A 64,625-nucleotide genomic window follows, 5' to 3' on the forward strand; every position below is an offset into this window, starting at 1 on the left:
TGGCCCCCTTTCCCTCTCTTCTTCTGGGACTCCTAGGATACAAATGTTATTAAGTTTTATGGAGTCTCTGAGTTCTCTAAGCCTACATTTGTGACCCAATATTTTTCTTACCCTCTTCTTTTCAGCTTTATTATTTTCCATAATTTTATATTCTATATCACTTTTTCATCCCTCTGCTTCTTCCATCCTTGTGGTCATTACATCCAGTCAGTTTTTCATGTTGGTTACAGAAATTTTTATTTCAGCCTGATGAGTTTTTAGGTCTTTTATATCTGTAAGGGTTTCCCTGGTGTCTTCTATGCTTTTCTCAAACCCAGCTGGTATCATTATGATTGTTGCTTTAAATTCTGGATCAGGCATATTAATTATATCTATTTTGATTAGATCTCTGGCCATGACCTTTTCTTGTTCTTTCTTTTGCGATGAATTCCTCCATCTTGGCATTTTGTCTAGGTTTCTGTCTTCTTCTCTGTGTTAGAAAAGCCTGTTATGTTTCCTGTTCCTCAGAGTAATGGCTTTTTAAGAAGAAGTCATATACCATCCAGGGCCTGGAGCTTCAGGTGTTTCTAATGTATACTGTGTGCACTCTGCTGCTGTGTTTTGGCTGCTCTTTCCCTCAGGTCAGTCTTCTGAAGAGTTTCTCCTTGACTGCAGTGGAAGTGTTTGGACCTTGTCCAGAGTGTGGTGAGTTTTAACAAGGTGTGCTCTGGTCTGCTTGTCAAAAGAGGACTGATGTTATTTCCACTAGAACTGAAGCTTTGCAGCACTCTATGGTCTGTAGACTTGGTGCTTTCAGGGGGTTTGTGCTGGTCTTCCAGGGGAAGGGCCCACTGCTCTGGTTCTCAGGAACACTTACCCTAGTAAGAAGCACCTGCAAAGTGCAGTGGGGGTAGGGCTTGATGGAAGCAGCTCAGGCATCCACTGTTGGCGCTGTGCTGCTTATTGAAGTCAGTCCATACTGATGGGTAGGGGACAAAAATGGTGCCAGCTCTATCACTTGTCCCTGGAGAGAGCAGTTCCTACCCCCTGCTGTCCTGGAAGCACCCATGGAAGAGGGAATAAGCTCCCCAGGCATCCTTCAGATCCCTGTCTGTATACCAGCTGTCTGCTGCCTGGCAATGCAGTGCACCTGTGTTTTATCCTAGGCAGACCCACTGTGTTTCAAAACTCCAATCTTTAGGGATGTGGCATGGTGCAGACTCACACTAGTCCACTGCAAAGGTGGGGGGCAGGCAGTGACTTGCCATACTGGGGCTGGTGGAGGTTAGTCCCAGAAGGACAGTCACACCAAAGCACAGGAGATTGGAGTTCAGAGTAAAGCGCAAGAAAAAGCTGGTGTCTAGGTTAGCTGCCCTCAGCAGGTGTATTCTGCTGTTTTTGGATGGAATATTATGAATATATGTTAGATCCATCTGGCCCAGTGTGTCATTCAAAGCCACCGTTTCCTTGTTGATTTTCTGTGTGTGTGATCTATCTATTAATGTAGGTGGGGTGTTAAAGTCCTCTACTATTATTGTATTGCTGTCAGTTTCTTCCTTTATGTCTTTTAATAGTTGGTTTATGTATTTAGGTGCTCCCAGGTAGGGTGCATAAATATTTACAATTGTTATATTCCCTTGTTTGGATTGTTCCCTTTATCCTATGTGGTGTCCTTCTTTGTCTCTTGTCACAGTCTTTGCTTTAAAGTCTATTTTATCTGGTCTAAGTATTGCTACTTCAGTGTTCTTTTCACTTTTAGTAGTGTGGTAAATGTGTCTCCATCACTTCACTTTCAACCTGCTTGTGTCTTTAGGTCTGAAGTGAGTTTCTTATAGGCAGCATATAGATGTGTCCTGCTTCTTCATCCATTCAGTCACATTATATGTTTTGATTGGAGCATTTAGCCCATTGACATTCAAATTTATTATTGGTAAGTATGTGCTTATTACCATTTTGTTACTTGTTTTAGGATTGTGTTTATAGTTCTCTGTTTCTTTCTTCTCTTGCTCTCTTCCCTTGTGTTTTTATGACTTTCTTTAGTGATATGCTTGAAATCCTTTGTCCTAATTTTCTTGCATATCTAGTACAGGTTTTTGATTTGTGGTTTCCATTAAGTTTGTATATAATTAGGTTGTATATAGCTAGGTTTGTATATATCTTATGCATATAACAGCCTACATTGAGTTGATGGTCACTTAAGTTTGAACCCATTTTAAAAATACTAAATTTACTCTCCCCAATGTTTTATGTATATGAATGCATAATTTATATCCTTTTATTTCATGAATTTCTTGACTGATTTTATTTATTTACCTATTTATTTATTTAGGAGAGAGAGTGAGCGAGCACAAGCAGGGGAGCGACCAACGGAGAGGGAGAAGCAGGCTCTCCACTGAGCAGGAAGCCCAAAGTGGGGCTTGATCCCAGGACCTCATTACCTGAGCTTCAGGCAGACACTTAACCAACTGAGTCACCCAGGTACCCCTCTTGACTTATTTTAATAGAGATAATTGATTTTACTGCTTTCGTGCTTTAACCTCCATACTCGTTTTATAAGTGATTAATCTTCTACTCTTTAAAGATTATTTATTTAGAGTATGGGGTGGGGGAGGGGCAGAGGGAGAGGGAGAAGGAATCTCAAGCAGACTCTGTCTGAGCATGGAGCCTGATTCTGGGTCCTATCTCACAACCCTGAGATCATGACCTGAGCTGAAATCAAGAGTTGGATGCTCAACTGACTAAGCCACCCAGGTGTCCCTAATCTTCTACTCTTATTTGCTTTTCTTTACCTGTGAAATTTTTTCCTTCATAACTTTCTTACTTCTGATTATGGCCTTTTCTTTACATTCAAGAATTCCCTTTAACATTTCTTGTAACATCCTTTTAGTGGTAATGAATTCCTTTAACTTTTGTTTGTCTGGGAAATTCTCTCTCCTTCTGTTCTGAATGGTAGCATTTCTGGAGAGTATCCTTGGCTGCAGATTTTCCTTTTAGCCCTTTGAATATATCATGCCACTTTTTTCTGGCCTGCAAAATTTCTGCTGAAAAATCCATTGATAGCCTTATGGTCTCTCCCTTGTATGTATCTTTCTTTTTTCTTTAGCTGCTTTTAAAATTCTTTTTCTTATCACTACCTTTTGCCATTTTAAATTAAAGTGTCTTGGTATAGATCTCCTTGGGTTGATTTTGTTGGTTGTTCTCTGTGTCTCCTGGATCTGGATGTTTGTTTCCTTCCCCAGATTTGGGAAGTTTTCAGCTATTGTTTTTTCAAATAAATTTTCTGCCTCTTTCTTTTCTCCTTCTTAGAGCCCTATAATGCAATAGTATTATACTTGATAGTGTTATTGAATTCCCTTAACCTGTTCTAATTTTTTTATTATTCTTTTTCCTTTTTCCCATTCAGTGTGGTTGCTTTCCATCACTCTGTCTTCCTGCTCACTGATCCATTCTTCTGCTTCCTCTACTCTACTATTGATTCCCTCTAGTGTATTTTTAATTTCAGTTATTGAGTTCTTCATCTCTGATTGGTCCTGTTTTATGTTTTCTATCTTTTTGGTGAAGGTTTTACTGAGATCCTCCACTCTTTTCTCACATCCACTAAATATCTTTAGGACCATTACTTTAAATTCTCTCAGGCATATTACTCATCTCCATTTCACTTAGCCCCTTTGCTGTGGGTTTGTCCTGTTCTTGCATTTGGGACATATTTCTCTGTCTTCTCATTTTGTCCAGTGCTGTGTTTGTCTATATGTATCAGGAAAGTCAACTATGTCTTCTGATCTTGGAAGTAGTGGGCTTATGAAGAAGTAGTCCTCTGGTGCCCTGTACTGCAATGTTCCCTGTTCACCAGAACCTGGCACTTCAGGGGTGTCTCCTATGTCCATTGCGTTCACCCTACTATTGTGGCTGAACTGCATTTGCCTCAGTCCAATCGGCTACAGTGTCCCACTTTGCCTGTTGTGGGCCAGGTTGGCCCCTGTGCTGTTAAGCATCCTGTCCTGAGCTGCCATATGTTTGAAATTGGGTGATATAAGCAGTCAGACTATATGCCTGCCCTCAGTCGATCTGCCAGAGCTGCAATCTGCCTGTGCTGTCCCCTGGGAGGTTTTTGCTGGTGGGCAGGGCTGGCAGTCAGATCAGATGTCTGCCTTCAGTGTGTATGCTGGGGCTGTAGTCCAACTGGTGTGTGACTACACACCTTCCCCTCTCCCCAGGGCAGGAGTCACTTTGGAGTGGTACTGGTCCTTGCCCCAACTGCTTGCGGGATATGATGTGGCAGGAGCCACTTTGGAGGTACTCCAGCTGAGTGGCACAGGTCGGGTAGGGCAGATTGACAGGAGAATATGGGGTGGGTTAAACTTTCCTCCAATTTTCAATAGCATGTTCCTCATTTCCATCAGAGACTTCCTCCAAAAGCACTCTTGATATCCATGTTTCTATCAACTGTCCCTTCAAGGTATGGTGGACAGTCCCCAGTTTCTTCATGATTAATGGCTCCTGAAGACTTCCTGGAATCCAGCCCTTGAACTCCCCCCAAATCACACACAGAATTTAGGGGCATGCATGTGCATAATGTGGCAGGGTCTCAGGACACAGCAGAGGGTACACCCCTGAAGGCAGAGAGATTATCCTTAGCTATATCCTGATGCTAAGTTATCTGCTTGGGCAGTGGGGGTGAAATAGTGCAGCCCTATGGCTTGGGTCTGATGCTCTGCAATTTCCTGACTGAACTTGATCAAGTTATTTAACTTCTGTGTCTCAGTTTCCCCTTCTGAAAATTGATTGTCTTGTAGTAGACTCTTAACATTACCATTGCTAAGTGCCAGGCAGTTGAAGCAATGAAAAATTAAAGATGGAAAGATGCAGCTGAAATCTTGCCCTTATAGAGCTCACATTCCGGTAATGGAAGGCAGACTATAAACAAGTAAACAAAACAGACTCATGATAAGCCACATGGTAAGTGCTGAGGAAGAAAGTAGAGTGTGTAAGGAAGATAGGTATGTGTGGGAAATTGGTCATTTGAATGGGATGGCTGCAGGGAAGTCACTGATGAGAAATTTGAGGCAGGGCCTGGAGGAGTGGGGGAACTGGCAGAGATGTTTGGAAGGAGGGTGATCCAGGCAGAGTGAGCAATAAGAGCGAAGGCCCTGAGGCAGGGGTGTGACTGGGGTGCCATACTCATTTCTGAGGCTGTGAAACAAATCACCGCAAACACGCTGGCTTAAAATGCACATTTAGTCCTTTAAAATTCTGGAGGCTAGAGTCCAAAATTACATTCACTGGGCTGAAATCAAGGTGTTTGCAGGGCTGTGCTCCCTCCTGAGGAAGGGGAGAATCTGTTTTTTGCTCCTTCCAGCTTCTGGTAGCTGTAAGAACTCCTCGGCTTTGGCCACATCATTTCAATTTCTTCTCCATGGTCACATTGTTTTTTCCCCCCTGTGAACTCTTTCTACCTCTATCTAATAAGGACACTTGCAATTGCATTTAGGGCCCACCCAGATAATCTGGGGTAATCTCTCAATCTCAAAAATGTAATCACATCTGCAAAAATCTATTTTGCCCTATAAGGTAACACAGGTTCCAGGGATTAGTTACCTTTGGTGGACATTTCCAGGTTTCCACGGTTGCTTAAAAATAAAAATCAAGGAGGTGTGGCTGCAGAAGAGTGAAATTTGGGAGGAATAGGACATGTATCACAGACAGGTAACTGAGTGGAGGCCATTGCCAGGACTTTGGCTTTGACTTGGAAAAGAGAGGGGAACCACTGAGGGTTCTCAGTAGGATGATGGTTTAAGAGGATCCCTCAGTTTCTGTAGGAAGATCAGACTTTGGGGAGTCAGGATGGAAGCTAGGAGACCAGTAAGGGGATGGAACAATAATCCAGGTGAGAGATAGTGGTGGCTGGCCACACCATGGTAATAGTGGAGATGATAAGTGGTGGATTTGGGGTATATTAAAGGTAAATTGGACAGAATATGCCAACCAATTGCATACAGGAAGAAATAAAAGGAGTCAAGGTTGGCAATGAGGTTTTTACTCTGAGCATCTGGAAAGATACAGTTGCTATGTCCTCAGATCTGAAAGCCAGAGGGAGAAGTTCTGGAGCAGAAGGCAATGAAGAGCTCGGTTTTGGACACATTTGATTTTAGATGTTCATCAGACATCCAAGATGGCACATTGAGTATCTGATTAGATCTACAGGTCTGGAGTTGAGGGGATTGCCGTGAGCTGAAGATGGCAGTGTCAGTGCCCTCCAGCCACTGAGTATCAGGCAGACACTTGCAGTCAAACAAAGTGAAATGTATTGGTGGCCTGCAATGCAGGACACTGTACACTGTGGGAATAATGGGACATCTCAGTAAGAAGGTGTTAGAAAGGACACAGTACAAGCTTTAGGCTTTTTTAGGTGACTTGGTGAGTTTAAGGAAGCAGAGCATTGCTCTGGATTGGATGCTGTATGGAAATGGGATAATTCTATGTCAGGGTGTCCCAAGAAATTATCTAAAAGGCAGAAGATGTTTATCTAGAAGGAAGAGGTACCAAAAATTCAGTAGTCACTTATATTACTCTGGAAAGGACTTCTGAGTTAGGAAAAGACTTCAGACCCAGAGTTCAGGAGTTCCCAAGCTTCTGGGACAGCCTAAGCATCACTTGGTCAGCAGTGACTGGCCAGAGCAGAGGAAGGAACCTGGGGCTACCCAGAGACAGACACAGGTAGGGCACACCCAGAATCTCTGTGGGATATGTACAGGCAAATACAGACACTAAAGACACAGGAATTCACACTGGACAATACAAAGAGATATAAGTAGATGTGCACTCTTATAGAGACACTCATACGACACAGAAACCACACACACACACACACACACAAACACACACAACCCCCCACAGGGCATGTGTTACAGAAACATGGGAGGTAAACACCCAAATACTCATTAAGACAGAGAGACACAAACAAACGCAGGATACACAGATGTCAATATACAAAGGTACCCACACATACACACCGAGAAAAGTGCTCACAGACACATCTGGGCAAACAGACAGAAACCCCCATAGACACACATAGATGCAGACACATTCAATGCTACACATAGATACACACTCAAGCACACATACATCAAAGAAGAATATGGAAACATCCACAGAAAGAGACTTCTGGACACAGGGAGAGAAAAATATACAGAGTCATGCGTGGACAAAGACACATTCAGGGAAAGGTACACATGTATATAATTGCAAAGATAAGTCCCATTCACCCAAGAACACACCTAGATGGAAATGAGCAAGTGGTCACACACACATGCGAACATCCACAGAGAGAAACACACACACAGGCACATACATGTATTCACACAGGCTTTTTTTTTTCTTGGTCCTTTAGCTATTTTCATAAAGCTCATGTTCCAAGGTGCTTTCTAGGGCTGCTGTAACAAAGTACCACAGACTAGGTGGCAATAGATATTTATTTTCTCACAATTCTGGGGCTTAGAAGTCCAGGATCAATGTGTTGATGGGGTTGGCTTCTTCTGAAGCCTCTCGTTGTGTCTTCACATGGTCTTCCCTCCGTACAAGTCTGTGTCCCAATTTCCTCTTTTTATAAGTACAACAGTCATACTGGATTAGGGTCCAACCCAATAACCTCATTTTTACTTAATTACCTCTGGAAATACCCTATCTCCAAATACAGCCACATTCTTAAGTGCTGGAGATTAGGACTCCAACATATGGATTTTTGGAAGACAATAATCAGTCCTGTCTCTGCTGTTTAAATCCCTGTCGTGGCTCTCAATTTGCTCAATGTAAAATGAAATTCTTTGACCAGTAATATAGCATCTAGGGATTTATCATGAAAAAAAAAAAACAAGAAACCAAATACACATGCAACAACGTATGTATGAGGATATTCTTCACACATTTAAATAAAAATCTGAGCACAAAGAAAAAGTTCATTAAGGGGAGACTGCTTAAATATGTTACTTTTATGATTCCTAATATGGAACACTGTAGACATTCTAATGAGGGCATAGGTTGTATGTTACTAATATCCCAAGACATTCACAATGGATTCAGTAGTTAAAAAGAATGAGTACACATAATATAAGTCTACAGTTATTAATAAATAATACCTTTCAACAGATGAGCATGTTAAGTCACTTTCTAGAGGTAGCGTTAATATTTTTCTAAATTTTGCTGTAGTGTTTACTGAACTTAAAAAAACCAAACAGTAAAACTTTCTCTCCATACACTCATTTTCCCAACTAACATACACATTGGGAGTTCATCTTCCCTAAGCCACTTTTTGGACAAAACATGTAAAATCAACTAGTGGGAAAAACTTGGGCTTTTTACCTTGTAAACCCCATAAAGGTATTCTCAGGCTTAAGGTCTAAATGAAGTCCCTTTTGGAAGTAAAGCAAGGTTTATTCCAATTCCTCTATGATCCAAAAGGGAGGATAAGGAACGAGAAGGGACGTTCTCCCCATCAGCCACAAACAGGGCCCTTGACACCCAGCCCTTAGTTTCCCTCAGGGAACCCAGCCAACCTACCAAAACAATGGCTATACACTATTGGTCAACCGGACGCACACCTGACACTTCCCACTGGATTCACCCTTTAGTCTGGTGTGAACCTAATACTGGTAACATAAATAATCAGAGATGTAGGATGTCCGATTTCCTCAAGGACAGAAGGAGAGAGCATGAAGGTTTTGTTGGAGGCTCTGCACAGCTTCTACACTGGACATTCTGGGTCAGATTGGAACGGATAGGTCTTCAAACCAGTGGCAGAAGAACGGGGATTTAAAACTTTGGCCTATAGTGTATGTGTAGGCTCATTATAAAGTGATAGATGGAGGATGAGCCAGTAACAAGGACAAAGATCTCCACCAGAGGTCTCCTGGATTTAAAACTTTGGCCTATAGTGTATGTGTAGGCTCATTATCAAGTGATAGATGGAGGATGAGCCAGTAACAAGGACAAAGATCTCCACCAGAGGTCTCAGCAGAAATTTCTCTCTATGGCAAAAATAAATCATTTTTTTGATGCCTCTGCAAGTTAGAGTTCCAAACTTACTTTTTGCCCTGAGTCTTGGGACAGTTTCAGAATCAACATGAACTGGCTTTTCTTCTTCCAAGTTTATATTCTAAAATGTGCCCTTAACCAGATAAATTCCAACAGTAAAATCATTTACTGTAAATATTGCCTAATAGAAAAAGTAAAGAAGGCAGCTTAGGGCTAGTGGAAGGAATGGGTTCAGTATGTCACGTATTTTCCTAACTCCTTACTGATCTTTTTTGGGTCTATTTTCTTTTACAAGAGAATGGCATATTTAAAACCAGTTTACTTACACCTATGAGTTCCCACTCCACCTGCCCCCAGATTTCTCCTCTCATTCTCTACTCATCAGAATGCCTCCATCTTTTCTGGAGCACTCACATGTTAGGGGTTCAGCTTTGAAGTAATGTTCTTTAAGAGCTGGCCATAAGTAGCTATTGAAACAAAAGGACTAGCCCTCTATTTAAACTTCTCACCTCTGCCCCCAACCCCATCTAGTCCTTTGAAGTTAGCCACTCCCCTCACCCCACCATGAACTTAATTTATGTGCCAAAAATCTGAGGACTCATAATGGAAGGCTTTATAATTCTCCCAGGAAGGTTATGACGAAAAAGCAGCAACAATGAAGAATCCCTATGTAAGGCTTGCTGGATGGACTGAGCAGGGACTTTATGTCTAAATGTAGTTTAAAGTGGTTGCAGACTGGCAGTAATCCCAGAACTTGTCCGAAAATGAAATTATATAATCTCTAGAAAAGAAAGGTACTTTCATACAAGGATATCGGGAAGCCCCCTAATATCTCTTTTCAAGGACAAAGTGGCACACAAAGATAACCAACCAAAAAAGGAAACAAAGCAAACTGAGTGAGGAATTAAAAAAAAAACAAATTTACAAGGAGATTCATAAAATCTTGTTATTGGTATTATCACATGCATATTATGAGTCAACTGTGTCTACCATGTTACCAAAAGTATTTAAAAAACTGAAATTTCAAAGAATTGCCTGGAAAGGGGATTATGAATAGGAGACAGAGCAGAATAAATTATCCAGAATGCAATACAGACACTGAAAGATGGAAATTACAGAGGAGGATTAAAGACCCATGAAGGACAGAGTAGAAAGACCTACCAACTGGTGTTTACAAAAAGAAAGAATGAGGCAATATATAAAGGGAAGAAAAATTTGCTGAGCAGAGGAAGATACCACTTCACAGATTCAAGTTGCTCAACATATCCCTAGCAAGAGAAAAATCGAAGAATTTCACACCACAAAACATGTAAAAACTGTAGAAAACACATTTGGTTACTGAATCCATTTCCAAACCCGGAATCTAAGGGTGAAAAAACTCCAATATCCTAGTCTCTGTCCTCTGCCTTTAAAATCTTGCATTTTTCTATATAACTTGTATGTTAATATCAAAAAGGCCTTTGCTCTAAGAGAACAATGACCAAAAGATGTGCAATTCTCAGAGAAGGAAATAGTAAAGCCAATAGACACATGAAAAGATTCTCAATCTTATTAACAATAAAAGAAACGCAAATTTAAGCCACACTGAGTCACAATTTCACACTTAGAAGATTGGTAAAATCTGAAAATTTCACAAAATCAAGTACTGGCAGTAATAACTGGCAACCAAAATAATTACAAGCCATGGTAGGGGTGCAAATTGGTAAAATTTTGGAAAACAATCTGTCATTGTATAATAAAGACATGGATGGGAATATACTTTGCACTGGAAAATCTTTTGTTGTTACCTACTGTAGGCCTTGAGGAGAATCTAGGTGATGCCACAGTGTTTTTACAAACTACTCTTGCTACAGGAATTAAATAGCACAGCCACGAGATATATACCAAGGTGGAAGCATTGTCTAATGAATCTTATGCACCTAAGTACTTGACATATACAAGAAAATCCTTAGTCACACTATAATTTAAAAGTAAGCATAATTAAAATGAAATGAACAGGGACGCCTGAGAGGCTCAGTGGGTTAAGCTACGCTTTCGGCTCAGGTCATGATCCCAGAGTCCTGGGATCGGTACTGCAACCGGCTCCTTGCTCAGCGGGGAGCCTGCTTCTCCCTCTGTCTGCGGCTCCCCCTGCTCGTGCTAACACATAAATTTAAAAATAAAAAAATAAAATGAAATGAACAGTTAAAAGTAAAATTAAGAAAAAAAGTAAAGGAAACAACCCAAATACACACCCGCAGTAGACTGCTTTGGCCTACGTCCATCTCCTCCAGCGGGCGTTTCGGTGGGGGGGTGAGGGGGCAAGGACAGCGCTTCTGGGGACAGAAGTGGGTCAGGCTCTACGGGTTACAGGAGTGAAGGCCTTTTTCCTTAAAGCGCTCACCTGAGGCCGCCGTTTCTGAGTCCTTCGAGGACCTGTACACATGATAGCGGCAGTCAGTATCATAGCCGTGACGGGACCGCACGAATTTCCGAGAAGTGTCTTCTGTCCGCTCACAACGGTTGCCATGACAGCCCGGACACAGGGCCTTTTAGGAACCACAGTGCTGGGCAAGCTGGCGCCAACACTCCAGGCCCACACGAGCTGGCCAGAGCGGCTCAGAATTCTGCCTGAGAAACCTTCCGCGGATAGACGCCCGCTCTCCCCCGGCACCAGCAAGGACTGCCCAAGTCCCAGCAGGAGGGCGTCCGCGCTAGCGACCCGGCGACCCGGAAGACCTTTCGCGGCCGCATCATGTTCTGGGAAGTGTAGTTTCGTGCTTTGGGCGCCCCTGTACTTAAGAAGCACGCAGAGCGCGGGCCTGTTGTCCTCTCGACACTTCGTGTGCGCGTCCTAGCAGAGCAGCTTTGCAACGAAGGCTGCAGACGGTGGCACTCCTCGGAAAACTCAGCCGTTTTTCTCGCTGGGCTCCCAAAGCGCGCGCGAACGCGCAGCCTTCTGGGAAGTGTGGTTTTACTGGGCGAAGTGCGAGGCACAGGTAACTCGTCGCCGACGTGGAGGAAGCTGGGAAATGCTCTTCCGGTGTGGGCTGCGTCCTCCGTCCACCGCGCGGTAATCTCAGGCAGGCAGGGAAATTCTCCCGGTGTAGTGCAGTTCTTTCGACGGCAGCGGCCGTGGTCCGCTCTCCACGTGTCAAGTACGCGGAGGTGCGGGCTCTGGATCCCCCGGCCCGGACTTCAGGGCCAGGGCGGGCCCGCCGGGACTCAGGCAAGTGTGGGTCCCGGCAGGGTGGCCGGGCGCCGGGTACGGCCGCCACGGCCTCGCTGGTGCCGAGTCTACACCGCAGTGTGAGCCCCAGCAAGGCCTTAGCTTCCTGGGCCTGTCTTCTCTGTAAAAAGGGATTTGTCGTTTACCTCGTAGAGTTGTTGCGAGAAGGAAATGGTGGAGTGATTGTGCAGCGTACGCCCTGAAAGGAAACGCCACCTGCAATGATTTTTAGGCAGTCCAGTCGTGAAAGCGATGCTTTCCATTTGTGCAGCCTTCAACACATTGCTTCAGTATCAAAGAGTTTGTTTTCTCATCGTTTAGAAAAGAAATATGGAATAATGTGAATGTCTGTCATGCATAGTTGAGAAGATTGAATGAGCCCTTAACGTTATTACTGTTGTTCTGTGAGTCTGTCTAAAAAATATGTAGTAGTTGATTTGCACGCCTCTGGCACCTGGTGAATGGTTACCTCGTGCCAAGGAACACTCTGCTAGTTTAGGGAAAGAATGGAGCCCTAGAAAGTGATTCCCAGTGTGCTTTTCCTTGCAGATGGGTCACATCGCTGCAAGATAAGCCTCATTTTTCATGGCTCCTTTTTTGTGTTCTTGATCTGCCTTCTCAGGACACTACTCTTCTTTAAGACAGGAGGCTGGAAAAAGGACTGTGTTGACAAGTCATGTTCCAGGTAAGTCGGTAATGTCCCCAGATCTTCCTGAACCACCTAAGCAGAACTCTTGAGTGCTTTGCGTCTCTTACCAGTTCCTACCTAACAAGAGTCCTTTTAGGGACTGGATCCATGATTCCTTTCATTGTAGCAAAGGATGGAGCCCACAGAACTCCAGAGTACTCTCTTCTGTCAGTGCTTCTCTTCTCTACTGTCTCTCTGCTTGATGTCTTTGTAGAGTCTTGAGCAAAACTTTTTTGTTTTGTTTTTTACTACAATTCAAAATTCGTTTGGAATTTTGGGTTAATTGCTTTATGGTGTCAAAGCACTATTATATGGTCTCAGTTAATGGTTTATCAATCTTTTCAGTTGTTCAAGTCAAGAGATGGTTGGAGTCATCTTTGATTCTTTCCTTTCTCTTAAAACTTACATTCAGACGGTCTAGTTGGATCTAAAATACATAGAGGATATCCACAGAATATGACCAATGGTTAGACCATCCAACCACACCACTGCCACCATCCTGTCATTGCTCAGCTTAAAACTCTGCAGTGGCCCTAACTCAGATGTCAGAGTACTACAGTGACTTAAAAAGCTTTGTGTAATCAGGCTTTTACCTTTCTGATCTCATCTTGCTCTGTCTCCTTGCTCCTTGTGAGCTCTAGCCACTGGCTGCTGCTTCCAGACCTTGGAAATTGCAGTACTGTCTGCTTGGAATCTTCTTTCCCCAGATATGTACAGGCTGGCATTCTTACCTCCTTCATAGCTCTGTGCAGTGGTTACTTTCTCAGTAAAGCTTCTCTGAACACCTGCAGTCAACTTTTCCAACAATCATTTCTCCTCCTCCTCACTGCTTTGTTGTTTTTTTTGTGTAGTGATTTTCACTCACTAGATAATATACTATTTGTTTACTAAATGCATATGCTCATTGTTCGTCTCTTCCCTCTGGGAGGGATTTTTTTTTTTTTTTTTTTTTTGCTGTTTTCAGTACCCAGAGTGGTATCTGGTACAAAACAGAGGCTTAGTAAATAGTTGTTGAGTGAAGAAGCTTTGAAAAAATGGTAGGGTAAAATCATGGGGTGGAAGGTGAAGCCTGCACGGAAGGTATTAGTGGTGTATGTGCTTGTTGGGCAGAGTCTGGTTTCTTGGGAATATTAGATAACTAGAATTGAAAACGATTTTTAAAAAAAGATTTTATTTATTTATTTGACAGAGGGAGAGGGAGAAGTAGGCTTCCCACTGACCAGGACCCTGGGATCACGACCTGAGCTGAAGGGAGACATTTAACCTACTGAGCCACCCATGCACCCCAAAAAACTATTTTTTTAAAAGTAAAAGGTAAAATGAACTAGCTGCCAAAATAATTCATTGATTGATTTTTAAAAAAGATTTATTTATTTAATTTAGAGAGAGAGTAGGTAAGCAAGGTGAGCAAGAGTGGGGGTGAGGGGGAGAGGGAGAGAGAATCTCCAGCAGACTCCCCACTGAGTGTGGAGCCTGACATGGGGCTCAATCCCAGGACGCTGAGATCATGATCTGAGCCAAAATCAGGAGTTGGATGCTTCACCGACTGAGCCACCCAGACACTCTTGATTCATTTCGTAAACATTTATGTTGTACCTGTTAGGAAGAATTGCACATGGGTTTGAGTGTGCGCCGACTTGTAGGACTTCTTGATCTAGTGCAGTACTGAGAGAACTTTCTACAGTGGTGGAAATGTTCTTTATGTATGTTGTCCCGTATGGTACGCACCAGCCCCATATGACTGTTGAGTATTTGAGCTATGATTAAAGTGACCCAGGAACTGAATTTTAAATTTTATTTAATTTTTAATTTTTATTAATTTAAACTTACATAACCAAATGTGGCTACTGGCTGTATTGAGCATTACAGGGCTGGTAGAAAAGCAAGAACGCATAAGAAATTTAGGTAGGTGCTGGAACAAATATCCTAAGTTCTTCTGGGGACAAAGATGAATGAACATCCTAGGCTGGCTGGGCAATTGAAGGGGCAGAGAGAGTTGAGGCATCCCTGGGGAGGCAAGGCTGTAACTGGTTTTGGTGGCGCATGGTACCAGGGAGGCAGAGATAGAAGTGGAGTTACAGCAAACTGAGGGACCACCTCGAGCATAGGTGGGTAGGGCTGAGAGTCTTTCAGGGAACTGCAAACATCTTCTGAAGTGGTGGTTCTCAAACAGGTGATTTTGTCCCCCTTAGCCCTACCTACAGGGGACATTTGATAATGTATGGACACACATTTGGTTGTCACGGTCTGGGGGGTGTTGTCATGCACTGAAATAAAGTTCTCAGACACCAATTTGAGTGGCCATGCAGGACTGCCTCTGCAAGGGAGAGAGCAGCAGCTGAATTCTGCACATAGCTTTTATTTTATTTTTTATCAGAAAAGCAAGGACAGATGCATCAAATGGTGAGAAAGGAGTACAAAAGGATGGCAACTATCTTGAAGCCATAAAGCAGGCTTGCATTCTCCCCTGCACGCCAGCACGCAGGGAGGCAGTCGTGGGGTAAGGGAGGAGCGGGATGTGTCTGCTAGCAATTGTCAGGTACAGGAAGGGGGACTGAGGGTTACATTCTTCCATCGCTCTAAACCTATGCGCTGCCCCAGGGGATCATGCCAGACCATTGCTTTCAATAGCCTGAGACCAGGAATGCTGCTGACCCTTCAGCTGCTTCCACAGTCACCCCTTAGGGCTTACAGTACATTTTCTTTCTTCCTTCCTTCCTTCCTTCCTTTCTTTCTTTCTTTCTTTCTTTCTTTTCTTTCTTTTCTTTCTTTTCTTTCTTGATTTTATTTATTTATTTGACAGAGAGAGACAGCCAGCTAGAGAGGGAACACAAGCAGGGGGAGTGGGAGAGGAGGAAGCAGGCTCCCAGCAGAGGACCCTGATGTGGGGCTTGATCCCAGGATCCCAGGATCATGCCCTGAGCCAAAGGCAGACCCTTAAAGACTGAGCCCCAACAGTACATTTTCTAAGGATAACTCTAGGGAGACAGAGGGGAATTGCGACTAGTATCTGATGGGTGGAGGCTAGGGATGCTACTAACTAACTGTTCTACGATGTACAGGACAGCACCCAAAACAAACAAATTATCTAGCTTAAAATGTCAGTAGTGCCAAGGTTGAGAAACCCTGATTTAAATAAAGAACAAAGGGTATCTATTAATGAGATTATGTGAGTTTTCTTTTTTAGACTTAGTACAATGATGTTCATTAATATGTGTTCAAAACTTAAAATATGAAATATCTTTGCATTGGTGGAATAAAACATAGTATCTTGTGCATTAATTATTGATTTTTTTAGAAGATTTATGTATTTATTAGGTAGAGAGTGTGCCTGTGCGGGGTGGGGGGGGGCATGGTGGTGGAGAGGGGCAAAGGGAGAGGGAGAATCCCAAGTAGACTCTGCTAAGTGTGGGCCTGACACAGGGCTCAGTCTCACCACCCTGAGATCACAACCTGAGCTGAAATCAAGAGTTGGATGCTTAACTGACTGAGATACCCAGGCGCCCCTAGTATTGATTTTTAAATTTGGTTTATCGAGTAGGATTTGTAAAAGCCAATCATTTAAAACCATCGTGGAAAGTAGGAAAAGATTAGAAACTTTCCCATTCATATGATAAGGCTAGCATAACCCTAATACCTGGGTAAGTATAAAGACAAATGAAAAAAGGAATTTTCCCTGGTTCCAAAAGGGAAAGAGATCCTCCCCTCCTCCCTTTTTTTAGGGTATTTCCTTTGAGAAAAACCTGTAGTTGTAAATCCTTTCTCTGTCCCTTTGAGATGCTTGTGAATCTTTTTCAAAGCTAAATAAGCCCCTGCCAATATTTCAGGGCAGTAAAGTCTTTCTTAAGGCCTTGCAGCCATCTCTTTGAAATGAAAACATGAAGGACAATGCACCCCTATCTCCCTGTGTGGGGGTTTAGCCTAGGCTTCTGGCTCCAAGTTCTAACTACCTGCTTGTCATGAGGATAGGAGAATTTTTATTTTTCTTGGGGTAAAAGCAATTAACACGGTTGGTCACTCCAAATTGGGAATTTAGGATGAACTGTATGTTGCAAATGGCGCTGCCAAGTCCTCTAACTTGAGGACAAATTATTTATTTTGAAAACATCTATGTGTTATATAGGTTATCCTGGCTTTATAAAAGGGTGAGATTTCTTTCTGTCCTTGCATCTCATTCGTGATTGCCTATGAAGTATGTTACAGTCTGCTGTGATGCTTACTTAGTAGTAAAACTGTTCTCTCTTCTACATTGTAAAGAGTATTTTCTGCTTGGCAGATTTGATTTTTAGCTGCTTTCCCAACACCTGGCAAAGGTAAATTCCCTCTTTAAAACCAAAAACCAGGATCACTAATGAACATACATGCAAAATATCCAATAAAGTAATAGAATATTAAATCAACCACTCTTGGAATGAGAAATTTATCACGGCCAAATAATGTCTGTTTCACCAATGAAAGATAAGAATAATGCCATTTAAAATGCATACATTTTTTGCATGTATTATAATTTGACTAACAAACTATTACTGAACATTTAAGCTTTTTCTAAAGTTTTGCCATTTTAAATAATACCATGAATGGGTACTGTTTCCTTAGAATATTTTCCTTGAAATGTGTCTTTTAATTCTTTGTCCTTACTTTAAGGTCCAATTCAGGGACTGCCTGTGGCATGAAACTATTCTTTAGTCTTCTTGCCCAGGGGTCTCAAGTTATTTTAATTATATATTATCAATACAAGGTTTAATTATATACCATAAGTAGTTTTTGTTTATAAATTAGTTATGTATGTGTCTGTCTTTCAAGATGTCTTTTTCTGAACTTATTGGATCATTTTTTTTTGAACCTTAGTGGTTCAAAAATCATCATTTTTTATTTACCTATCATGTAAGCTATAAAAAACACAACTAAGCACTTGACTATGTGCTGTCAAATGTTGAATGCTGATTTAAAAAATTTCAGAATTCTTTTCCCTTTGACAGAATTAAAACTCTCCTGAAGCAAAGCTCTTATATTTGTCTCTTACCCATACTGTAAAACAATGCCAAACATGTAATTATCCAATTACTACTTAACTTAGATCAGATTCCTAGTCATTGTCACAACTACTGAATCTTGTTCTCTTCTACAACCGGGATAATTTTACCCCTTAACCAGTGACAGAAGTGGCCTTGGCTGTGACTGAGCCTAAATATGTTTGCTATTTCAGGTGACATTTAGTGATGTGGCCATAGACTTCTCTCCTGAAGAGTGGGGATGGCTAGATTCTGCTCAGAGGGATTTATACAAGGATGTGATGGTCCAGAATTATGAGAACCTGGTTTCTCTAGGTAAGCATATCTCGCTTTTCATCCCAATGAGGGAGAGCTTCTGTTACTCAGAATTGCTGGAGATTCTCCTGAGTATATGGCTGAAATTTTGTTTCATGCTCCCAAGGATGTGTAGAGCTCTGTTGTGCCCTTCCTAAAGCTTATCCTCCCATTTCAATGACCATCCTTCAAAACTGCCTTTGGTTCCTTTATGATGATGGCCTGTCCTCCATGAGGACCATAGTTTAAACAGGTTTTATATTTTTCCTGCAAGCAGGTCTTTCCATACCTAAGCCGTATGTGATCAGCTTACTGGAAGATGGGAAAGAACCTTGGATGGTGGAGAAAAAACTGTCAAAAGGTATGTTTCTAGGTAAGTCATGGAGCATCAGGCAAAAGAGATCTTTGTAAAACATGCTTGTAGAAAGTATGGAGGCATTTTAGGGTATTTTAGGGATACCGTCTTCAGAGATCCCAAATGTAACAAATTGAGGGATCCTTAGCTTAGATTTTAAAATGGCCATTCCTCCATCCCAAATTATTATCTTTCTGTATTATGTTATCTAATCAAAAGTGAAGGTTTTGCCATCATAATAATTCAAATTGTTATTCTATTTGAAGTAAAATAAAGCAAATTGTTCTCTTTAAGACCACCTAAGGAAAAATATACCGATCTTTTTAGGTGAAGAAAGGCTGTCAGTTAGATGGAAATCACTTCTCCCCTAAGGCCGAGCTTCAAAGTTCAAATGTGAACATAAGTGTTGGAGGAAGTAAAGAATATATAAAAGGTTTCTAGGAACAATATTTTCTAATGTCCAGTACATAATATGATTTCACACAGATCCTACACAAACAAAGCCTAAATCTTTCTGAGTGATAAAAAATATTTTGTTCATTGTTAACTTTTTAATGTACTCCTATAAATTGTGTATTTTAAGCATGCTAATCTGACAGCAAATTGAGATTAATTGAAAGTTGGAGAACCAAGACTGTGAGATAAAATGTGGTCTTTCACATAAATGTAGGTACAGAATAGAATGTTGGCTTGGAATCCAGAAGACCTTTTGCATTTTTTTCTGATAATTTCACTTTTATTCCACATACTGATTGCCTGTTTTTAGCTCATTTCGCTTATTACACTCTGTTCCCATCTTTGTGAGCTGTCTCTATTCTCTGCTCTATTTGAACTTTGTTGAGAAATTATTGAATAAATGAGAATTCAGTCATGTGCTTCCTGGGGGTGGAGATGTGCTCTGTTTCTTATCTCTTATTCTTACCATAGAAGTTTCTTTTCAAGAAGTACAGAAAAAGCAGTGTTTTGCTTTCTTGGTATATTTCAGATTGGGAATCAAGATGGGAAAACAAGGAATTATTAACGAAGGAGGATATTTATGATGAAGATTCACTCCAAACGGTAATAATAGAAAAAATTATAAAACAAAGTCATGAATTTTCAAATTTTAGCAAGGTGGGAATATATAGAGAAGTTGGAGGGGAAGCGTGAAAATCAGGTAGAACATTTCAGACCAGTAACCCTCACCTTTAGAGAAAGTCCCACTGGGGAAATGTTTACAAATACAGTACATTTAGAAGCATCTTCTATTTAAAGTCTATTCTTTCTGAACCACAGAGAATTTCTGCTGAAGGGAAATCACATAAACATGATATATTTAAGAAGAGCTTACCAAAAAAGTCTGTTATAAAAAATGAGGAGATCAATGGTGGAAAGAAACTTTCGAATTCTAAAGAAAGTGTGGCAGCCTTCAGCCAGAGCAAATCTCTTACCCTTAACCAGACTTACAATAGAGAGAAAGTCTATACATGCAATGAATGTGGGAAAGCCTTTGGCAAACAATCAATCCTTAATCGCCATTGGAGAATTCATACAGGAGAGAAACCATATGAATGTCACGAATGTGGGAAGACTTTTAGCCATGGCTCATCCCTAACTCGTCATCAGATAAGTCACAGTGGAGAGAAACCTTACAAATGTATTGAATGTGGGAAGGCTTTTAGCCATGTGTCCTCACTGACCAATCATCAGAGTACTCACACTGGAGAGAAACCATATGAATGTATGAATTGTGGGAAGTCATTTAGTCGTGTTTCACATCTCATTGAACATCTGAGAATCCATACTCAAGAAAAACTCTATGAGTGTCGAATATGTGAGAAGGCCTTCATTCATAGATCATCTCTCATTCACCATCAGAAAATTCATACTGGAGAGAAACCTTATGAATGTAGTGAATGTGGAAAAGCCTTTTGCTGTAGCTCACACCTTACTCGACATCAAAGAATTCACGCTATAGAGAAACAATTTGAGTGCAACAAATGTCTGAAAGTCTTTAGCAGCTTGTCATTTCTTATTCAGCATCAGAGTATTCATACTGAAGAAAAACCTTTTGAATGTCAAAAATGCCGGAAATCCTTCAACCAGCCAGAATCACTGAATATGCATTTAAGAAACCACACTAGATTGAAACCTTATGAATGCAGTATATGTGGGAAAGCCTTCAGTCATAGGTCATCCCTGCTTCAACATCACAGAATTCATACTGGAGAGAAGCCCTATGAATGTATTAAATGTGGGAAGACCTTCAGCTGTAGTTCAAACCTTACTGTACATCAGAGAATTCATACTGGAGAAAAGCCATATAAATGTAACGAATGTGGGAAAGCTTTTAGCAAAGGCTCGAATCTTACTGCCCATCAGAGAATACATAATTCAGAGAAACCCAGTGATGCAATAAGTGTAGAAAAGCCTTTAGGCCATATGAATCATTATATGTGTGAAAAGTCATACAAGAGAGAAACTGTATGAATAGAATATTTGTCGTATACATTAATAGCCATAGATCTTTCCTGAAAATTTATACTGGAAGAAAAGTCTTATGAATGTAATGAATATGGGAAGGTCTTTAACAGTGGTACAGCCTTACTGTCCATCACAGTTCACACTGTAGAGAGACCATTTATTGCCTAGGAAGACAATAAACATGGGAAAGCCTTTAGCCAGTATTAATCCCTTAATTGACATAAGTCCACACTGGAGAAAAACGCTATAAATGTAACATGGGAAAGACATTAAATATGACTTTCTTATTGAGTTCACACAAGAGAGAAGCAATATGAATATAAAAATTGTGGGAAATCCTTCAGTTGAGGTGTGTCCCTTATTCTATATCAACTCACACTGGAGAGAGCTTATATGAGAAATGCAGCAAACTGTTCACTATGAGTTCTTATCTTGCTAGACATCAGAAGATTAATGCTAGAACAGCCTGAAGGATGTAGGAGTTATGCATAAATCTTTCTTTGCAGTGATGCTGTTTGTAAGCAGTTCTACAGGAGAGCAGAAGAGTAGATTATAAATGAATATGCCTTTCTTATAGCAGTAGCATGCAACTTTACTCAAGTCCTCCATAGAAGTTTCTTTAGCTAATGGGCATGTGAAGATATTTAGTCACCCAGTGGATCCAGAAAATGTTTTAAAAATTAAAGCTGCAAAAAGAAGTAAAAGGTGGTGTGAATAACGTTTTCGGTCTCTAATAAAATCAGTTTGTATATAATGAACTGTTTCACTGTGACACTGATATTTCTTGCAAAATTTTTTACTTTCCTCTTGAAGAATTAAGCCTTACTATAGCCTTTAGTGGGAGACTAGTTAAGCTAGAGAAAAATGGCCTCATCTCTGTGCTAAGAATATCATTATTTTGGTGTCAGTTCACACATTTTAATTTTTACAAGTGCAGTGAGAACATAACCAAGAAACAACAAACTAGGAGAGATCAGAGCAGTCTTGATGGTGAATGTGCTTTGCAATCTGAATCCTAAGGGATGAGCACTGGTTACATAGCTGTGTGCAGGCACATGCACTCTGGGAGTCATTCAAGGCAAAGTACACAAGCCTTTTCTGTCATGTTTGCTGCATCTGGACTCCATGATCCAGTGTCTAGTCTCAAGTTTTGTGGCATTGAGGTATTACTGCTAGCAGCATTTCTGCTAACAGCAATAGTCATTTCTCCGTGCTGGATCATAGTTATGAGAATTTACATTGAAATTAATAGTCCAGAGCTGTCCCCATTACTTTCCCTCCAGCCTGCCTACCAGTTTTGAAAACCGTTACTTGTAATATATGTCTTCTTAAAATACTCAAGACAGTTTTTATTTTCTGTACCAAGCCCTGGCAGATAATTATGGTTTGTAAAGAGGCTGGCTTCAAGTAGTCTTAAGGTTTAGATAAGTTGAATAGTCTTACTGGCCCCATGGTTTCCTATCTTGTGACTAGAAAGGTGATACATATCAACAATTAGAACTGTCTGGACACTTGGAAGTAAAGGGCGCTTATACAGCTTATATTTCAGGTTATGTTCTCTATGGCATTTGATGTTGTAAGTAAATTATTTTAAAAAGGAATATTATATCACCGACATAATTCTGATGTGGAATCAGTGATAGGGTTTCCAACTTTAGACAAGATATTCTGCTCTAGTACACGAGCTACCTTAACTGAAAACCAAGAGGTGAAGGCACATTTCGTAGCAATTCTCAATAGACATAGTGGGTTTGGAATGGGATGGTGAATTTTTAAAAAGAGATTGATCTTTCCTTTGATTTAGTTTTATTTATGAGATTTTGAAATTCTAAAGAATGTCGAAGGATCTTTGAGAGACGTAATTGAGGAAGCACAGAATGGTATCAAACAAGAATTAAGAACCGTTGTGATTATGGATAGACTGGCCACTATATATGTCCAGTTGTAGGATATTGTAGGATAACGGCAAGCTTTCTGTTTCTCCCATTCTGTGTGCTTCCTCTGCTCTCCCAAGCACTGGTACCACAAAGATGAAGTAGTATTTTAATCCCTAGATTTTGTTTGCTTTCACTACACAGTTTTATGTTATCTTATGTTGTTATGAGAGGATTCATCCAAATGTTCATACTTCGTCAATTAAGAAGCACGAGCACACACATGATAACATTTTACAATGATGCTGAACTAGGAAAAGAAAGCCAGGGTTAAATACAGTGAAGGACTTAAAGCAGTAAGAGTATATTACCTTGTTGGAAGATTGGGCTAAGATCATGATGTTACAATGTTACTGATGGAGAATCACACTCAGTCATGTCTGTTAGCCATTTCTTGAGCATCTACTGTGAGCCAGATAAATAAGACACACTCTGTACCTTTAAAGAGCTCAAAAGTGTGTGTGTGTGCATGTGTCCATGCATATGTGTGTGTGAAGAGTATACACCCGGAAGTCATGTTACCTGGATATAAATCCAAGTTGCATGTATACTGTCTTTATGTGACCTTGGACAAATTACTTCACCATCTGTAAATGGTGATGGTAACACCTCACAGGATTATTATGAAGATAAATAAGTTAATTGGTGTAAGATGTTTACAGTGCCTGATACCTCAAAAGCAGTTAGTGAATATTAGCTATTAATTTCATCATCATTGTTACCTTCACATGGCTGCTTCATCATTCTGGTCTGTCACATCTAGTGGGTCTTCCTAATCACCTGTCACTCTTATCTACTTACTGTTTCACTTTTTGGAGGTTCTTACAAGACACTCCCCTTTCCTTCCAACAAGTCCTCCTTTGGTATTTGAGCCATTTTCAGGGGAAATATATTTCTGTTTATTTCCCCAAATACTCCAAGGAGATGCAAAGAGCACCAGGTAGGAGAAGATGAGACAACCCACCTGGGCTGCAGGAAGGATGAAGGGTGCCCTAAAGATGTGTTTTGGAGAAAAGGCAGGATGAAGGAGGCATCAGGTCCCTCTGTAGAGGAGAGGTCAGGCTTTACCCAGTGAGATCAGAAGCCTAACAGCCTTCAGTATCACCTCTCAGTACAAGGTCCTCTGGGCTGAGTTCAGCTGCCCTCACTGTCAAGTTATGACCATGTTATTGAAGGTCTCTGATGCCTGAAAAGTGAGAGTAGCTTCATTAGTTTTGGGTAAGTCAAATGTGATTAGAACCCATTGTGCAGTCACTGGTACAGGTCCTGAAAGAACCAAGGCACTTACCACTGAGTGCTTCCTAGGAGCCTATCTCTGTGCTGGGCATCGAAGGGGAGTCAGACACGTCAAACAGGATTTTAAGCAGTTGTGTTAGGGGGAAAATATTACTGATGAAGAAGCCATTGATGAAAGTGTGACAAGGCTGTGTGGCTTGAGAGATACAGAAAGTAAAGCATTAAAGGTGAATAGGAAAAGAATTATAATGATTAATAATATTGTTAGCAGCAGCAGTTGGGCCTCGTGGCTGGCTGTGCACCTAAACTGTATAGTGTAACCTGAACTTTAAGCTAAGGGTTCTATATGCAGTATTCAAACAAATGTTTCCAGTTGTGCACCCACATTCCTGGGACTGAATCAGCCTATTGAGACTGGCAGTTGCCTTCTATACAGTCATACTTCAGAGATGCAGGTTTGGTTACGGACCACTGGAATAAAACGTATTGCAATGAAGTGAGTCCACCGAATTTTTTGGTTTCCCAGGGCACTTAAAAGTTATATGTTGTAGTCTATTAAGTATGCAATAGCATTACATTTTCAAAAAGTACATACCTTAATTGAAAAACACTTTATTGCTAAAAAATGCTAAGCATTTTCTGAGCTTTAGTAAGTCATGATCTTTTTGCTGGTGGAGGAGGGTGTCTTGTTGAAGGCTGCTGACTGATCAGAGTGGCAGTTGCTGAAGGTTGGGGTGGCTGTGGCAATTTCTTAAAATAGGACAGCAATGACATTTGCTGCATCAGTTGACTTTTCCTCTCAAGAATGACTTCTCTATCATGAAATGCTGTTTGATAGCATTTTGGCCATGGCAGAACTTTCAAAACTGGAGTCAATCTTCTCAAACTTTGTTGCTGCTTTATCAACTAAGTTATGTAATAACCTAAATCCTTTGCTGTCATTTCAGCAGTCTTCACCATCTTTACCAGGAGTGGACTCCATTTTAAGAAACCATTTTCTTTGCTCATCCGTAAGAAGCAACTCCCCATCCCTTCAGTTTGATCATGAGACTGCAGCAATTCAGTCCCATCCTCAGTCTCCACTTCTAATTCTAGTTCACTTGCTATTTCCATCACATCTGCAGTAACTTCCTCTATCCAAGTCTTGAATCCCTCAAAATCATCCACAAGGGTTGGAATCAACTTCTGTTCATGTTGATAATTTGTCCTCTTTCCATGAATCATGAATCGTGAATGGCATCTAGAAGGATGAATTCTTTCCAGAAGATTTTTATTTACTTTGCCCAGATCCATCAGAGGAATCACTATTTATGGCAGCTATAGCCTTACAAAGTTCTTTCTTTTTTTTTTTTTAAAGATTTTATTTATTTATTTGACAGAGAGAGTACGAGCAAGGAGAGCAGCAGGCAGAGGGAGAAGCAGGCTCCCCACTGAGCAGGGAGCCTGATGTGGGGCTCGATCCCAGGACTCTGGGATCATGACCTGAGCCGAAGGCAGATGCTTAACCGACTGAGCCACCCAGGTGCCTCCAAAATTATTTCTTAAATAACTACTTCTTGATTTATGGGCTGCAAAATGGATGTTGTGTTAGCAGGCATGAAAATATTAATCTCATTGTGCACTTCTATCAGAGCTCTTGGGTAACCAGGTGCATTGTCAATTTGACCATAATATTTTGAAAATAATCTTTTTCTCTGAGCAGTAGGTCTTAACAGTAGGCCTAAAATATTCAGTAAACCATGCTGTAAACAGATGTGCTGTCATCTGGGCTTTGTTGTTCCATTTATAGAGCACAGGCAGAACAGATTTAGCCTAATTCTTAGAGGTCCTGGGATTTCCAGAACGGTAAATGGACACTAGTTTCCGCTTAAAGTCATCAGCTGCATTCACCCCTAAGAAGAGTCAGCTTGTACTTTGAAGCTTTAAGCCAGGCATTGGCTTCTCTCCAACTGTGAAAGCCCGAGATGACATCTTTTTCCAATGGAATGTGTTTCATCTATGTTGAAAATCTGCTGTTTAGTGTAGCCACCTTCACTAATTATTTTAGCTCGAGCTTCTGGATAACCTCTTCAGCTTCTGCGTCAGCACTTACTGCTGCACTTTGTACTTTTATAGAGATGCCTTCTTAAACCGCATGAATCAACCTCTCCTGGCTTCCAGCTTCTCTTCTGCAGCTTCCTCACCTCTCTCAGCCTACCTAGAATTGAAGAGTTAGGGCCTCCCTGTGGATGAGGCTTTGGTATATGGGAATGTTGTGGCTGGTGTTCACACATTTGTGTGTTCGCTGGAGTAGCACTTTAAATTTTCTTCAAGAACTTTGCCTTTGCCTTCACAACTTGGCTCTTTGGTGCAAGAGGCCTAGCTTTCAGCCTGTTTTGGCTTTTGAAAACCTTCCTCACTAAGCTTAATCATTTCTTAACTTTTGCGTTAAAGTGAGAGATGTGTGACTCTTCCTTTCATTTGAGCACTTAGAGGCCATTGTAGGGTTGTCGTTGGCCTAATTTCAATATTGTGTCTCAGGGAATGAGGAGGCCTGAGGAGAGGAGAGAGATGGGGGAACAGGACATTAGTGGAGCAGTCAGAACACTCTATTGATTAAGTTCATGGTCTTATATGAGTGCAGTTCCTGGCACCCCAAAACAATGACAATAGTGACATCAAAGATCACTGATCACAGATCACCATAACAAATATAATAATAAAGGAAAGGTTTTAAATATTGTAAGAATTCCCAAAATGTGACAGAGACCCAAAGCAAGCAAATGCTGTTGGAAAAATGATGTCAACAGATTTGTTTGATGCAAGTTTGCCACAAATCTTCATCAGTTTGTAAAAAATGCAAATCACAATAAAGTGAAGTGCAAGAAAATGAGGTATGGCAAAAAAGCCTGGGAAGTCCCTTCATTTCTCAAGCCTTGATTTCTAAATCAAAGCAAAATTAATTCCTGTGTTACCAGGTGGTTGTGAAAAATTAAAGAGAAAATATTCATAAAGCAAACAACGGAGTGCCTGGCACATGTGAGTTGCTTGGTGTGTTTTTCTCACGTTTATTAATCCTCCCACTGACTACGAGGTGAATGTCACAATCCCCTCCCTGGCATTGTCAGCACCCTGACACTCAACTCTAGCAAGTTTCCTGGAGGCACACATCTCAAGAACATAGGCTAGATTTGAACACCCAGTAAAAAACCATACAATTGCCCCATGACAATATTGTGTCTCAGAAGATTAAGGATTCTTTTGGCAACCACACAGTCCTCTTACACCTCGTTGAACAAAAAATATTCCCTTTGGCATACTGTTCCTTCAGCCTAGAATGTCTTCCTTTTCTCCTTTATTATCAAGCTCATCTGCCAGAGGGACTACTGCCCACCTTACAAAATTCACTTTAGTTGTCACCCAGGCTTCCTCAGACACCAATGGAGGAAATGAGGAATCAAAAAGCTGTAAGACATATAGAAAATCAAGAGCAGAAAAGGCAGAAATTCCTCCTTTCCAGTAATTACTTTTAATGTAAATGGATTAAATTTCCAATAAAAGAGACTTGCAGAATGGATTAAAAAATGATCCAAGCAAATGCTAGTCTACAAGTGAGTCACAGTAGATCGAAAGACACAAATATGTTAAAAGTCAAAGGGTCGAAAAGCTCTTTTATGCAAGTAGTAACCAAAACAGCTGTGGTACTTCCTATATTAATATCAGACAAAATAGACTTTAAATCTAAAAGATTACAAGTGACAAGGTCATTATATTTTAATAAAGTGTTCACAGGAAAAAGATATCACAATGATCTAATTGCACATTTGCACATCTAATAACAGTCCCATGAAAAGATGAGGCAAAATTGACCGAATTAAAGGGAAAAATAGACTATTGTATGTTTACTATTTGGAGACTTCAATAGTCTACTTGAAATAATAGATAGTTCACCACACAGAAGATAAATAAAGGAATAAAGGACTTGAACAACTCAATAAACCAACTACATCTAACAGACAAATAACAATACTCGACCTCAAAACTGCAGAACACACCTTCTTCTCAATTGCACACAGCCCATTTTTCATGATGGGTTTATTTATTAGCCTATAAAACAAGTATCAATAGATTGAACAGATAGATGTCATACAAAGTAATTTTCTTGACCACAACAGGAAGAAGTTAGAAATTAATAAGGAAAAGTGGACAAATATGCAGAAATGAAACTATGCACTCTTAAACAACGACTAAGGTCTTGAATGTTTGTGTCCTCCCCAAGTTCCGATGTTGAAGTCCTACTACCCAATGTGATGGTGTTAAAAGGTGGGTCTTTTGAGAGGTGCTTAGGTTGTAATGGTGGAACCCTCATGAATGGGATTAGTGCTCTTATAAAAGAGATCCCACAGAACTCTCTAGCCCCTTCTGGCCTGTGAGGATACAAAAGAAGTCTGCAACCTGAAAGAGAGCCTGACAATGCTGGCACCCTGATCTCAGACTTCCACCCTCAAGAACTGTGAAAAATACATTTATGCTGCTTATAAGCTACCCAATCTCTGGTATTTTGTCCTGAGTGGACTAAGAAAACAACCAATGGGTCAAAGAATAAATCACAAATCAGAAGATATTAATCAGAAAAGACTAATGAAAATGAAAACCCAGCATACCAAAATTAATGGTATATAGAAAGAGTAGTGCTAGGAGGGAAACTTATAAATTGCCTACATGAGAAAATATCTGGAATCAATAACCTAACTTTACACCCTCAGTAACTACAAAAAGGACAAATTAAACAAAAAGGTACAGAAGAAGGAAATAATAATAATAATTAAAAAAAAACCAAAGTCTAGATAAACCAAATAGAAAATAGAAAAACACAGAGAAAATCAATGAAACCAGAAGTTGGCTCTTTGAAAAGATCAACAGAATTGGCAGACCTTTACCTAGACTGACAAAGCGAAAAAAAGAAAATACAAATAACTAAAACTGGAACTGAAAATGGAGATATTACTACCAACCTTACAGAGGTAAAAAGGATTATAAGACAATATTAAGAACAACTGTAGGGGCACCTGGGTTGCTCAGTTGGTTAAGCGTCCAAATAATTTTGGCTCAGGTCATGATCTCAGGGGTCATGAGATCAAGCCCCTTGTCAAGCTCCATTCTAGGCATGGAGCCTGCTTAAAATTTTCTCTCCCCCTCCCCCCCCATTATTTGTGTGTGCTCTCTCTCTCTCTGTCAAAACAAAACAACTGTACACCAACAAATTATTTTTTTCTTTCTCCAAATTTTTATTTAAATTCCAGTCAGTTAACATACAGTGTAATATTAGTAAATCAATAAATTAGATAACCAAACAGAAATGGACAAAATCCTTGAAACACAGAAATTACTTAAACTGACTTGAAGAAATAGAATATTTCAACACATCTACAAAGAGATTGAATCAGTAATCAAAAACCTCCCGAAAAAGAAAAGTCCTGGACCAGATCACTGTACAAGTGAATTCCACTAAACATTTAATGAAGAATTAACACCAATCCTTCTTCTCAAGCTTCCAAATAATTAAGAGGAGGAAACACTCCCTAACGTATTCTATGAGGCCAACATTGTTCTGATAAAGAAATCACATGAAAAGAAAATTACAGGTTAGTGTTCTTTGTGAATATAGTTGCAAAAATCCTCAACAAAATATTAGCAAATAGAATCTGACATATTAAAAGTTTTGTTCAGCACGACCAAGTAGAATTTATCCCAGCAATGCAAGAGTGAGAAGAAAATCAACCAATGTAATCCATCCCATTAATCAAATGAAGAAAAAACTCACATGATCATCTTAATTTATGCAGAAAAGGTATTCAACAAAATCCTATAACCTTCATGATAAAAATGCTCAGACAACTAGGAATAGAAGGAAAACTTCTCAATGTGATGAAGGTATACATGAAAAAAACTACAGCTAACATTATCCTCAGTGCTGAAAGACTGAAAGCTTTTTCTCTAAGGTCAGAAAAAAGACAGGAGACCTGCTTTCACAGTTACCATTCAGCATTGTACTTGAAGTTCTACCCCAGAGCTACAAGGCAAGAAAAGGAAATAAAAGGCATCCAAAATGGAAAGGAGATTGTAAAATTGTTTTTGCAGCTGACATGATCCTCTATATAAAAGGATTCATTTAAAAATTCACAAAAACTAATAAGGTTAATACATGAATTCAGCAAAGTTGCAGGGAAAATCAGTACCCCAAATCAATTCTGTACCTATGGAACAGCAATGACCAATCCCAAAAGGAAATTAAGAAACTCCTTCCATTTATAATAGTACCTACCAGAGGAAAATATTTAGTAATCAATCTAACCAAGATGAAATATTTGCTGAAAACTAAAACACATTGCTGGAGAAAATTAAAGATGTCCTAAATAAATGGAAAGATATCTCATGTTCGAAAGAAAACAGAAAGACTTAACATTGTTAAGATGTCAAGCATACCCAAAGAGATTCACAGATTCAATGCAATTAAAATTCCAACAGCCTTTTTATTTTTCCCCCTCGGAAATGGGAATGCCAATCCCCAAATTCATAATGGAATTACAAAGGGCCCCAAGTAGCCAAAACAATCCTAAGAAGAATAAAGTTGGAAGACTTGTATTACCCAACTTCACAATTTATTACAGTGCTACATTGGTTATAACAGGATGGCAGTGACATAAAGACAGACATAAGCCCTCACATATATGGTCAATTAATTTTCAACAAGGATGCCAAGACCATTTAAGAGGAAGGACACTGAAAAAATTGAAAAGCAGGCAATATTTCCTAACTTATTTTATGATGCCAGCATTGCCCTGATACCAGAATCAGACAAAGATACTACAAGAACGAAAAACAAAACAAAACAAAAAAAACCCCACAGACCAGTATCCTTTATGAAAATGGATGCAAACATACTGAAAAGACTAGCAACAGACATTTCTCTAAAGAAGATATATAAATGGTTAAAAAAACATGAAAAATGGTCAACATAATTAGTCATCAGAAATGCAAATCAAAACCACAGTGAGATCACTGCCGAGATGGCTATAACAGGAAAATTTTAAAAAGGGAAAATAAGTGTCAGTGACATTGTAGAGAAAATGGAATACTTTGTGCAATGCTTATGGGAATGTAGAAATGGTACAGCCCTTGTGGAATATAGTATTTTGATTCCTCAAGTGATTAAATATAGAACTCTCATATGTCTCAGCAGTTCCACTTCTAGATATATACTCAAAAGAATTGAAAGCAGGGACTCAAACAGATAATTGATCACCAACGTTTATGGTGACAGCATTATTAACAATAGCCAAAGAGGATGAAAAACAAGCCAAATATCCATCAACACATGAACTGATGAACAAAATGTGGCATATACATACAATGGAGTATTATTCAGCCTTAAAAGGAATAGAATTCTGTTACATACTACAATATTTATGAACCTTGGAACCATTATACTGCGATAAGCCATACACAAAAGGACAAATATGGTATGATTACATTTATATGAGGTACCTAGACTAGGGCAATTCATAAAGACATAAAGTAGAATAAGAGGTTACCAGCAGCTGGGGGCAGTGTGGAAAGAGGAGTTATTGTTCAACTGAACCGTTACTGTTTGGGATGATGAACAAGTTCTAGAAATGGATAGTGCTGAGAGATGCACAGCAGTGTGAATGTACTTAATACTACTGTACATTTAAAAATGGTTAAAATGGGGGCACCTGGGTGGCACAGTGGTTAAGCGTCTGCCTTTGGCTCAGGGCGTGATCCCGGCGTTATGGGATCGAGCCCCACATCAGGCTCCTCCGCTATGAGCCTGCTTCTTCCTCTCCCACTCCCCCTGCTTGTGTTCCCTCTCTCGCTGGCTGTCTCTACCTCTGTCAAATAAATAAAGTCTTTTAAAAAAATGGTTAAAATGATAAACTTTATATTATATATATCCTACAATAAAAAGAAAAAACCTCAATAAACTATACATAGCCTTCTTGTTCTAGGGAAATTGGCTGCTATGTCTTTGTTTCTAACAGAAGTAAGGCAAAAGGGAGAAACCCATGCAAATTATCCAAATTTCATATAAGATAATATATATTTTGTGGTGATTTTCAGAATGCCACAAGCCACACCTGCTAGGTTTTGTCTCTTGGAGCTAACTTATCTCTGCCGGAATCCTCCAGTAGACAAGTTAATGGAAATTACACACTGAGACTAGAATGGAACACATCAGGAAAAAACAGGACCGTCTGTAAGTACTCACTAATTACACTGAGAAGAACCTGATTTTTTGGAAGTGTGGCAGGTCCTAACATGTAAACAAATTGCTTAATTATTTGTGGTTTTATTTCTCCTTTAAAAATTATTTTTGTAAGAATAATAGTCTCATGCAGGATTACTCATTGACAATTAGCACTTATGTGAGGAAAAAAACCATTTGTTGATGACTGTAGGTTGCTAATTATATTATGATTTAAATTCTGAAATTGTTATGAAACATACAAACCCATTTCCTCATTGTAAATCTTAGGAGAATTGAGACACTGAAAGGCCCAAGACATAGATGCAGGAAATGTTGAGAGAATATGTGAATTCTTATAGTAATTGAGTAAATCAGTAGTTTACAGTATGGTCCTTGGAGCAGCAACATCAGCACCGTGAAACCTGGCATAAATGCAAATTCTTAGAACGTTGTTTCTGGCAGAGAGGAACATCTGAACAAAGGCCTGGTAGCTGGAGAGGCTGGGTTTTAGGGAGGAAAAGAAGTTCTGTTGTGTTGAGGTAGTTTGTGGTGGTTGGGAGAGCATTCATCAAGGCAGAGATGGGGAGGGGTTGGAGCCTAAGGTATCTTTCCTGATATATTAGGGGTTTGGATTTCATCCTAAGAGCAACAGGAAATGTGGAAACAAAGGAGCACCTTCTTCATGCCCTAGGGACAGACTGGGTCATTAATAAGGGAACAGATGCTGGGCTGAAGAATGGACCACCTCTAGAAGGCACCCTTGCAGGCATCCAGCCTCTACAGCAGGGTCTTCTAGTTTCTCCATAGGAGCAAAGGCCCAGAGCTATTTTAAAAAATTGTTCAGAGTCTCCATGATGGAATTTTGTTGTTGTTTTGTTTTACAAACCCTTTGGGGACCCTCAACCTACGCCTCTAGGCTGAATGGAGGTGGACTCCCAAGAAGTACCTGGTTGGAGAGAGAACTGGGAGGTCCCAGTTCTATAAGCCATTTAGTTATACTCCCATATATCAGATACAACACACACCCAATGCAAATAGGAGTATGGATAGATCACTATTTAGTCATGACTATACAGAGGCTGTACATTTTGAAAAGGTTTCCTTTTACTAAAACATGAAAGCTAATCAGCGATCACTTGAGCCCCCAGGAGACAAACAAGAAGACAGACTCACGGGTGCCTAAATGCAGAGAATTGAGAGCAGTCTTGATGGGCCTTCTGAGGACCCCACCTTTCACAGGCAGTGCTAGAGTTGTCCGTTTACATTTGTTTATGTAATTTCTGCAAGAATGCAGGTCTCCCCACTGAAATATTTACAGGAATGCAAAACTATTCACAAATCATGTCTGACATCTAATCAAAGATAAATGATGATATACAGAAACAAGAGAATATAACCTAAATCAGAAGAAAAACCAATCATTTAAAATAAGCACAGAATAAAAGTAAAAGTAGAAGACATTAAAACAGAATAATGTATTCCATATGTCTAAGAAGCAAGGAGAAAGACTGAACATGTTAAGTAGGAACATGAAAGACCTAAGGAAGACCTTAGTCTAATTAAAAGAGATAAAAACTATCATTTATGGTATGAAATACACTGGCTGGAACTAAGGGCAAAGTGGACATTGCAGAAGAAAAGTTAAGGAACCTGGATGGTGTAGCAGTAGAAACTATTCGAAATGAAACTGAGAGAAACAAACAAAATATCAATGAGCTGTGAGACAACTTTGAAGGAACTAATACACACATATAATTGACAGCCCTGAAAGAGAGGTAGACAGACAGAAAATCATTGGAAGAAACAATGCCTGAAATGTTTCTAAATTGTTGGAAACTAAAAACCTACAGAACAAAGAAGTCTAAGAAAATTTCACCAAGGCTGGAGCTTGGGAAAATGGTGAAATAGGAGGATGCCGAGCTCACCCTGTCCCATGTTTTCAACTAGATATCATTCACGTCCAAGTCAGTAAACCATAGAGTGATCTGAAGACTGGCAGAGCGAACTCCACAGCTAAATACAGAGAAAAAGCTGCATGTGAGAGGTTAGGAAGGTCAGAAGGATGCAGGGAGGCAGCCTGAAGGAGGGAGGGAGCCGCGTTTTGCCGAGAGGGTGGAGAAACAGGCCCTCACACCAAGGAGTTCACATGGGAAAGACTAAGATAGCATTTGGCTTTAAAAACCAGAGGGGCTGAATTCTGTGAGTTTGTAAAATCAGTGGGGACTTGAAACCTGGAGCTTTAGAGGTCAGCTGACCCAGCACTAGGGGAGCCAGGAAAGCAAGCGATCGCTGGGTCCCTGTCCTTTTAAAAAGACAGCAGACTGCATGGCTGCATGGCGAGGCAACATAAAAATGCCAGTTTACACAACACTGGGGGCACACAGGAGACAGATCTGTTCATATTGAATTCAGAGCATGTTGGGGGACTTCTCCAAACAAGGGAGCTAGCAGGTGCCATCCCCTCCCCCCTCACCTTGCATAAGCACAAAGCCAACTGTGGGGTTAGGGCTGCAAAGACACTTGTTACCTAACCCACTAGCAGTGTGCCACACCCATGAGTTCTCCTGAGGACTTGCCCATTCCAAGCCTGCTAGCCTAGGCCCTGGGCTCCGCAAATTTGTTAAAGCCTCAAGTGCCCAGCCCAGCTGTTTAGAGCACAGCTGCCACCACTCACCACACACATCTGCCATGCCATGCCCAGTTGTGTGCCCCAGCCACCCTTGTGTTTTACCCAGCCTCGCACCCCAAGCCAGCATCGCATGCTGTGCCCAGCCAAACACCCACAGATGCTATGTTAAAGCAACTAAGAGTCTGTGGGTCGGGAGCTAGACTCCTGGAATTTCTTTTTCAAGTTGTTATTTCTATTTTAGTTAACATACAGTGCAATATTAGTTGCAGGTGTAGAATTTAGTGATTCATCACTTACATACAACACCCAGTGTTTACCACCACAAGTGCCCTCCTTAATACACATCATCCATTTAACCCATCCCCCCTCCCCTCCCCTCCAGCAACCCTCAGTTTGTTCTCTACAGTATGTTTTCTGGTTTGCCTCTCTTCCCTCCTGCCATGTTAATCTGTTTTGTTTCTTAAATTCTACATATGAGTGAAATCATATGGTACTTGTCTTTCTCTGACTGACTTATTTCACATAATACATGGCTGAGTACTATTCCATTGGAGATATATATCACATCTTCCTTTTCCATCATCAGTAGATGGACATTTGGGATCGTTCCTTCATTTGGCTATTGGTGCTAATGCTGCTATAAACATTGGGGTGCATGTATCCCTTCAAATCAGTATTTCTGTATCTTTTGGGGAAAGACCTAGTAGTGCAATTGCTGGGTCGCAGGGTGGTTCTCCTTTTAACTTTTTGTGGAACCTCCATGCTATATTCCAGAGTGGCTGCATCAGCTTGCATTCCTTCCAACAGTGTAAAGAGGGTTCCCCTTCCTCCACATTTTGACAATGCCTGTTGTTTCCTGTGTTGTTAATTTTAGCCTTCTGACAAGTGTGAAGTGATATCTCATTGTAGTTTTGGTTTGTATTTCCCAGATGATGAGTGATGTTGAGCATCTTTTCATGTGAATGTTGACCATCTGTATGTCTTTGGAAAGATGTCTATTCATGTCTTCCCGATTTTTATATGGATTATTTGTTTTTTTGGGTGTTGAGTTTTTTAAGTTCTTTATATATTTTGGATACTAACTCTTTATTGGATGTGTCATTTGCAAATATTTTCTCCCATTCCGAAGGTTGCCTTTTAGTTTTGGTGATGGATTCCTTCGCTGTACAGAAGCTTTTTATCTTGATAAACCAACAGTTTATTTTTGCCTTTGTTTCCCTTGCCTCAGGAGATGTATCTAGTAAGAAATTGCTATGGCCCCTGTCAAAGAGGTTACTGCCTGTGTTCTCCTCTAGGATTTTGATGGTTTCAGGTCTCACATTTAGGTCTTTCATCCATTTTGAATTAATTTTTGTGTATGCTGTAAGAAAGTGGTCTAGTTTCATTCTTTCGCATGTTGCTGTCCGGTTTTCCCAACACCATTTGTTGAAGAGACAGTCTTTTTTCCATTGGGTATTCTTCCCTGCTTTGTTGAAGATTTGTTGACCATATAGTTGTGGATTCATTTCTGGGTTTTCTCTTCTGTTCCATTGATCTACGTGTCTGTTTTTGTGTCAGTACCATACTGTCTTGATCACTAGAGCTTTGTAATATAATTCAAAGTCCCTAATTGTGTGATGCCTCCAGCTTTGCTTTTCTGTTTCAGGATTGCTTGGGCTATTCAGGGTCTTTTGTGGTTCCATACAAATTTTAGGATTGTTTGTTCAGGCTCTGTGAAAAATGGTGGTGGTATTTTGATAGGGATTGCATTAAATGGGTAGATTGCTCTGGGTAGTAGAGACATTTTAACAATATTTGTTCTTCTAATCCATGAGCATGGAATATTTTTCCATTTCTTTGTGTCATCTTCAATTTCTTTTCATAAGTGTTCTATAGTTTTCAGAGTACAAATCTTTTACTTCTTTGGTTAGATTTATTCCTAGGTATCTTATTATTTTTGGTGCAGTTGTAAATGAGATTGATTCCTTGATTTCTCTTTCTGTCGCTTCATTGTCAGTATATAGAAATACAACAGATTTCTGTGCATTGATTTTGTATCCTGTAACTTTACTGAATTCGTGTGTCAGTTCTGGTAATGTTTTGGTGGAGTCTTTTGGGTTTTCTGTACAGAGTATCATGTTATCTGCAAATAGTGAAAGTTTGACTTCTTCCTTGCAGATCTGGATGCCTTTTATTTCTTTTTGTTGTCTTATTGCTGTGACTAGGACTTCCAGTACTATGTTAAATAACAGTGGTGAGAGTGGACATCTCTATCTTGTTCCTGACCATACAGGAAAAGCTCTCAGAGGATGATATTAGCTGTGGGTTTTTCATATATGGTCTTTATTATATTGAGATATGTTCCCTCTCTCCCTACTTTGTTGAGGGTTTTTATCATGAATGGATGTTGTACTTTGTCAAATGCTTTTTCTGCATCTATTGAGATGATCATATGGTTCTTTTATTAATGTGGTGTATCATACTGATGGATTTATGAATATTGAAACACACTTGCAGCCTGGAATAAATCCCACTTGATTGTGGTGAATGATTCTTTTAGTGTACTCTTGGACTTGATTTGCTAGTATTTTGTTGAGAAGTTTTGCATCCATGTTCCTCAGGGATATTGACCTGTAATTCTCCTTTTTAATGGGGTCTTTGTCTGGTTTTGGAATCAGTGTAATGCTGGCTTTGTAGAATGAATTAGGAAGTTTTCTTCTATTTTTTGGAATAGTTTGAGAAGAATAGGTATTAACTCTCCTTTAAATCTTTGATAAAATTCTGTTGTGGGGGCACCTGGGTGCCTCAGTCATTAAGCGTCTGCCAGGTCATGATCCCAGAGTCCTGGGATCGAGCCCCACATTGGGCTCCCTGCTCAGCAAGGAGCCTGCTTCTACCTCTCCCTCTGCCTTCCTGCTGCTCCCCCTACTTGTACTCCTTCTCTGTCAAATAAATAAATAAATAAAATCTTCAAAAAAAATTCTGCTGTGAAGCCATCTGGCTCTGGACTTTTGTTTGTTGGGAGATTTTTGATTACTGATTCAATTTCTTTACTAGTTATTGATTTGCTCAAGGTTTCCATTTCTTCCTGTTTCAGTTTTAGTAGTTTATATGTTTCTAGGAATTTATCCATTTCTTCCAGATTGTCTGATATGGTGGCATGTAATTTTTCATAATATTCTCTTATAATTGTTTGTGTTTCTGTGGTGTTGGTTGTTATTTCTCCCCCTTCATTTGTGAGTTTATTTATTTGTATCCTTTCTCTTTTCTTTTTGATAAGTTTGGCTAGGGGTTTATCAATTTTAGTAATTCTTTCAAAGAACCAGCTCTTAGTTTTGTTGATCTGTTCTACTGTTTTTTGTTTCTATATCATTTCCTTCTGCTCTAATTTTTACTATTTCCCTTCCTCTGCTGGCTTTAAGCTTCATTTATTGTTCTTTTTCTAGTTCCTTTAGGTGTAAGTTTAGGGTGTTTAATTGAGTTTTCTTGCTTCTTGAGGTAGGCCTGTATTGCTGTGTACTTCCCTCTTAGGACCACTTTTGCTGCATCTCAAAGGTTTTGGACTGGCGTGTTTTCACTTTCATTTCTTTCCATGTTTTTTTTTTTTAATTTCTTCTTTAATTTCTTGGTTAACCCATTCATTCTTTAGTAGGATATTCTTTAACTTCCATGTTTTTGTGGTCTTTCCAAATATTTTCTTGTGGTTGACTTCAAGTTTTATAGTGTTGTGGTCAGAAAATATGCATGGTATGATCTCAATCTTTTTGTGCTTGTTGGGGCTTGATTTCTGACCCACTATGTGATCTGTTCTGGAGAATGTCCCATGTGCACTGGAGAAGAATGTGTATTCTGCTGCTTTAGGACGAAATGCTCTAAATATATCTGTGAAGTCCATCTGGTCCAGTGTGTCATTCAAAGCCATTGTTTCCTTGTTGATTTTCTGCTTAGATGATCTGTCCATTGCTGTAAGTGTTAAAGTCCCCTACTATTATTGTATTATTATCAATGAGTTTCTTTATGTTTGTTATTGTTTTATATATTTGGGTGCTCCCAAGTTGGGGGCATAATTATTTACAATGTTAGATTTTCTTGTTGGATAGTCCCCTTTATTATGTTTTAGTGTCCTTCTTCATCTCATTACAGTCTTTAGTTTAAAATTTAGTTTGTCTGATGTACGTATTTTTACTCTGGCTTTCCTTTGATGTCCATTTGCTTGATAAATGTGTCTCCATCCCCTCACTTTCAATCTGCAGGTGTAACCAGGGACCTTTGTCTCCACTGTGTAAACATTCACAAGGTCCAGGGGGCCACCTATGGGGGACGAGAGGCTGGTGCCGAAGCTCCAGAGAGGCTAGGGGGTAAACCCCATTATGGGGGGAGATGGGGGAGTCAGGGCTCATACTAAAGCCTGGAGGTGGGTCTTATCCTCCTCATTGTCCTTTGGTTAGTCTGGAAGATGCTTCTGGGAAGCGGCCTCTGCCCAGAGCTCCAACCAGAAGCACAACAAAGTACAGACCTGCCACAAGCAAATGCAATGCTAAGAGAAGAAGCCAGAAGCACTGCACGAGGTGCAACAGGAAATGCCCCTCTCCACTCTCTGTGATTGGCTGAGTGCCTGCCTCCAATGGCAGAGGCACTGCCTTCTGGGTAATATAGTTTCTGACTGCATCTTGGTGATGAGGAGCACACTTCCTGTTCTTTGAGCAATGTCATCTTGAAGTTTGAAAGGCAGGGGGTGGCTTGTAAAAAGTTGAAGGCAGAGCACACAGATTTCCATGCCCTTTAGGCAATGCCCTGCCTCAGAGGTCTTTAACATGTGACCCATACCTTAACCTTCCTCCCTGTGTACCCCTGTGGTCTCACTTCACCTCTTTGAGCCAGTATTTACAATGAAAAATGAAGATAATTCTGGAACATGGTAATATAAAATGTCCCCAGTAGCTGGGGCACAGGGGTACAAGAGCACCTGGTGCTAGGGTCCCAAACAGACCAGGTTTCACCACTTGCTGCTCACAAAATCCAAAGGCAGAAAGACAAGTGGTGGTGAAACAAGAATGGAATTTATTTTAGTGAGACCAACACTTGGAGGATGGTGGCCTAATGTCTCAAAGACCATCTCCAAAGTGCTGGAAATGCTTCCAGGTTTATATAAGGAAAATGTGGGACAAACGTGTGTGGGTACATGTAGGTGGGTAGTAAAAGTCAGGTCTTTCATTTTGTTGGGGGTCAATCATGGGTGGGGTCTTGATGGCTCAGGGCTTATTGCTTAAGGGGGTAGTTTTAGGTCCCTTCACAGGAGGCTTTGCCCACAGGGTCTTGACCTGAGTTAAGGGAAGCTGGAAAGAAGAACTTAATCAGAAAGTTTGAGGTCAAAATGGATATGTTGAAGTCCTCTTTCACTCCTAATCAGCAGTTTCTAACCTGCCAACCACATCAGGGTTACCTGGAAATTTGTTACAAATGCACATTCTCGGGCCTCACTTCAGACCTACTGAATCAGAAACAGTGGGCTGGGGCCCAGCTCTGTGCTTAAATAAGCCCTTGAGGAGTTTAATGCTCTAACACAGCTGAGACCAGACTCTTTAAATTCCAGTGAATAGGTGAAATAAAACTACATCCTTTGCGGGAGATAACTAAACAGAGCTTAGCATGAGACCTGGGGCATAATGAAGTACGTAGGAGCTGCTGTAACCCAACTAATGTGAGTTCCCTCCCCGTGAGTTATAGATAGAAACTGCACCAGGTGGAGTTGCCACATGAACGAAACTTCATTTGCTGCAAAGAAGGAGATCATTGCTCCTTTTCCTATTTCTGTTCTTGCTTGGACCTCACCCCCACCTTACGCATGCTTCCTAATACAGATAATGCATGTCCTCCCTGTAAGGATCAGGCAGTTCATGATTTCTTTGGAGTTTTCCAGCACAATAGATAACAGCTAAGGAAGGACCAGGCGAGAATGAACACACGAAGCTGTTGTGTGTGTACTCCAGCCTACCAGTGCTGGACGTCTCTAAGCCATCCCCTGGCTTCAAGGAGTAAGTGACCTCTGGAGGAGGAGGACACAAGGCCCTTATCCTTGTTCTAACTGGTTCCTGGATGCCTGAGAGGACACATACACCAGACCACAATCCTCAATAAAAACCCAAGACCCCAAACAAAGATGAGACTCTTTCTCCTTTCCTTTCGGAGTCCCAGATGCTTTGTTTGTATCTCTACTCTATTTTCAACAAACTGCTCTCACGTTTGATTTCTAATCTATGTGAAGCCATGGACCCTCCTGGCTGGTCCTGTGGGATCCCATCTGGGTCGTTGGACCCGGCCTGCCCGTATCAATACCACTAAATGGTCCTCTAATTCAGCGGATCCCAAACTGTGATCTCAGGACCCACAGCATCAGGATCACTTGGAGACTTGGGAACGCAAATTTCATGCTCCACCCAGATTTAGTGACTTAGAAATGCGGTGGGTAAGGCCCAGCATTCTGTGCTACCTCAGGGTATTCAACTGGTTGTAATTAAAAGTGCAGTGACTAAAATGGGAAAACAGTATAGTTGACCCTTGAACAACATGGGTTTGAACTATGTGGCAGCCTCCCGTGTGTTTCACCAGGCCCTCGTATTCGAAGGTGCCCCGCAGCAGCTTGGCAGCACCCTCCAAGGTGAGCCTCAGCTGCTTCTGTAAGCTCCTTCAGCTCTCTCCCTCATGGCCCAGGTCCAGTGTGGCCACTGAGAATGTGGGGATCACTGGATCAGTAGTGGTGGGAGCAATGCCAGCTCTAGAAGCGGCTGCCTGGGGCCTGTCTCCTGGGCCCAGGCAACCATTGCCTTGGCTGCCCCTTGGCAGATGGCTGCCTTGTTGCCACCAGGCTCCCTGAAGGGCTGGGGCTGACTTGGTGGCCTGGGGATCCTGGACACCCCTGCTGCTTGTGGCTGCATCTGCCAGAGTGGCTTGGAGGCTCCCCTTCTCCTTACTAGCCACTAGCGGCTCTATATGCGGAATTTTACAGTATAGGACTATAAATATATTTTCTTTATGATTTTCTTAATGACATTTTCTTTTCTCTAGCTTACTTTATTGTAAGAATATTGTACATAATACATATAACATACAAATGTATCTTAATTGACTGTTTATGTTATTGGTAAGGCTTCTGGTCAACAGTAGGCTATTAGTAGACAAGTTTCAGGGAAGTCAAAAGTTATATGTGAATTTTCAACTGCATGAGGGTTGGCATGGGTGCCCCTAACTTCTGTGCTGTTCAGGGGTCCACTGTACTGCCTACCTCATGGGAAATGACATAAAAAGGGATTAACACAGGACCTGGCATACAGTGTTCAATACATAGAGCCATTATTATTGGTAACATAATCATGAGCCTTACACATATACTGATGTGTTGGGGGGTAAGTCGGATATGCCTTTTTGCAGTCATTGGCTGTATTTGATCAAACATAAAATACAATGGCTCACTGAATCAACAAGTAACCTCATAGGTCATGGTAAACATTTTTGTATAAAATGGCACTTTCATGCCACTTGCCTCAATCACCTGCTTACTTTTCACTTATCTTACCAGCTCATGTAGGAATGTTTCATAAACCTCAGGTATCCTTATTACCCAAATGATGCATTCATGCATCCACGTGATTGAACACTTGGGAATATCAAGACTAAGTAGACCCAAGTAGAGGGGACTTGACATGGTTTCAAGTTTGTGAGATAAGCTGACAGGTCATTATTTACCTCTAATTCTCAGGAACCAGGACCTCACTTCTGTTCCTGTCTTCCTGCTGGCTTCAGGGCAGTCAGGCACAGGTACAAATGTGCGATTGTGACACAGCCTAGACTTCCAGCACTTCAGGGGCAGTAGGTCCCATCCTCATCAAGACCCCATCAGCGTGACCTGAAACTCTACACCCCAAGGGAGCACTAAATCATGTGCAAGTGTGATAACCAAAACCACTAGGGTCAAGGAGGCAAACTCATGCAGGAGCACAAAAGAGAAAACAGAGTGAAGATACAACTGCACACTCCCGTCTGCCCATATTCCGTTGGCCACAACTCCTTCACGTGGTTCCAAATTAAGTGTAAGAGAAGCTGGGATGTGCTGTCCTCCTGAGCATCCAGAAAGAGAGAATGGGACTGGGAGGCATCTTGCCAGTTTATAGGACAACCCATCAATGTAGTCATCAGAGAATCATTTCATTATTCCTCCTATTCATTCAAAACTCTCAGCTATGGACTTGGCTCTCTGACCTTAGGTTACATTGGAATGTTAATCTTTGCCAAATAGCAGTTAGGTAATAAACATATCTTTTTAATGGGAAAATACATACAAAAGAAACATTTTTTTTGGTAAGAAAAAATTCCAACTGAAACCAAACCAAATATCAGACATTTTGCTAATTATCATCCTGCTTTTCTTCAAAAACTCATGTAAAAACATGCCACATTTTTCTACTGAAATAAGGTAGCATATCACTTTTTTCACACTTTATTTTAGGTCAAATGATCTGAAAAAAAATTATGTGAAATTCATTTAGGTCAAAAAGAGTCAAATATCTGCAGTTTCATTTGGCCCAACCTAATAAACTAAGCACTTCCCAATTTGATTATTACTTTAGTTATGATTTTGATACCAGTGAATTATTCTGTTTTGTTAATAGAATCATATTTTTCAAAGTAAGTCAGATATTTTAAAAGCTTTCAACTATTTTATGCTCAAGCAATGCTAATATGAAAATTCATCTGCATACACATACCATTTTTCTACTATGGATCCTTTGAATGTCTGAAGATTTAATGTGTAGAAGTTATGAAATTAACAAGCCTCTATTTTACTCAATTAACCTCTAAGCAGGAGCTGAATTACAGGCTCTGACCATGTAGTGTTCCCTTAATTAGGCCTGCTGATTTTTAGAAGGTCAGCCTCATCTTCAGTATTTATATATTAAATAGAATATAATTTTTTGTGGTAAAATACACATAACATAAAATTAATCATATATTTAAACAATTTTATTTATTTATTTGAGAGAGAGCGAGAGAGCACGAGGGTACATAGGGGCAGAAGGAGAGGGAGAAGCAGACTCCCTGCTGAGCAGGGAGCCTGACATGGGACTTGATCCCAAGACTCTGGGGTCATGACCTGAGGTGAAGGCAGACACTTAACGGACAGAGCCTACCCAGGCACTCCTTAAGCATATTTAAAGTACATAATTTAGTGACATTTAATATACTCATAGTCTGTGCAGCCATCTAGTTCCAGAATATTTTCATCATCCTAAAGTGAAACCCAGTACCCATTGATCAATCCTTCCTTATTCCTTCTTACCATTCCCTCCACCATCAACCCTACCTCCTCCTCAGCCCTTGTCAACGAACAATCCATTGTTGGTCTCTATGGATTTTCCTGTAAGACATTTCATACAAATGGAATCATACTATATGTGGCCTTTCAGGGTTGGCTTCTTTCATTTACAATAATGTTTTAGTGTTGAGCCATGTTGTAGCATGTATCATTGCTTTATTCCTTTTTCCACTGTATGAACATAACACCTTTTGTCATCAGCAGTTGATAGATATGTGGGGTGTTTTGGAATAGTGTTTCTATGGACATTCATGTATAAATTTTGTTTGAATGTCTACTTTCAATTGTTTGGGATATATACCTAGGAGTGGAATTATGGAATTATATGGAAATTCTATTTTTAACTTATCGAGGTACCAGAAAACCATCAAACTGTTTTATATAGTGGCTGTGCAATGTTATATTCCCGCTTGCAAACTACTTCCAAAATGGCTACATCATTAAAAATTTACATTCTCATCAGTGGTGTGCAAGGGTTTCAGTTTCTCCTCATCCTTGCCAACATTGTTATTTTTAGTTTTGGAATTACACCCACCCTAGTGGGTACCTTATGGTTTGATTTGTACTTTCCTAATGGCTAATGAAGTTAAGCATATTTTCTTTTGCTTTTTGGCCACTTGTATATCTTCTTTGAAGAAGTACTTATTCTAGTCTTTTGCTTATTTAAATTGGGTTATGTGTACTTTTTGTTGTTGAGTTGTAAGCCCTTTTGATACTGAAACCTTATTAGATGTATACTTTACAAGTCAAATTTCTATATTAGATATGACCCCAAAACACAAGCAACAAAAAGAATAATTGACAAATTTGGTTTTATCAAAATTAAAAACTTTTATGCATCAAAGGGCACTTTCAAGAGAGGAAAGGACAACCAAAGGAATGGAAGAAATATCTATAATTATATATCTGATAAGAGCCCAGTATCTGGAACATATTAAAAATGCTTACAAAATGCACCAGGGAAATGTAAACCAAAACCATGACTAATACACCAAGTTCAAGGTTGAAGATTTACCTGTATGTTTCCTCCTAAGAGTTTTGTAGTTTTACCTCATATATTAGGTCTTTGCTCCATTTAGACTTGAAAATTTTATATGGACTAAGATAAGGTTCCAACTTTATATTTTTCATGTAGCTATCCAGTTGTCCCATCACCATTTGTTGAAGAGACTATCTTTCCCCATGAGATGGTCTTAGCACTTTGGTCAAAAATCAATTGGTCGTGGATATGTGGATTCATCCCTGGGCTCTCGTATTTTAATGCCAGGACCACAGTATTTTAATTACTATAGATTTGTAGTAAGTTTTGAAATCAGAAGTATGACACTGCCAACTTTGTTCTTCCTTTGCTAAGATTGTTTTGGCCATTCTTGGTTCCTTGAATTTCCATATGAATTTGAAAATGAGTTTATTGATTTCTTTTTTCATTGGGAGCGGGAGGGGCAGAGGGGGAGGGAGATAATATATTTTTTTAAAGATTTATTTATTTATTTTAGAGAGAGTGTTTGTGCAAAAGGGGGGAGGGGCAGAGGGAGAGGGAGAGAATCTCAGCAGACTCCCCACCAAGCACAGAGCCCAGTGCAGGGCTTGATCTCACAACCCTGAGATCATAACCTGAGCTGAAACCAAGAGTCGGGTGCTTAAGCAACTGAGCCACCCAGGTGTCCCCAGCTTGTTGACTTCTGCAAAGAAGCCAGCTGGGATTTTGATAGTTGAATCTGTAGATCAATTTAAGGAGTATAGGCATCTTAACAATATTGTCACATGAGCATGGATATCTTTACACTTATTTAGGTCTTCTTTAGGTTCTTTCAACAATATTTTGTAGCTTTCAGTACATAAACATTGTATATTCGTGGTTAAATTTAATTCCAAGTATTTTATCCTTTTTGGTGATTTTATAAATGGAATTGTTCTCTTCATTTCCATTATGGGTTGTTCATTGCTTGTGTCACAATCAGTTGGTTGATAATGGGCTGATTTCTTTTATTTCGGCAGTGTTAAGATCCTACTGCCTTATGGCACCCATGATTTCTGAAGAGAATTGACTGTCGATCTTATTAAGAATCCCTTCAACACGATGTATCACTCCTCTCTTGGCCTGCAAGATTCTGTCTTGGGTTTATGGCAATCTCATTATTATGTTACTTGGTGTGGATCTTTTTGAGTTTATCCCACTTGGAGTTTTGCTGACCTTCTTGGTATATAGATTCCTGTCTCTCATCAAGTCTGGGGAATTTTCAGCCATTTTTCTTTTTTTTTTTTAATGATTTTTTATTATATTATGTTAGTCACCATACAGTACATCCCCGGTTTCCGATATAAAGTTCGATGACTCATTAGTTGCGTATAACACCCAGTGCACCATGCAATACGTGCCCTCCTTACTACCCATCACTGGTCTATCCCATTCCCCCACCCCCTCCCCTCTGAGGCCCTCAGTTTGTTTCTCATAGTCCATAGTCTCTCATGTTTCATTCCCCCTTCTGATTACCCCCCCTTTCTTTATCCCTTTCTTCCCCTACCGATCATCCTATTTCTTATGTTCCATAGATGAGAGAAGTCATATATTTGTCTTTCTCTGCTTGACTTATTTCACTTAGCATTATCTCCTCCAGTGCCGTCCATGTTGCAGCAAATGTTGAGAATTCGTTCTTTCTGAAAGCTGAGTAATATTCCATTGTATATATGGACCACAACTTCTTAATCTAGTCATCTGTTGAAGGGCATCTCGTCAGCCATTTTTCTTTAGACATACATTCTGCACCTTTCTCACTCTGTCTTCTCTCCTTCTAGGATTCCCATTACGTGTCTGTTAGTATTCTTCAGGGTGCCCCACAAATCCACTAGGCTTTGTACATTTTCTTCATTCCTTTACCTTTCTTCTCTCTAGACTGTTTAATTTCAATTTACCTATCTTTAAGGTCACCGATCATTTCTTCTGTTGTCTTAAATAGGCTGTTGAAGCCCTCTGGTGGAGATCTCATTTCTGTTATTGCACATTTTTACTCTGGAATTTCTGTTCAGTTCCTCTTTATAACTTTTATCTCTTTATTGATATTTTATGTTTTGGGTGACATTATTTCCCTGGTATCCTTATGTCCTTAGTCCATGGTTGCCCTTAGTACTTTGAGTATATTTCAGGGTATTGATTTTAAAAAACCTTTGTTTAAAAAATTTAGTCCTTGGTCTTCCTCAAGGACACTTTATTTCTTTATTCCTGTGAATGAGCCATACTTGTTTGATTTTGACATTCCTTGTATTTTTCATTGATAATGGGACCTTTCAAATGTAGTAACTCTGGAAATCAGATTCTCGGTCCCTACCCTATGGTTTATTGTTGTTTTTGTTGTGGGTTGTAGTTTTATATTTAGTGACTTTTCTAAATTATTTTTTATAGATGGTATCATTTATTGTGGGTGGTCACTGAAGTCTCTTATTCATTAGCTTAATGAGAAGATAACTATTTGATAGGGACTTATTTAAATGCCTGGAGACAAAGACAAAAATATATTCTCTTTCTCTTATCGTTTACAAATTTGCTTTGAGTTGGGCTGCTCCTTCGCTGCTTAGCCAGGCCCTTTACATTTCTGCCTTAGCCTTCATTTCCTTTGTGTGAAGCCAAAAGATCATCCAGAGGTGAAAGCTTGGGGACTTTTCAGGTCTTTTCTAAGCATGCACTTGCCCTGGGAATGTACAAGTTCTTCTAGATTTCCTGGTATAGGTGGGAGTTTTACAAAGCCCTTATTCCTCCCCATACCCCCATTTACAACTTGCTTTTCCCCAGACATTTTCCTCTGTCTACTGCATGCAATGTCTGTTACTCCTATCCCCTGGCAGCTGTGGCTAGTATATGCTTTTAATTGTTTTTGGCAATTGTTGCTTGGGAGGCTGCTCCAGCCCTGAGAAAATTCCAAGGCTGCCAAAAGAAAGGCAAATAAACCCCTATGTCAATCCATCAGAACGCTGCTGAGTGGTCAAAACACACAACCACAATTCTTTGAGAACGGGTCCATATTGCCTCCTTCTTTGGAAATACTCCCATCCCTCTCTGTCAATAGAAGACAAGTTGAAAACAACGAGAAAATGTTTCATTCCTAAGATTTCCATTGTCTGAAAGATCCCTATGAAGAAAAGCCAGACTAGTTGGTTAAGAATATGGTCTGTAAGGAGGGCACGTATTGCATGGTGCACTGGGTGTTATACGCAACTAATGAATCATTGAACTTTACATCGGAAACCGGGGGTGTACTGTATGGTGACTAACATAGCATAATAAAAAAAAATTAAAAAAAAAATAAAGGTGCTAAAAAAAAAAAAGAATATGGTCTGTGGATCTGAGGTGGTCTCTAGTGAGCAAATTCATGTTATATATAAAAAAAAAGGAGTGTGGAGTTCTCAGGATTCCAACTTTCATCTAAGTGAGGAATATAATCCACATTTCTAAATTGGTCAAATCCATTACATTAATACCTAGGGAACATGGATTTTAATTGTACTCAATAAAATCTAGTGGAAAATCAAAGTATACATACTAACATCTCCCTTAATACTTACTCACATTACCCATTTAAAATTAACATTGAAATATGTCCTTAACCATGCAAACGCTTATTCACTGAGGTAATATTTCTAAAGTAAAATAAACTGGAAACCACTGAAATGTTCAATGACGGGGAATTGCTGAATTAACAGAGCCTCATTCACACAGTATACTGCTCTGTGCGATGCCTTCAAGCCATTATGAAAGGAGGAGAAGGGCGGGGTGGGGGGGAAGGGTAGGAAGATGAAAAAGATGAAGAGTAAGAAGGAGGAAGAGGAGGAGGAGTTAATATGCTCCAGTATCGTCTCTGCATTTTGCAACTTCTTTTCGAAGGAAGCAGAAAACAATGTACTTTCGGTGTCATAAAATGAAAACACTTCAAAAACAAAAATAAAGCTTATATATTGGGGAAGGGAGGGGACATACGGAACATAATGAAGGGACACATTTGGAAGACAGACCTATGAAATCAGCATGGTTTTACAGTTTTTGCCTTGGGATAGTGTAGCAAAACAAAATTAACCTGCAATTAAAAAAATGAACCTACAATAAAAGTGAGAATGGTCATAGGAATATGAGGCAGAACTTTATTTTATTATTTATTTATTTTTATAATAATTTTTTATTATGTTATGTTAGTCACCATACAGTATATCCTTAGTTTTTGATGTAAAGTTCCATGATTCATTATTGCCTATAACACCCACTGCACCATGCAATATGTGCCCTCCTTAATACCCATCACCGGCCTATCCCAATCCCCCACCCCCTCCCCTCTGAAGCCCTCAGTTTGTTTCCCAGAGTCCACAGTCTCTCATGGTTCATTCCCCCTTCATTCTTCCCTTCCTTCTCCTACAGATCTCCCTGCTATTTCTTATATTCCATAAATGAGTGAAAGCATATGATAATTGTCTTTCTCTGCTTGACCTATTTCCCTTAGCATAATCTCCTCCAGTCCTGTCAATGTTGCAGCAAATGTTGTGTAATCGTTCTTTCTGATGGCTGAGTAATATTCCATTGTATATAATATTTTATTATTTTTTAAAGATTTTTATTTATTTATTTGACAGAGACAGGAGGAGCATGGAGAGCGGCAGGTGAAGGGAGAGGGAGAAGCAGGCTCCCTGCTGAGCAAGGAGCCCAAGCAGGGCTCCATCCCAGAACTCTGGGATCAGGACCTGAGCTAAAGGGAGATGCTTAACTGACTGAGCCACCCAGGCGCCCCTGAAGCAGAGTTTTAAAATGACAATACACTGCAATAAGTTTTTTTCCTATACACACAGAAAAATTATGTCCTTTTATTGTATAAAAAAGAAATGTGGGGCACCTGGGTGGCTCAGTTGTTAACTGTCTGCCTTCGCCTCAGGGCGTAATCCTGGAGTCCTGGGATCGAGCCCCACATCGGGCTTCTCTGCTGGGAGCCTGCTTCTTCCTCTCCTACTCCCCCTGCTTGGGTTGCCTCTCTTGCTGGCTGTCTCTCTCTCTGTTAAATAATTAATTAAATAAATAAATAAATAAATAAATAAATAAAAAGAAATGTGATCACATATCTGTAGGAGAATATAGCTGTCAGACAAAAGACTGTAGATTCTGACTTTCACTCCAGGAAGTAAAAGCTACAAGGAACAACACCAGCAAAACCTTGGCTAGCATCAAATTGATGATTCATTTTTTTCCCCAGCACATCAAAGAGCTATGAGTGCAGAGCAAATAACTGGCCCAAAATTTAAAAAGAGACAGTGACTTAAGAGAGGAGATTTGGACACCTGTTCCCCTTCTGTAGATGTAGGAAGATATCTAGGGTAACCAACCAGCCTGTCTTGGTTTTAGTGCTGAAAGTGCCATGTACTGGAAACACCTTCCCAGGACAAAAGTCCCAGTGTTCAGTGATAGGTACAGAAGTTTGCCGCAAGCCCATACACTAGCCAAAAATTAAGGGGCTGAAAGAAAAACTGTTGTTAATGCCAGGATGCTGGGTATGGTATCGATTATTGGCTATGTGTAGTTGCTGTAGCTGGCCCAGTTCACACCTGAGTGATGTCATGATGAGGCACCATGTATAAATGATACCTTACTTAACCTGATTCCACCTAATGTACATAGTTACTCAGTGAAGCCACAGAAAATGAAGCAGTTTCCTTATCCACATTGATCCCACCCCATATCACACATTCTTCTGTCCCAGTTCTTTCCTCTTCTTGCATGTCTGTCCCTCTGTTTGTTTCCTATCACTGCTCTAAAAAAAATTACCACGAATTCATTGGTTGAAAACCACACATGATTTATCATCTATCAACTTCAGAAGTTCGAGGGCTCTGCTGGGCGTTCTGAATAAAAATCCACAAGGACAAAGTCAAGGTATTGGCCAGGGCTACAGTTTTCATCTAGGGCCCTCAGCCCGTTTCCACAATCACTTTGTTTTTGTTTCAGAATTCATTTCCTGCTCACAGTTTCCATGTGTCGTCCTTGACTTTTAAGCACAACAGTGGGTTGAGTGCTTGCTCTCTCAGGCTTTCAATCTCTCTTCCTTCCTTTTGACCAACCAGCCAAAGAAACTGATCTGCATTTAAGGGCTCCCGAGATTAGACTAGATCCACCCAGATAATCCAGGATCATCTCATTTGAAGACCAGCTGGTTGGTAACTTTGCTTACATGTACAAAGTCTCCCTTGCCACATACTCAGCATATTCCTGGGGGTCACATCAGGGGAAAAACGGAATGGGTTCCAAAATTCAGTCTACCATGTTCCTTTTACCTGTGAATTCATTTATGTCTAAATATCTATGTCTACGTCTTGGTTCTAGAACAGATTTATATTTTCCTCATAGGAAGTCTGGAATGATTTTATATGTATGAATGTAATAGTTTATCCACACAACTCAGCTAGTGAGGATCCTCATGTCATGATTACAGGCTCTAGATGTCACAGCACAGCTGGACTCAGATTAGGGTTTGTCTAAGTTCTACACAATGTCCTTAATCATAAGAGTTTGCTTCTGAATAATTCTGATTTTCCCTGATTTTTGAAACCAAATGAATCATTTGGGGGAAGTTTTCATTTTACTTACTTGTATGGATTTTTCCCTCTACTTCACCTGATGGCCACCTGGAGGCTCACATGCTGGGTCTGTGAGGAATGGAGGCTGACTTGAGTTTACATCTCACTCCTGTCCCTGACAACAGAGATCTCACTTGGAAGAGACCTGGGATGTAAGCCTAAAATCCAGCCTTTCTTTTTTAAGTGTTACATTTACATAATTCTTAATATTGCCGGTTTCTCATGCATATGTCAGGTATTTTCTTAGCTGCATTAAAATTCACACGTTTGTGAATGAAAAAGCAGGTTTTCATATGGTGGTTGCACTTGTGTAAGAACACACTCCCGACATCTGTCCCGATTTTTCTCCTGAAGGAACTCTCAGCATGTGCATTAGTTTGCTGGGGTTGCCATAGCAAAGTACCACACCCTGGGCGGTTCAACCGACAGAAATGTATTTTTGCAGCGCTGGAGGCTGGAAGTCCAAGATGAAGGTGCTGGCAGGTGTGGGTTCTTTTGAGGTCTCTCCCCTTGGCTTGCGGATAGGCTATGCTGTCACTGTGTCTTCACGTGGTTGTCCCTCACTCGGTGCTGTGTGGGTCTTGATCTCCTCTTCTGAGAAGGACAGCAGTCCTATTGAATTCAGGTCTACCCACGTGACCTCATTTTACCTTATCTTTGAAAAACCCTATCTCCAAATACGGCCACATTCTGAGGTAATAGGGGCTAGGGCTTCAGTGGATTTTGGGGAAACACAATTCAGCCCATAACATTGTGAGATATGGCATTTGTATAAGAAATTTAAAACTATTGGACACTACATCAAAAACTAAGGATGTACTGTATGGTGACTAACATAACATAATAAAAAATTATTATTAAAAAACCTATTTATGTGGATTTTTAATGAATCTTTTAAAACTTGATACCTATGTAACTACCACTGAAGGCAATACAAAGAATATTAGCAGTGCCCGTAGGCCAGAGAACTCCCACTCACAATGTGCTCTTCCCCCAAACCAAGAGGAGTTCCAGAACCTGATTCTGAAAGTCAGTATAACCTGCCTTGTTGGATAGTTTTTCCTATTGTGTCTGAATCCCAAAAATACAGTTTGGTTGTGGCTACTACTGACATTTACATGAATGGGATCCTAAATTAGGGGCTCCCTTTGGTCTCATTATTGTCTTCAAAACAAACATAAGATTCACCGTGTTATCTTGTGTATCTGCATATCGTCCGTTTTCATTGCTGTTGAGCTAACAATTGATCCATCCATTCTGCTGCTGATGCAGCTTTATATTGTTTTCAGCTTCTGGTAACGCAAACCTGCTGCTGTGGGTTTTTGTCCATGTATTCTGATACACATAAAATGGCCTTTCTTATAGTAGTAGTTTACACACTTAAAAAAACATTCATTGCGAAGACATAAATATGTTTATGTGCTTAATTGCAGAACTTTGATATATGTAAGGCAAAAACTAACCAACCTAAAGGATAATATACAAGTTACAATCATAATTGGGGATGTTAACACTTCTTTCTCACTAATTGTTAGAACGAGTAAAAAAGAAGCAATTCAGGGTGCAAAAGATTTATCTTCACTTAATGGTATTTGTAAGACACTATATCCAACATTAGCTGAACACACTTCTTTTTCTTTTTTTTTTTTAAGGACATGAATGAAACATTTATTCTGTCTTAATGAATGAACTGTATTTCAGGATAAGCAGCTGATGTCAGACAGTTTTTAATTTAAATTCAATTTAATTAAAATACTGTATTATTGGCTTCAGGGGTAGAATTTAGTGATTCATCAGCTGCATACTTAATGCCCATCACCCACGTACCCCAACACCTCCCCTCCATCAACCCTGTCTGCTTTTTATAGTTAAGACTCTCTTCTGCTTTGCCTCCCTCTTTGTTCTTATCGTATTTTTCCTTCCCTCCCCCTATGTTCGTCTGTTTTGTTTCTTAAAGTCCGCATGGGAGTGAAATCATATGGTATTTGTCTTTCTCTGACTGACTTATTTGGCTTACATACTACCCTCTAGTTTCATCCAAATCGTTGCAAAGATTTCATCTTTTTGCTGGCTAATATTCCATTGTCTATATATGCCACCTCTTCTTTATCCATTCATCTGTTGATGGACATCTGGGCTCTTTCCATAGCTTGGCTACTGTGGACGTTGTTGCTATCAACATTGGGGAGCATGTGCCCCTTTAAATCACTACGTTTCTATCGTTTGGATAAATACCTAGTAGTGTAACTGCTGGGTCGAACATACTTCTTTTTCAAGTGAACCTGGATGGTTCATGAGTTAGACACATACGGGGTCAAAACTGTGTCTCGACAAATTCCCACAGTTGAACATACATACAGCGGAACTAGAGCAGACACCAATAATTAGGATATCTAGGATATCTCCAAATATTTAGAAATAAAGGAGAACATACTTTGATGTAACCAATGGGTCAAAGAAGGAGCAACCAAAAAATTAGAAATAATTTGAACTGAATGATAACTGAAACAGAGCAAATCAAAATTTACAGAATATGGTTAGAGCAGTGCATAAAGGAATGTTGCATCTTTAAGTGTTTATATTAAGAAATAAGAAAGATCTAAAAACAGTGATTTAAGTTTCCATCCTAAAAACAGAGAAATGAAAGCAAGTTAAATCCAAAACAGAAACAGATTACACATCTAGGAATGGAAATAGAAAATACACAGCACATTAACAAAGCTAAAGTTAAATTTGTAGAAGACTAGTAAAATTGATAAATGTGTACTGAGATTAATCATGAACTAATAAGTGAAAATTCAAATTATCCCTCTCAGGGGAAAGGGGTGACATTGCTAGATTGGAAGACATTCAAAGGATAAGGTGATTATAAACACCTTTTTAGGAAGAAAACTGCGGCTTCAAAGAGTTCTCCTGGTGAATTTCATCACACATAGAAGACATTGCCCAGTGTTATACAAACTCTCAGGAGATACAGAAGGAGGCAGATTCTCTGAGTCCATTCTATGAGGTTAACACTGCCTTCATACCAAAATAGAATAATAAATGTACAGATGAATATACCTCATAAACACAGATATGACCATCTTTACCATACTAGGAAATCACTCCTAACCAAATGTAAAAAGGTAATCTAGGATGACCGAGTGGAATTTGCAGCGGGAAGGCAAGGTTGATTCCAAATGTAAAATCAACCAATGCAATTTACCATATTAAGAGACTAAAGGAGAGACGCCATCTGCCTGTCTCAAAGCTGTGGGGGAAGGAATTGATGAAGTTTAACATAGCTTTCAAGCAGACCTCTCGGTGAAGTAGGAATTGGAGGAATTTCCTTCATCTTAAGGCAAAGCAGGGCCGAGTTACCCCAGAGATGATGCCTGGGGACACAGGGCTGTTCCAGCAGAGGGGGCTCTGCACCCCCCTGCAGCGCCTCTTGTGTCCTTGCATCTGGGAGAGGAGTTTCACATGAAGCTGTGTGCGTTGCCACCAGCGACAACAGATGCCTCATGGGATTATGCCGGCAACCTGTGACCTCCCTCCTACAGCTGCTGAGGAGACTGGAGCCAGGGTGGCCTGTGGCTGCCCTAGGAGTGCGACCAATTCAGACCTAGTAGGCCGTGTGTGACCCTTAGAGGGGTGCCAAGGCGCTGAGCACCTGGACTAGAAAAATGGTCCTCCGTGATGCCTGCATGATGGGGGGGGCACCACAGTCAGGGGGTGATGCATGAGCTCCGGAATCAGACAGACCAGCTTCAGATCCTGGCTTCACTGCCCTGTGGGGACCTCAGGAAGATCCCGACGGTTAATGCCATTTGTACTTTGTAAACTGTGTAGGGAGAAGTGAAGAGAACCTGCTGCCGGGAAGGGATGTGGGGGGCACAGCATCCGGGCCGGCTAGGGCACCCCATCTGCCCCTACCTCAGAACACTTTGCAGCCCAGCTGCTGATGCTTGGGACTCGCACTTTCCCAGGGCTGCCGCAGAGGCTGGCCTTGTCTTGCTCCAGGACTAGAACAGAACACAGCTCCCTTGTGAGCAGATGTTCTGGAAACCCAACCTACCCACACGGAGGAAAGGTAGGATGTGAGGGTAAACGGGGGTTGTCCGCGGTGGTTGCCGGAAAGGAAGAGGCCTGGGGACATCACACCCTGTGCTGCTGGGTCAGTCCTTGCCCCCTTGGCACCCGTCCAGCTGCAGCCATCCCCAGACTCTGGGTGCACCGGGACCCGCCGGAAACAGAGCCCAACTTCATCCTCTCCGTCAGGGTCTCTCTTACCCAGACCCAGAGCAAACCAGGCCCCCTGCCCGTCAAGACTGAGGTCACCCCAGGGCTTGGCTCTGAGCAGGCTCTGCTTCCTCGGAGCCTGGGAGCAATGGCCAGGGGCCCTAGAGGCAGATTGCCTCTGCGGCAGCCCTGGGCTAAGTGCTGAGGAGACTGCAGACCCCAAGCCCTGGTGGTCCCACTTCTGCTGGCAACGAGCATCAGCAGTCCTGGGCAGTGCCCACCTAGTGCGGGGGCACTGCTGGTCCCCAACACCTGCAACCAGGTGCGGAAATCCCAAAGGGACTGGAGAAGGGCCAGTGGCCCCAGCCTTTGCCCTCTGGCGCCCTCGCTTCCGCCCTTTACTGGCCGGTCCTTTTCTGTCACACATTCTAGTGATGAGTCACAAGCATCAGGCCGAACAGTGCAGAGTTTGCCTTGGGTGAGTGGGTAGCTGGGAAGCACCTCAGGTTATGTCCTCCATTCCCAGGTCAGACAGTGAACACACTGCTCTTCATGGGCAATTTAAGGGGAGCTTCTCCCCTTTCCTGACCCAGCTCCCGTTCCCCAAGCAGCTGTCATCCCGCCCCGTGTCCCTCCTCCACTTCCACCAGTACCTTAGTTTTCACTGGCCAGCCCATCACTGCTTCCCCATCTCTTCCCCCGGGGCAACCAGCACATCTGCAGAGGTGACCTCCCAGTGTCTTCTGGAATTGGGTGTCACCCACATGGGCTCAGCTCCCCATTTCCAGGCTTTCACCTTCCGGTTTCCCTAAGGTTCCACAGTGTGTTACCTCATTAACCAGGACCACCTGGTGTGGAATCCAGTCTCTACCAGTCCACCTCCAGTATAATCAGGAGCCCGACCCCAACTCGGAACCTTTGCTTGAGCCCGGGAGTCATGCTTCAGTCCCATGTGGAGCCCCTGATGGGCAAGAGCAGAGTCACCCTCCCCAGTGCCCCTGTCCTTACTAGCCAACCCATCACTGGTTTCCCAGTTCCCTGCTTTCCAGCCGCCAGGACGTCAGCCAACTGGGCATCCGAGCCTGCCTTTGACTCTGATGAAATTGATGAGGCTACCATGCCCCCCTCCCACGCTCCTCCTGACAGCCCCCCGCACCTGACCACGTTGTCAGCACCGAGCCTCTGGGAAATCTGGCAGTGTCAGCGCCAGCTCCAGTCCTAACCTCTGCGGAAGCACAGGCACCCAGTGCGAGCACAGCCCGCTCAGCTTCTGCACGTGGGACACTCCCGTGTTCCACCTTGGCATCTCTGTCGGCCATCCTCCATCGCAGTGCAGCCATCATCGCGATGCCCAGCACTAGGAGCAGCTCACCTTTTGCTAACATGACTCCAGAGCCGTTTCCTTTCAAGCATCTGCAGCTCCTTTGAGTAACGACCGTCGTGGGGGCAGCACGTCTGCCCCAGTCCCCAGCTCCATGTCCGAAGCACTGGGCTTTAGCTCAGGGCCAAGGGGGACAGCCAGGACCTCAGCTCACGTTGGGGGAGGCTGAGACCTGAACACCAGAGTCCTGCCAGCCTGTAGCACACACCGCGAGCCCCCGCTGGGGTACGCATTCCTTCTCACCCAATGTCAGACCACCCAGAATGCCCAGGCCCGCGCGCTCGTCCCTATCGGCAGAGAAACCATCGTTGACAACACATGCACCAGAAGACACTTCTGTTCCTCCTGAGTTCAGATCACCTGGAGACCATCCGGCCAAAGCACCGCAGCTGCCGTAAGAGGGGCAACACCACAGCTGCGCTTGGAGGGCCCTGTGTTTCCACCTGCCGTCCGAGCGCCTGGGGTCCACTCGTGCAAGCACAGCGAGAGTTCCAGCGAGAGGGGCCAGGACAAGAACGTGGTGGGGAATCAGTGCTCCCTTCCTGTGTCTGCTCAGTGCCCTCAGGGCCCATGTGGCCAGGGCAGACCTGCTCCTAATGGAGAAGCCTCCACCACTGAGAAGCAACTCGGGCCTGAATAGGCTGCTGTTCGTGCCTGCCGTCAGGCGCCGCAGGGCCACCTGGCCAGGGCGCCTCTGGTGCAGTCAGAGGGGCTGGCGCCACGGGTGTGGCTGGAGAAACTACGGTCTGTGAATCCAGTCTGGGCACCTGGGGTCCATGAGCGCAGGGGACAGGGCGAGCAACGGGAGGCAACATCACGCTAGCTGTGTTTGGACACACTTCTAGTTCCCCCGTCATTCCGAGCGCCCGGGGAGGCTCACGGCCACAGCACATGTGTTGCAGTCACATGGGACGACATCCCTTTCAGGAAGACACTTGGGGCCTGGCCCTCGGTCAGTGCACTGGGGCCTTCCCGGCCGGGATGCCCCCTTTGACTTTGTAGGAGCCGACACCACGGAGAAAATTGCTGGGCTTCCAGCATGTTTTCAGCTCCCTTCAACTGGATCACAGGTGCCTCTTCAGCGGGTCCATCAAGGGGCAGCCTTGCCTTTGGGGGCAGACTTGTCACCTGTCCAGGATTCTCTGCCTATACAGGGTGGCGGCACCAACCCATTGGTCATCTTCTCCTGCAAGAACTAGGCTGTCAGCCAATAGGAAGCAAGAGCCTCCTCTACAACCGGCTGGCAACTGCTGACCTTCCCGCATGGCTTTGCCGTGCTGGGGACAGTCTCAGGCACCCCTGGTTCTCTCAGTCAAACCTCCCCTGTGTTTTGTTTTCCTAGAACAAGCTGCAGGTCCACAGCTCCGGCCTTTTGTGTGTGCGTCCAAGATTGTGGGTTCCGATGAGGCTGGTCAGAGGGCAACACACTGGCTTGAAAAGGTCCCCTGCGGAGAGAAGGGAGAAATCTGTAAACATCAACCGTGCAACACTCTGCTTGCAACTGTTGGCCTGGAAGACTCAAGCTCTAGGTCGGTTTTCCTCTAGTCTTACAACTGGCAGGACAGCCACTGCTACCTACAGCTGCCCCTTTCCTGTTGCCCGTTGGCTTCAGTCAGTCTCTATCTTTCTTTCCCAGCTAGGATATACATATACATACATCGTTCTGGTTAATTGGGCCTCTGCCGATCTGTTTGGCTTCTTCAACTCAATGAGGGAGAAAGAACTGAGCTGTACAAGCGGCAATGTGTTGAGCCAAATCAACTGTGGGAAGCCCCTGTGGCCCAGGAAATAGGACGTGGAGGCAGTCCCGCTAAGGGCAGCAGGAGCTGATTCTGAAGTCCGTGCTGTGTCAGGGACAGCAGCCCAGGAGGAAGCGAGGTGCGGGCGGGGGCCACAGGGCATGACTCTCCCTTGCCTCTTCCTTCCGTGCTTCTCCCCGGCCGCCTGGCCTCCATGGAGGCCACATCACCCTTGCTGTGTGAGCGAACCACACTGTACTACTGCAGTCTATTGAAAGCATTTCAGTGTCCCCGCGTAATGTAGACGACGCCAACAGTCCACACACATTCTCACCTCACGCCGAGGGGACTGGCTCGGTGGGGAAAGGAAGAAACACTCATGTCAGTTTCACAAGTTTTAAAAATTTAAGTCAAGGGTCAATATATAGATACTGTTCTCATACTGCTTTAAAGAATCTGAAATCATTCTCTTTTCTGGTCAACAACTGGATAGGTTCTCTTTGGAAAAACAAGTCTTCCCCTCGTCTAACCCACTGAACTCTCAAATCGCAAGAGTTACAACGTACGTCACTCACGCTGGGCTGGCCTTAGAGTCCTGCTGTGTGTCCACTAGACTTTATTGCTGAAAACAGGATCTGTTCTAACACATGCTATAGCCCATAAAATCCATCCTAAGACGCGGGAGCGCAAAAGGCAGGCATTTCCCTCAGCTGCTTACCTGTTACCTTATTAAACATTTATTTGTGGTGACCCTCCCCTAGACACTGTGGCAGACCCTAGTAGACCCTAGTGATGCGGAGTGTAAAGGGGTCTCTTGCTGCACAGGAATTTACAGTAGAGTGAGAGTCCGACGAATGAACCAAATAGTATACAGGAGGGGGCAGTGCTGGGGATTTCGAAGCAGATAAGGAAGACATAAAACTAAGTCTGCAAGGACCGGAACTCTAATTACACCGCAAGAAGAAGAACAAAGTGGCCAGATAGAGATGGGCTATTTTCAGGTCAGGGAAACACCACATGAAAAGTCAGGGAAGGAAGAGCAGTCACGACCCAGGGGGCACCAGGCAGAATTTCTCTCTGACCACAAGAGGACTCAAGTAGAACCAGTAATGAGTAGAGTATCCTCAAATGTCCAGACATGAAGGAAAACATACTCTGTCAGAACCAATGAGTCAAAGCAGAAATAAGAACAAAAAGGGGGAAATAGTTTAAACCACATGACAATTAAAACACAGCAAATAAAACTCTGTGAGATACAGCTGAAGCAGAGTGCTTCAGGAACCCTTGTAGCTTTAAGTGTTCGTATGAAAAAAAGAAGAAACGATTAAAAAGAATGGTTCAAGTTTCCATCCAAAGGAAATAGCAGTAAGATCTAAAATAAGAAATTGAAATGACACAGCACTGAAAACTAAGCTGATAGAAGAGTTTTTAAAATTTGATAAAATTAATAAACCCCTACTCAGACTGGATGAGAAATTAAAAAGAAAATTCCAGTGACCAAGATTATGAATGTAAAAGGGGGTATGACTGCCCATCGGAGACAGGAAAATGGTAACAAGGGACCACAAGCCCCTTTCAAGGAAGAAACTTCCACCTCCAGATGTTTTGGTTTCTTTCCCTGATGAACTCTATAAAACCTATAATGACATTATTTTAGCAGTGTTCCACAAATACTTTCAGAAAACGGACAAGGAGGCAAGTTTTGCTAACTCACTCTAGGTAGCCAGCACTAGTCACCCTCGTCCCAAAACTCACAAGAAAAAAAGCACACGTGAATATCTCTGATACCCTAGAAATCTTTAATAACATTTTAGGAAGTCAACTTCTACCCAATATAAAAGGATGATCTAGCATAATTAAGTGGGGTTTTTCTCAAGAATGTAAGGTTGTTTTGAGTGATTAATAATGCGTTACTGTATAATCACCATATTGAGAGACTAAAGGAGAAAAGTCATAGGCTCCTCTCAATGGTTGTGGGACAAGTAATTGACAAAATTGACTCCTTTCAGAGGAAAATGCTCAGCAAGGTAGGAGTCGGAGAGTTTCACTTACGTGATAAAGCTCATCTACAAAAAACTCGAGTGAACAGCACACTGAATGCTTTTACCCTATGATCAGAAGCTGGGAAAGGAAGCCCTTTGCCTCCACTTGTCTCCACTCGGTATTTTCCTGGACCTTGTAGCTAATGTCAAAGGTAAAGAGAACTAATAAAAGACATACAGGTTTAAAAAGAAGGAAAAGTGCCTTTCTGCATAGAAAACATGATTGGACCTGTACAAAATCCAATCTACACATCTACAAAGATACTAGAAGGAGGAAGAAATGAGCCAGTTTCCCGTGTGAAGGTCACATCCAAAGGCAACTGCTTTGTCTGTGTATTACCAAACACCAACACATGTGTCATGCATGCGTACAATCTATGTACATATACACGTATCCTACTCGTGCACTGGAAAAGGTCACATTGCTAAGTTGTCAGTTTCAGTCAGGACCCTGAAAGATGGGCTGTGGAATTGTTATGAGTGATGTGGGTGCCCTTAAGCGGGGCTAGATCCTGCACCCACCTGGTGTGTGTCTCCTGTCCTTGGACCTGGGAGATCATTCACAGACAGCTGTGGAGTCAGCTGCAAGTCTTCCTTAGACAAGAAATGCCCGATGGTGCTATGCTGACCGTTGTTACTCTCTGCAAAGGGAAAAGTAAGAACGAGAAAGACAGGGCGTGCCGATGAAAAGGAAGTAAATTAGCTTTCTTCATCGAATCACGATTCAGAGAAGACATCATTGTGCATGTAGAAACTCCTAAGGAAACTACAAAGAAACATCCAGAAGGGACGTGCTGGAATGCTATATCTATGTGATCATAGCATTTTCTGTGAACTCCAAATGAACTACTGAAAATAACTTCACAGACCCCATAAAACACTTATGAATAATAAGCAAAAGCTGTGGGTTACCTATAGCCACAAAACTATACAAGGGTGGTCGCAAACTTTCTCTTAACGTCCAGAAAATAGGTATTATGGGCTTTGTGGGTCACAGATCTCTGTCCCATACTTCTGCACGCATGTGTGTATATGTTACAAGTATTTTAAATTGTTAGCATGGTTCTTAGCTCTCCGGTCTTACAAATACAGGCTATGGGTTGAATCTGACCCAGAGGCCTCGGTGTTGGCAGATAGTACAAAATATTGTCAAGAGAAAATTAGAAAGACCTAAATATATGGAGATACATACCGTCTTTGTGGCCTGGAAAAGTTAATATTGGTAAATTGTCCATTTTGACCAGGACTCTGAAACCTGATCCATGGAGTTATTCTAAGAATGCTGGTGCCCTTGGGGCATACGAGTTTTCAGGGCAGGGGATCCTGTGCCCACCTGGTGCGCATCCCCTACCCCTGCAGGGGAGGACACAGCCCCCAGACAGCTGTGTGGTTTGCCGCAAGACGCACTTACAAGAGAGATCTGCCATGGAGATGGACTGACAGCTGGTGCTCCCTGCCTCCATCTGGGCGAGACTGAAGCCCGGTGTGGTCAAGGCCCACTTAGCAGTTGAACCGAATTAGCCCCCCTCGAGGTCAGTGCGTGTGCTCATCACAGGTGTGCCCCAAGCTAAGTACCTTAAGGACTATTAAAAAAAAAAAAAATACCACGTGACGTGTACCTGCCCAGCAGTCACCAGGGTCTGATGGTTCCAGGCTGCCTCTGTAGAATCAGACAGCTGGGTCAGCCCCTGGCAGGGCCACTACCACCTGTGTGAGCTGAGGAGAGTTCTAGGCCTTCACTATGGTTCTGCCAAGCTTGTAAAGCTAAGAGAAGAGGCTCTGCCTGGGCCGAAAGGGTGACGTGGGGGCGGCGTCCGGGCAGGTCAGAGCCCCGGGCTGCCTCAGACACCAGCCGGCCGGGCCGCTCATCCCGCGGCTCAGACTTCCCAGGGCGGCCCCCGAGGTGCGGGCCTCCAGGATGTGCGGCGGCCGCGAGCGGCTCCCGGAGGTCGGCGCCCTGGGCCCGGAGCTCCCCGCGGGCGGCGGCGGGCGGCTGCCGTAACCGCTGTGCTCCGCGGCGGCTCTGTCCGTGTCCCTCGGCCCCCTTGCCCGCCCCCCGCCCCGGGCACTGGCCCTGCGGCCGCCTCCCCGGAGCCCTGGGTCCCCCAGTCCCCGGGGCCAGCGCCCCGCTTGCCCCGCATCCGGCCGCCCCTGGCCCTGCGGGGAGCCGCCTGCCGGCTTGGAGGGTCTGCGCCCCGGTACTCGGACCCGAGGGAGACAGCGGAGGACCCAGGGCACCGAGACCTGGACCCAGGTCCAGGAGGCCGGACCCGGTTCCGGAGAGGCAACCCCGCCGTCCTGGAAGGTCCCCACGGAGCGCGGGCGACACCTGGTGCCCCCACCTGCCGCCCCGTGCGCGCGGCCTGAGGCCACCGAGTCCCGAGCGCGGGGCACACGGACAGTTGGTCTCGCCCTTGGCCCTCGTCTCCTTTCCCTCCAGCCCTTTGCCCTCTGCGCGCGCGTTCTCTGTCCTCCCGGGTGTGGCCCTCCGGAGCCGGGCGGGAAGGACGCGCCGGCCACCGTGGGCTCGGGTGCGAGGACAGTCGCTGACTTTTCTACTGAGTCCAGGGATTCGCCCGCACACAGAGGCCTCTCCCTCAGCTTGTGCAGCCAGCTTCCCCCGCCCGCCGGTGCCCTCCCGTGTCCCCCATGGGGCCTGGGTCACCCCGTCCTGCCCCTCACTTCGGACGCTGCAGGCTCCTGGGTCTGCAGCCCTCGGTCTTCCGTCGCCTCGCGAGCTGGAGTCTGAGCCCGCAGCCCTGGTGCTCCTCTTGGGGTCCCTCCTCCCTCGCAGGCGGGACTCCGGGAAGAAGGAGCTGTGTTTGCTGGCACCTCCAGTACGTTCTGATAAAGCCAGAGCCAGAGAAAGGCTGCCTGTGGCTACTGACACTCCAACCTCCTGGCTGGTGATGTCGCGGGTGCCATGTATGGTGTTCAATCTTCAAGCAACCCCCCACTACGCACCCAGGACAACCACCTCAGAAAGAGAAAACAGCGGGCCGTGTTCATACCGCGGTCTGGGTCGGGACCTCGATTTATCCTGGTTCTGTCTGGCTTCTGTGCTGAGCTCTCGGCGACCACACAGCCCGGCTCCTCGCCGCCCAACATCTCCCACCAGGTCGCCTGCTGCAGTCACCTCACAGCACAGGACCCCACGCACTCCGAGCTGAGTCACGCCTGTCTGACTAGAACCCATCTACGACTGGAGCAGGGCC

At 42.2% G+C, this 64,625-nt stretch overlaps 1 protein-coding gene across 1 annotated transcript; it reads left to right on the forward strand.

The window, feature by feature from the left end:
- The first annotated feature begins 11,990 nt into the window (after window positions 1-11,990).
- LOC113244747 (zinc finger protein 181) lies at window positions 11,991-21,780 on the forward strand. The gene is given in 7 exon segments (XM_026484316.4): window positions 11,991-12,214; window positions 12,837-12,899; window positions 18,109-18,229; window positions 18,486-18,581; window positions 19,549-19,675; window positions 19,677-19,771; window positions 19,774-21,780. Coding segments are annotated over 6 exon segments (1,707 nt in total). The 5' UTR covers window positions 11,991-12,214; window positions 12,837-12,890; the 3' UTR covers window positions 21,033-21,780.
- The last annotated feature ends 42,845 nt before the right edge of the window (window positions 21,781-64,625 follow it).

This window comes from Ursus arctos, unplaced genomic scaffold, assembly GCF_023065955.2.
Source record: "Ursus arctos isolate Adak ecotype North America unplaced genomic scaffold, UrsArc2.0 scaffold_19, whole genome shotgun sequence".
Classification (NCBI taxonomy): Eukaryota; Metazoa; Chordata; class Mammalia; order Carnivora; family Ursidae; genus Ursus; species Ursus arctos.